The following is a 72089-nucleotide window of genomic DNA, read 5'->3' as shown; positions in this document are numbered from 1 at the left end:
GAGGTAAAGATGGAGAGAAGGTGTGGGTGGAGGTAAAGATGGAGAGAAGGGGTGGATGGAGGTAAAGATGGGGAGAAGGTGTCGATGGAGGTAAAGATGGAGAGAAGGTGTGGATGGAAGTAAAGATGGAGAAAAGGTGTGGATGGAGGTAAAGATGGAGAGAAGGTGTGGATGGAGGTAAAGATGGAGAGAAGGTGTGGATGGAGGTAAAGATGGAGAGGAGGGGTGGATGGAGGTAAAGATGGAGAGAAGGTGTTGATGGAAGTAAAGATGGAGAGAAGGTGTGGATGGAGGTAAAGATGGGGAGAAGGTGTGGATGGAGGTAAAGATGGAGAGAAGGTGTGGATGGAGGTAAAGATGGAGAGAAGGTGTGGATGGAGGTAAATATGGAGAGAAGGTGTGGATGGAGGTAAAGAGGGAGAGAAAGTGTGGATGGAGGTAAAGATGGAGAGAAGGTGTGGATGGAGGTAAAGATGGAGAAGGTGTGGATGGAGGTAAAGATGGAGAGGAGGGGTGGATGGAGGTAAAGATGGACAGAAGGTGTGGACGGAGGTAAAGATGGAGAGAAGGTGTGGATGGAGGTATCGATGGAGAGAAGGTGTGTATGGAGGTAAAGATGGAGAGAAGGTGTGGATGGAGGTAAAGATGGAGAGAAGGTGTGGATGGAGGTAAAAATGGAGAGAAGGCGTGGATGGAGGTAAAGATGGAGAGGAGGTGTAGATGGAGGTAAAGATGGAGAGACGTGTGGGTGGAGGTAAAGATGGAGAGAAGGTGTGGATGGAGGTAAAGATGGAGAGAAGATGAGAACGGAGGTTAAGATAAAGAGAAGGTGTGGATGGAGGTAAAGATGGAGAGGAGGTATGGATGGAGGTAAAGATGGAGAGGAGGTGTGGATGGAGGTAAAGATGGAGAGAAGGAGTGGATGGAGGTAAAGATGGAGAGAAGGTGTGGATGGAGGTAAAGATGCAGAGAAGGTGTGGATGGAGGTAAAGATGGAGAGAAGGTGTGGATGGAGGTAAAGATGCAGAGAAGGTGTGGATGGAGGTAACATGGAGAGAAGGCGTGGATGGAGGTAAAGATGGAGAGGAGGTGAAGATGGAGGTAAAGATGGAGAGATGGTGTGGATGGAGGTAAAGATGGAGAGAAGGTGTGGATGGAGGTAAAGATGGAGAGAAGATGAGAACGGAGGTTAAGATAAAGAGAAGGTGTGGATGGAGGAAAAGATGGAGAGAAGGTGTGGATGGAGGTAAAGATGGAGAGAAGGTGTGGATGGAGGTAAAGATGGAGAGGAGGTGTAGATGGAGGTAAAGGTGGAGAGAAGGTGTGGATGGAGGTAAAGATGGAGAGAAGGTGTGGATGGAGGTAAAGATGGAGAGAAGGTGTGGATGGAGGTAAAGATGGAGAGAAGGTATGGATGGAGGTAAAGATGGAGAGGAGGTGTGGATGGAGGTAAAGATGGAGAGAAGGAGTGGATGGAGGTAAAGATGGAGAGGAGGTGTGGATGGAGGTAAAGGTGGAGAGAAAGTGTGGATGGAGGTAAAGATGGAGAGGTGTGGATGGAGGTAAAGATGGAGAGAAGGTGTGGATGGAGGTAAAGATGGTAAAGATGGAGAGAAGGGGTGGATGGAGGTAAAGATGGAGAGAAGGTGTGAATGGAGGTAAAGATGGAGAGAAGGTGTGGATGGAGGTTAAGATGGAGAGAAGGTGTGGATGGAGGTAAAGATGGAGAGACGGTGTGGATGGAGGTTAAGATAGAGAGAAGGTGTGGATGGAGGTAAAGATGGAGAGAAGGTGTGGATGGAGGTTAAGATGGAGAGAAGGTGTGGATGGAGGTAAAGATGGAGAGACGGTGTGGATGGAGGTTAAGATAGAGAGAAGGTGTGGATGGAGGTAAAGATGGAGAGAAGGTGTGGGTGGAGGTAAAGATGGTAAAGATGGAGAGAAGGGGTGGATGGAGGTAGAGATGGAGAGAAGGTGTGAATGGAGGTAAAGATGGAGAGAAGGTGTGGATGGAGGTAAAGATGGAGAGGAGGTGTGGATGGAGGTAAAGGTGGAGAGAAGGTGTGGATGGAGGTAAAGATGGAGAGGTGTGGATGGAGGTAAAGATGGAGAGAAGGTGTGGATGGAGGTAAAGATGGAGAGAAGGTGTGGGTGGAGGTAAAGATGGTAAAGATGGAGAGAAGGGGTGGATGGAGGTAAAGATGGAGAGAAGGTGTGAATGGAGGTAAAGATGGAGAGAAGGTGTGGATGGAGGTTAAGATGGAGAGAAGGTGTGGATGGAGGTAAAGATGGAGAGACGGTGTGGATGGAGGTTAAGATAGAGAGAAGGTGTGGATGGAGGTAAAGATGGAGAGAAGGTGTGGATGGAGGTTAAGATGGAGAGAAGGTGTGGATGGAGGTAAAGATGGAGAGACGGTGTGGATGGAGGTTAAGATAGAGAGAAGGTGTGGATGGAGGTAAAGATGGAGAGAAGGTGTGGGTGGAGGTAAAGATGGTAAAGATGGAGAGAAGGGGTGGATGGAGGTAGAGATGGAGAGAAGGTGTGAATGGAGGTAAAGATGGAGAGAAGGTGTGGATGGAGGTTAAGATGGAGAGAAGGTGTGGATGGAGGTAAAGATGGAGAGACGGTGTGGATGGAGGTTAAGATAGAGAGAAGGTGTGGATGGAGGTAAAGATGGAGAGAAGGTGTGGATGGAGGTAAAGATGGAGAGACGGTGTGGATGGAGGTTAAGATAGAGAGAAGGTGTGGATGGAGGTAAGATAGACAGAAGGTGTGGATGGAGGTAAAGATGGAGAGAAGGTGTGGATGGAGGTAAAGATGGAGAGAAGGTGTGGATGGAGGTAAAGATGGAGAGAAGGTGAGAGAAAGAAAAAAAGAGGTGAAAGTACAAGGTGTGCTTCTACCTGTTCTCATTAGGACCTTCTTCCCATACTTCACATACTTCTTCAAGTAAGAAGGACAATCCTCAGTGTAATAATACTTTCTGTCGTCTAGTATAAATATGTTCTGGTCCCACTGGAGTTTGGAGAGGAAAGCTTGTGGTTTTGCTGCAGTCCATGTCCATGTCTTCATGTCCAACGATATGTAATCTTCTCCATCATAACCTGCCTGCTCCCAACCTGTAACCTCATCAGTCTCATCATTCCATTCACATCCATACATCGTCTGGACAATGTGAACACCTGAGACACACAAAGTGTTGTAAAACAGTCACACACACACACACAAACACACACACACACACAAACAAACACACACACACACACAAACACACACACAAACACACACACACAAACACACAGACAAACACACAAACACACACACACACACACAGTATTAGTGTAGGTTATTATGGGATGGACAGAGACAAGGTATATCAGTGCAGTAATGTGTGTTTTACTACAGTATAACAAGAGTACATCAAATATATTTAAGTAGTAGAAAGTTCAACATAAACAAACCTCCAGTTTGGTTGAAACGCTTCTTACGAACTTCAAGGTTGTGTTTGGCAGTAAACTCATTATCAACACTGATCTCTGTTTGTCTCTGCCAGTATTTTGGATCCTCTGCTGTGATTTTGTTCATCCAGTCCTGTTTGGATTCTTCTTTCCTGATGTTGCTGTCATAGTAACTAATCTCAACTCCATCAACATAACCAACACTCACATACTCTGGGAAGTTTGGAACTTGAGAGGACGTAGTTTCGAAATACTGCAGCGTGTGAATCACTGAAAGAAGAACACAACAACAAGATGACTTTTTATTATTTAGTTTCATGTTCAACAATCTTGCACTGTGAATATTTGAGCTCATTCAGTCTTCAGTGGGGTCTTAAAGTCAACATCAAACACTGCTAGATATCACAGTCAAGACTCACATGGTGTTCTATGACAAGTACAACACATGAATAATATATTTTATTATTGGACATCTGTTGACACTTTCAACATTTTGAAAATAAACATATCTTTTCTCCAATGGAGGCTGAATATGAACACAAGCTGTTCTGCCCATTTGATGTCGACTCTTACTGACACCTTGTGGCGGGATGATGTTACTACACTTGATTACTTTCTGACACTTCCGTGGTTGAAGATTTCAGGAAGTCAGTGTTCCTTCTTACAAGCCTTGGACAAATAAGTCTTTCAACAAGAAAAAACTGAAGCCAAAACAAATTACGGATTTCTCTGCTTCTGGAACTTTCTTGGAACACTTTGAATATTTTGTTGAATGATAAAGAAAAAGGGAAAACAATAAAATATGTTTAAAAAGAACCAGGTTTAAGTAATAAAAGGCTTGAATAATATAAGAATGAATATAATTAATAAGTAATAGAAACTCTCAGAAGTCAAATAAGTGAAGGCACAAAGAGGATCGATGAATAATCATTTATAAAGTTATAAAAAGGACTTACCAGGCGTCACGCTGTGCATTTGCACGACCAGAAGAAAGAATAAAAACAAGTCCATGATGTCAGCACGAAACAAAAAGATGTTTGTCACTTTTCATGCCATTGACTGGCTGTGGCCAAAGTGCTGAACGTGGGGGAAAAGTGTGAGGCAGACGCTTCTGCTGGCACAATATCAAAGAAAGTGAAAGTGAAATTAGACACGGTGAAGCCAAACATTGACTGGATGCTTGTTTCTAAACGCAGCGACCGTCACGAAAGATAAAGATGGTTTCTTATGACAAATAAATCATTTTTATTATGTTTTTACTTTTATTTTGTTGTACCTGTCAAAAGTGAACACACTTATCCACATAGGTGAGTAGTAACCAGTTACATTTACTTAGACACAACTTATACTTTGCTATATAACATTGTTACATTTATTGATATCATAGTTATTTATCATCTATTTAATATTGCTTGTCAAGGCCCTTGCTGGGAATTGTGGTCCCTCTGAAAGAGTATCTTTGTGGGCCCCTCTACCCCATTCATTGCCACCTTCAATCTTTGTCTTTTTTACTCTTCTTGACAGTGCCTGGTAGCTGCGAATCTTTGGGTGTCCCACGATTCGATTCAATATCGATTCTTGGGGTCACAGTTCGACTCCAAATCGATTTTTTTCGATTCAACGCGATTCTCGATTCAAAAATGATTTTTTCCCGATTCAAAAGGATTGTCTATTCATTCAATACATAGATTTCAGCAGGATCTACCCCAGTCTGCTGACATGCAAGCAGAGTAGTAGATTTTTGTAAAAATCTTTTATAATTGTAAAGGACAATGTTTTATCAACTGATTGCAATAATGTAAATTTGTTTTAACTATTAAATGAACCAATAATATGACTTATTTTATCTTTGTGAAAATATTGAACACAGTGTGTTGTCAAGTTTATGAGATGCGATGCAAGTCACAGCCACTGTGAAACTATTGTTCTTTTTTATTTATTTTTATAAATGTCTAATGGTAATGTCAATGAGGGATTTCTTTTTTTTTCTTTTTTCTTAATAATAATAATAATGTCCTGCCCAGCTTCTCAGGCAAATCATATAGTAGATGTAGATGCCCATATCGGCTGTTCAGATTTACTTTACAAAAGAGAAGTGTAGGATACTTCTCTTGTTGCCTTATTTGTATTTGACTTTATTAAATGTATTTATATTATCATTTGGTGCAGCCGGGCCGGAGCAGGAGGGGATAGAAAGAGGAAAAAAGGAAGACAGAGGGGGGAATTGTGGGGACAAGAGGGGGATTAGACAGAGAGACACAAACAACAACAGCAAACACAACAATAACAACAACAACAACAACAATAGAGCAACATCAGCAAATACGACATGTAGAAATATGATGGTAAAAGTGATAGCAAATAAGCAGTTAGCGAAAATAAAAAATAATACAGAAATGACAATGAGCATTATTACACTACAAATGGAGCAATACAAATACCAATAGAAATAGCGCTATTGATAATGAACAATACCAATAATCTACCTTTATTATCAACAATACAGTTGTTCAAATGCAACAATACATATACGTAATGATAACTAGAGATACAAAAGAATGCAGAAAAATGGAGGGGAAGAAAGAGACGCAACCTATATTAACCTTGTAGATTGTTATAGTAACAATCGGTTAAGCTTTGTCAGTGTGTCATGTGTTATACCCAGTTTACTCTAGGGCAGGGGTCGGCAACCTTTACCACTCAAAGAGCCATTTTGGCAAGTTTCACAAATTAAAGAAAGTAATGGGAGCCACAAAAAAAATTTTTTAATTTAAAATGAAAAACACCGCATACAAAGCTTAAATGCTTTGTGCTATGATAACCAGGGGTCTCCGACACACGCACCGGCACGCACTTTAGTGTGGAAATTTGATGTTAGTGCAGCCCGCGAGTTTTGAATGATTGGCGCTTGATAGCATCACACTTGCCAACCCTCTCATTTTTCCCGGGAGACTCCCGAATATCAGAGCGTGATGACCCTGCATTTGGCGCCCTCTACAGTCTGCCCTAACAGTGTACCTGCTCGACCACATGTAGAATGCAATTTCAGCTTGCTCACGTAAGTGACAGCAAGGCGTACTAACTCAGCAGCCACACATCTTACACTGACGTTGCCAATACCCAGAATCCCATGCAGCCCTAACTCTTCCGCTCAACCAACGCACGGAGAGGGGGGGGGGGGGGGGGTTGATGTGTGGGGGGATTTGGTGGTAGCGGGGGTGTATAATGTAATAATGTAGACCGGAAGAGATAGGGGCTGCATGGGATTCTGGGTAATGGTTGTGTTGTGTTTATGTTGTGTTACGGTGGGATGTTCTCCAGAAATGTGTTTTTCATTCTTTTTTGGTGTGGGTTCACAGTGTGGCGCATATTTGTAACGTAACAATGTTAAAGTTGTTTTATACTGCTACCGTCAGTGTAAGCTGTGTGGCTGATGAGTAAGTATGCTTTGCTGTCTCCTGTGTGTGCAAGTAATAACAACATGCAACATGTGGCTGGACTGGCACGCTGTATGTAAATGCTATAGAGGACAATTACTGCAGTGCAATTACAGCACGCCCTTTATTTAGTAATTAGAGTGTAAATAGGATTATTTTTTCCCTGGGAGTAATCTATGAGAGACACTGAGATCTATGAGAGACACTGAGATCCATAAATCTCCTGGGAAAATCGGGGGGTTCGGCATGTATGTAGCTGAGCCGCATGCGGCTCCGGAGCCGCGGGTTGCCGACCCCTGCTCTAGGGCAACAACATTAATATATGTTTGATGAAACGTGATTATGTGCATGAGTAGATGTATGCATATGTACTTGTACATGTACAGAATGTGTATATGTGTGTAAAATCGATTTTTTAAAAATGAGAATCGATTCAACGTGAGAATCGTGATTCGAATTTGAATCGATTTTTTCCCACACCCCTAGTGCCTGGCGTCATGCACCCAATTTGTTTCATTTTCTTTCATGATGAACCACTTAACAAGTCAGAGTATTATTATGTAAATGCTGTATTATTATTCAATGACACATTTTACAAGAGCACATGAAACACATCATGATAAGGTAACTAAGGTCATTATTCAGTAATTATTAAGAACAATGTTTCTTACTGAGTAGAAGTTGAATGTGTCACAATACAATTCAATGCAGCCTCTAATGGGCGCACATGTTTGTCCGACAGTGATATGTGTGTAACACACATGCACAGTCACATCCTTGCTCTACAATCAACTGGCGACTGTTTTTTGTCATGAACTAGTGACTTGTCCAGAGTGTAGCACAGCCAGGTGACAGCTAACGTAGGCTCCAGAGTCCAGCCTGCGCCCTGTCAAAGCTCATTTGACACACATTATTGTATGAACAAGTAGACCAGGGGTCACCAAGGCGGTGCCCGCGGGCACCAGGTCGCCCGTAAGGACCAGATGAGTCGCCCGCTGGCCTGTTCTAAAAATAGCTCAAATAGCAGCACTTACCAGTGAGCTGCCTCTACTTTTTATATTGTATTTATTTACTAGCACGCTGGTCTCACTTTGCTCGACATTTCTAATTCTAAGAGAGACAGAACTCAAATACAATTTGAAAATCCAAGAAAATATTTTAAAGACTTGGTCTTCACTTGTTTAAATGAATTCATTTATATTTTTTACTTTGCTTCTTATAACTTTCAGAAAGACAATTTTAGAGAAAAAAATACAACCTTAAAAATTACTTTAAGATTTTTAAACAAATATAAATTTTTACCTTTTAAATTCCTTCCTCTTCTTTCCTGACAATTTAAAGGCCTACTGAAAGCCACTACTAGCGACCACGCAGTCTGATAGTTTATATATCAATGATGAAATCTTAACATTGCAACACATGCCAATACGGCCGGGTTAACTTATAAAGTGACATTTTAAATTTCCCGGGAAACTTCCGGTTGAAAACGTCTATGTATGATGACGTTTGCGCGTGACGTCAATGATTGAAGCGGAAGTATTGGGACACATTGTATCACAATACAAAAAGCTCTGTTTTCATCGCAAAATTCCACAGTATTCTGGACATCTGTGTTGGTGAATCTTTTGCAATTTGTTTAATGAACAATGGAGACTGCAAAGAAGAAAGCTGTAGGTGGGATCTGTGTATTAGCGGCTGGCTGCAGCAACACAACCAGGAGGACTTTGACTTGGTTAGCAGACGCGCTATCCGACGCTAGCCGGCGACCGCACGGATGATCGGGTGAAGTCCTTCGTCGCTCCGTCGATCGCTGGAACGCAGGTGAGCACGGGTGTTGATGAGCAGATGAGTGCTGGCTGGCGTAGGTGGAGAGCTAATGTTTTTAGCATAGCTCTGTGAGGTCCCGTAGCTAAGTTAGCTTCAATGGCGTCGTTAGCAACAGCATTGTTAAGCTTCGCCAGGCTGGAAAGCATTAACCGTGTATTTACATGTCCATGGTTTAATAGTATTGTTGATCTTCTGTCTATCCTTCCAGTCGGGGTTTTATTTATTTTGTTTCTATCTGCAGTTAAGCCCGATGCTATCACGTTAGCTCCGTAGCTGAAGTGCTTCGCCGATGCATTGTCATGGAGATAAAAGTCACTGTGAATGTCCATTTCGCGTTCTCGACTCTCATTTTCAAGAGGATATAGTATCCGAGGTGGTTTAAAATACAAATCCGTGATCCACAATAGAAAAAGGAGAAAGTGTGGAATCCAATGAGCCCTTGTACCTAAGTTACAGTCAGAGCGAAAAAAGATACATCCTGCACTGCACTCTAATCCTTCACTCTCACGTACCTCATCCATGAATCTTTCATCCTGGCTCAAATTAATGGGGTAATCGTCGCTTTCTCGGTCCGAATCGCTCTCGCTGCTGGTGTAAACAATGGGGAAATGTGAGGAGCCCTTCAACCTGTGACGTCACGCTACTTCCGGTACAGGCAAAGCTTTTTTTTATCAGTGACCAAAAGTTGCAAACTTTATCGTCGATGTTCTCTACTAAATCCTTTCAGCAAAAATATGGCAATATCGCGAAATGATCAAGTATGACACATAGAATGGATCTGCTATCCCCGTTTAAATGAAACAATTTCATTTCAGTAGGCCTTTAATGTCTTTAATGTCCTTTGTGGTCTTTGATGTTTCCCTCTTACACACATGTTTATGGGTGCTATGGCTATGAGGTTTTTTTTCCCTTGGCCTCAGTCTGGACCCCCTCTCCAGCGGCCCAGGTTTACACTGCATTTTTTTCCTCACCTCCCAGCGTTTACCTGTTTCTCACCTTTTTTTTTAAGAGGCGCTGGAAGTTGGCAGACCCATCAGTGATCCTGTTCTGTCTCCTTGTAATGTTTGATCCTATTCTGTCTCCCTGTAATGTTTGATCCTGTTCTGTCTCCCTGTAATGCTGGTCTGCTCTTGAATGAATGGATGAAAAGAGCACAGCTCCCTCCCCACATTCTCAGCACATTCTACAGAGGCACTACAGAGAGCCTACAGTGCCTCAGACTGGAAGTCTCTCCAGAGAGTGGTGAGGACGGTGGAAAAGATCATCAGGACTCCTCTTCCTCCTATCCAGGAGATGGCAAAAAGCCGCTGCCTGACCAAAGCTCAGAAAATCTGCAGAGACTCCTCCCAACCCCACCAAGGACTGTTTTCACTGCTGGACTCTAGAAAGAGGTTCCGCAGCCTCCGAAGCAGAACCTCCAGGTTCTGTAACAGCTTCTTCCCTCAGGCCGTAAGACTCTTGAACGCATCATAATTAAATTATCCCCTCAATTCCCCCCAAAAATGGATGAACTCGCTGGAATATAAAGACAATATAACATACATTCATAAATGTGGGTGCATATGCAAAAGTGCAATATATTTATCTGTACAGTAATTTATTTATTTATATCTGCACCTTATTGCTCTTTTATGTTGCACTATCATGAGCTAATGCAACACAATTTTGTTCTTATCTGTACTGTAAAGTTCAAATTTGAATGACAATAAAAAGTAAGTCTAAGTTTAAGACCCACAAACACTGGCTGAGTAACAACAATATGAACGTTGCATGGAAATTTCTTTGTCAGTTTCTGCATCCCACAGTGATTCTTCTTTTGTGTTTCTGCACCTGCGGTTCCCACACAAGGTTGCAACATTGTTTGTCAACACTGTCTGCTCTCATTTTGTCGCACATTTGACCCTCTGATGTTCTGTGTACCTACACTCTGTCCTCCCCCTGTCTAGGCCTGCTGTGTGTGTGTGTGTGTGTGTGTGTGTGTGTGTGTGTGTGTGTGTGTGTGTGTGTGTGTGTGTGTGTGTGTGTGTGTGTGTGTGTGTGTGTGTGTGTGTGTGTGTGTGTGTGTGTGTGTGTGTGTGTGTGTGTGTGTGTGTGTGTGTGTGTGTGGTACACAGAACATCAATTTCCACATTTCTATTAGCCCCGGGTCCAGTGGACCCGGACATCTTATATGAAATAGAAATGTGTAGGGGGGGTTTAGGGTGTGTGGTCATTAAATATGTATTCTGATATACAAACGTATGTTCTTCACAGAAAATGAGCCAAAGCCAGTGAGTCTCAGTTTGAAAAATGAATTAATTGTATCATTTTTCTTTTAATGAAAATCGAAAACGGGTCCCACAGACCCGAACACCACACAAGGTTTAAACAATTTGCTCAGGCATTTGTTGACAAAGTGGTGACCCTCGCCCCGTCCTTGGAAGCTGCTTTTATACCCAATCATGGCACCCACCTGTTCCCAATTAGCCTGTTCACCTGTGGGATGTTCCACATAAGTGTTTGATGAACATTCCTCAACTTTCTCACTCTTTTTTGCCACTTGTGCCAGCTTTTTTGAAACATGTTGCAGGCATCAAATTCCAAATGAGCTAATATTTGCAAAAAATAAAGTTTTCCAGTTTGAACATTTAGTATCTTGTCTTTAAAGTCTATTCAATTGAATATAAGTTGGAAAGGATTTGTTGTATTCTCTTTTTATTTACCATTCACACAACGAGACAACTTCACTGCTTTTGGGGTTTGCTTATTGTAAAAAAGAACTTAAAAAAAAAAAAAATTCCACAAAAATGCATCAATCAAGTGTGTTTTGATTAGCCCCTTAAGTGGTTTAGCAGCTATAAAATGATGTTGCTGAAAAGAGGATATGTGTAAAATGTGTGTGTGTGGAGCACAAGCACTGATCCTGCAGCCGTGTGTGGAAGTGTCAGTGTGCACACTTACTAAATAAAAGCTAAATAGTGCTGGCACCACAGCCATGAGTGTTGATAAATCATATTGGGCGTGATCAATCATTATATTGGCATTTTCTCCCAGTATTGTGGCTGTTTTAATGATCAGCATATATTCTGCATATTATTTTGCATATTCTGCTCACTTAAGAGACGCCATCCACTTTGCACAGGTTTAGTAGATCAGCTCTGCGTGTGCCATCAGGTTTGCACCTGTTTTAGTACACGCAAACCTTGAACAAATCAGGCCCTGTGAGTCCAACTCCATCCTGGAGAAGAGGATTGTACTTTGTCACACCTGTGCAACTTGGGTGTGCCACCTGAAGACTAAGCTCCTGCTGGTAGCTCTTAACCACAATAAGGTGACAATCTCAAATATAAAAGTCAAATCAATTCAATAAAGTATCCTTGATCCACATTTTTCAAGCCATTTCTCTTAACTTGATGGCCTAATTCTTCAAGTGAATGTTCACCTTTAGTAGGACTTCACACACAATAGTCAATATTTACAAAAGTGAAAAGTACAGTCCACTTATGAACAAAACAAAAACATTCTTCTCAAACTAGTTTATCAACAAGTCAGCTGCATCATGCCTCAAAGTTTCCGCATTCTCCACTTATTCACACACAGAGAAACTTAACAGCACTGCCTACACTCTAGACATAGTCATCTTTTTTTGCAGCTTGTCTTTTTTTTTTAAATACAAAAATGTGGGGTATTTTATTTGAACTAAGCAAAATTATCTGCCAATAGAGCAATAAAATGTGGCTTGTCAAGACTTTCCAAAACAAGTAAAATTAGCTAACCTCAATGAACCCAAAAATACCTTAAAATAAGTATATTCTCACTAATAACAAGTGCACTTTTCTTGGTAGAAAAAAAAAGAGACCTTTTTGCTCAATATGTTGAAAAATATTCTTAAATGAAGTAAATGCTAGTGCCATTATCTTGACATAATGATATGTGCTCAGCATTACATTTCTTGAAACCAGCAAACTTATACTAAAAACTAGTTTATTGTTCTTAATGGAAAGGCAACAAGGCAAGCGCTTGTTACTCTCGGGGTCTCCTAGCCGCTCAGGCAAATCATATGCTCTAAAAATGCATTTTTCCATCCATAACATGACATCATCGCGCCAAGTGCGTGCTCTTTCAGTCAATTAGTGCGCATATATACAGCCCGGCCCCCGGCCAAAATGTTTTTAATTGTCATTTTGAAGAATTTATCTGAATGTGCATGAACTATTTCTGTTCACAATTGTTAGAAATGTGAAATGTTTAAATATTAACGGTCAGTTTACTGTACTGTGCCAGCTGTACTACTATATGAGTACGTGTTTTCTATTGTTTCATTGAAAATAAAACAGCAAAGTCCATTTGGCTGTCATCTGTTTTAATTATAAGACACAATTGTGTCAAAGTCGTGATTTTTTATTTCATGCTTGAAATAAGAAATGATTACTTTAAAAAAGTAGTTTTATACTTGTGAGTGTTGATGACACAGCTTTGCAACAGTTGATATTCTAGTTTCAAGCATGTTTTACTCAATATAGGTCATCAAATCTCAGCAACAAGCTGTAATATCTTACTGAGATCATTTAGGAGCAAAACAGTTAAAACAGTTAAAACACTCTAACATCAAATCTGCTTAGTGAGAAGAATGATCTTATCAGACAGAAAATAAGCAAATATCACCCTTATTTGAGATATTTCATCTTACTTAGATTTCAGTTTTTGCAGTGCACCCCCTGGTGGCGCTATTGCTGAAAAGTGGCAGCAGTCAACTGGCAAGAAGTCTTCTACAAGCGCCCCTTGTGGCCACGTCAGGTAAATGCCTGCGTGGCTTTTCTGGGAAATCACCTGACCTGACAAGCACAACAGGTGTGACAAGTTTGCCGCCAAACTTCCTCATCAGCTGTTTTTCTACTGCTCACCAACTTATTCATTGAATCAAAGAAAAGAATAGAATAGAATGGACTTTATTGTCATTATATTTGCATATAACGAGATGAAGGACTCCAACTTAAGGTGCGGTAGTGGGAACAAATAGGGGATAGTGTTTCAGGGCTGTGAAGTCATCAGAAAGCACTTCTCACTAACTCTTACAACATTAATCCAATTTGGAAATGGCTCTGTAGTTATTTATATTTATGGATTCACCTCCTTTTAACAGGGGAAGAAGAAAGCCCATTTCTTGATTTTTGGAAGGCTTTTACTTGTAAGACTCAGGTTAAAAGGCATAAAAAGTGAAAAAGAAAAAGACAATTAGAATGATACATTATGCCCCATATAGAGCTCATACCAATGATCTGTTCATAATGAGTCATTTTCTTATACTACATGATATAATCCAATACAGGAGCCTTCAAGTTATGTTTATGGCCACACAAAGGGCTCCACCTGCAAATATACAGAGTCTGTTTTCACTCAGAGATGGTCCACAATTCTGAAATTCCAACATAACATAGTCAATTCCACATTCAAGGCTCAAACGTGATCTATAGCGGGGGTGAAACTGTGGGACAATGTGAGCGGAGGAATTCATCTGTCTTCTAGCCTAAGAGTGTTCAACCTTGCGGTAAGAAATGTGTTGTTGGGAAAAACTATCAAAAACATGACTAGTTGTTTGGACTATCTCAACTGTGGGACACAGGTGCAAAAGAAGTCACTGTGGAATAAGGGACATAACACACCAGAGAAGGCTGCAGAAGACGAAAGATACCCAGGCAAGATGGAGCTAATCTCATGGTCACTCAATGCTATTATATCCATATTGGTGTATGTATACTGACTTGTCATTATCATATGTTATACTTGTTCTGAAATTGTCATGTATCCATCAAATCTGCTGTTGAAACTTGGACTATATAAGCAACATATATAACCAACATATATAAGCAACATATATAAGCAACATATATAACCAACATATAAGTTGATTGTAAATTAGGGGCGGGACATGGATAAGCATTCCTGCTTTTTTCCCGTATCCCTTTTGGGTGGGTGCCGTTGCATGTCTGTCAAACTACAAAGAGTGATGAAGTGTTGCTCTATATGTCTGTCTGACGGAATAAATACATTCATTCATTCATTGAAAAATACATGAGAGAGGCTCAGCAACAAAATGTGCAGCCAATCTGAAGAGAAAAGGTAGAATTTGGTCAGGTCCTGCTGCTTTACTTGTGTCCAGGCTCTTTAGTGCACCGTGTACCTCAGAGACTGACACTGGAAATTGTCATTAGTAAACCTTACTCCAAATCATTGCAAATGCAATTTCAGTAACAAATAATAACAATTAAAGCTAGTTTTCTTTGTTAAGGTTTCATTAATGATTAAGAGTAAAGTTCACGCCAAGTCTTTAATGAAGCCTCGCCAATTGTCACCTGATTAATGAAAGGTGTAATACCTATGATAGTACTGTACAATGTATATTGTTTATTTGCACATTTCTGCTTGAGTAACAAAAGGAGTTATTAGAACATTTAGTGTTTTGCAATGGACAATGCAATGTATACAATGTATGAAAATGTATGTTGTCCTACAGCTGTGCTTTTCCATCTTTACACAAGCTCAACACGTTGAAGCTTCCAAGTAGCATGTTCTAAGACCTCACTAATGATCAAAGCAGATCCATGCAAATGTTTTGGATGACCTCAAAAGTGTAGCTGAGGTTCAGGGCACGCATAAGTCCAAACAGCATAACAACAGCCAACACTGTAAAAACTCTTTCAGTGGTATTGTCCAATATACTTTATTGTTAAAAGTATATTTATTCCAATAAATCAATGTATTTTTATTTTTTATAGTTTTTGAGTTATCTGTAAGTAAAAAGTGTGAATATTTTCGTAACTTACTTTTTTATGTGATCAAATGTATTTTATTGGACTTCCAACATAAATTGATTTAGCAAAACTCAGTTGAAAGGTTTATATCAGACCTAAAACGTCAGGCCCCGCCCACCTGCATGCAGCTGTGGAAGAACAAGCCCAGACACGTCTCTTCACGGAGCCCAAGGAAACACTTTACCGGACTCATGTAAGTAACAATTTATATTGTTAAAAGTCAGTATTTGCCAGGATTGAAATGTATACATTTTCAAAAGCATGGCTCAGCGTTATATTTAGTTTGCTACTTTTCCCGCCGACCGCCATTTCGAATGTGCCCTTACCTCCAACAGCTCATTAACTTCAACCAAACATTGTTTATAGCTGTGCAGTTTATAACTAGCGTGTTCTTTGTTTGGTAGTTTAATATTTTATTCTTCAGTTTATAAGCAGCCACATTAAAGCTGCTTCACTAGCTTGCATTAAAAGTTGCTAGCAGCTAGCTAGGTATACTTGACAGAGCTATCTGAAGCCCCCTCAGACCTGTTGTCCATGCACACTCTTAGGCAAAACGCTACTCTTGTAAGAATAACACTCATTGTGTAAGTCTCAATCTCAACATTTCCTCCCCCCAAAATTTCACCAGTAGTCACCATTTAAAGGGTCATTTTTCAAAATGTTCTTCCGTGGGGGCATGTCCCCGGACCCCCCTACTGTTGCTAGGTTACCAACTTAGACCACCGCGGCTTCAAAAAAATCTAGAGGAAACACTGCAATTGAGTATATTAGGGTGTAAAAAAAACCCGATATAAAGGGCTCTCATTAGGCTTATATATCCAAGAGGTTAGACATGAACCATAACTTGTCTTTTTTTTATCTCTCTCTCCAATGACAGATGGGATGGCCCTGTAAGTTGTGCAGCACTGTAGTACCAACCAAGAGTGATTTTTAAAGCATTACAGACTGCACCATGGGACCTTTGGACACAGCCATGCCTTCCCTTGCTTTCATATACGTTGCCCATGCATGCTCTTTTAAATGCTGGAGTTCCCTTCACTCTCATCTGTCAAGATACCACCCAGAAGTCAAATTCCTCAACTCACCTCAAGTAAGTCCTTCATTCACCTGCCCTCTGTGTAAAAGGACTGTGCCAGGAGCATCAATGATATGATGGCCAGAACGTATACAGTTGGAGAAGACAGGAAGTTGTAGCCAAGTCTCCTGCTGGGGTGGCAGAATTTAAGGAAAGATGGTCAGCGCATCAAGAACTTGTTGATGGAACTGATACAGGTGGGTTAAAAGTGGTTTAAAAGTTTAAAACTGAATCTGTAATCATGCTCTAATAACGGTATCACAGATTTGGAGTAAAATTGCCAACAAAATTCATTTATTTATTATTCATCTATTAACTCTAGGACCCAAGTGCCTCTGCAGTGATGAAGAGAGATGTGACTCTGAGATGCCTCATAGAGTACACGGGAGAGAGTGGACAGGAGCTAATCTCTGACTACTGTGTAAGTATTGTTTAAAAGCAGGTTTGGATCAGTCTGATGTACAAGCTTGGTGGTTCTATTCAGGTTTTTTATATGCCAATAAAAAGCATGTGGCTGGAAATGCATCTATTGTACCAAGTTTAATGTACAAGATCTCAAATTAGAATTCAAAAGTTTTCAAAATGGTCTTCACAAAAGTAATCATTATCTGGATTAAATCACACAAGTTATATTAAATATAAAATTAGATGTTTGTTTTTTTAAATTACTGTTTTTGTATCTGAAAGGGAACTGCAGAGACCACTGTTCATGAGGACCTGGAAATGAAGAATATGAGCATCTACATCTGTCGTGAGCCAAATGCAGTAGGAATCATCATTGAGGGAGTACCAGTCCTTACTCATCTTGGAAACCTGGCCAAAGCATGCTGCCTACTTCTGGGGTTGACGTATGTACTTAATCTGGAGTATCCATCCAAACTTTCCAAAACATTTGAGGTGTTTCAAAGACTTTTTGTGGGACTCGACACCAGGGATGATATTCGAAACCGGTTTTCCCGGTTGTTTGATAAGAAAAGAACCGAGTCCTGGGACTCGAATCCCTTTTTGAGAACCGGTACCCGTTATCGAGACCACTATAGTAAAGGAAAAGAGTTGATTCTTTATTCGAATCCCGTCCCGACCAGAAATGCTCCGTGGGACATCACAAGAAATGACGTCACGTAGCTCAGTCATTAGGAGCAGATAGCGAAAGCAGGAAAACAATGGACGGGAAAAAGCGCTCCAAGGTGTAATAAAGTTCAAAACAAAAGCTATAATCCATCGAATAACTTTACTGAGAGATTTTAGCAGGGTAAAACACATGACGAACACTTTTACGACCAACCGGAAACATAGCAACCAGGCTAGCAACGCACCTCCTTTACGGCAGCTGTCGCAACGTTCTTAAAACAACCGCAGCACATACATATATATACAACATATCTCCCTTTTTTAACTTTTGTTTTTCTTTCCTTGTAAACAAAACAAAATCACACTGTAGATGTGTTGTCTGTCTAATTATAAATAATGCAGACGAGGCGTGTTGGCTGAGTTCTTGACGTTTACTTTTACAGCGTGGCAACATGCAACACTTTTCGGGGATACCGCGCATGCTCGTAACTCCCGTTGCATGCTGGGTAGTGTAGTTGTTATATTCTCTAGCTCATAACATTTTTCCCCCTATAAAGAAATAATGTTAACTCAATAAAGTGTTTTTTTTTTTTTAGCTTTAACTTTTCATTTTTTAGCATTGTAACCACATTTGCAAACAACTTTTCTCTTCATAGAATTGTCTTTCAATAAAGAAATAAAATGCAAAAATGTCAAAGCATCATAACAAACGGTTATGTCAAATAGCAGCAGAAGTGCACTTTTGGAGAGCTATATTTTTTTCAGTTTTGTGCCCAAGGGACTGATTTTATTTAACACTATATTATTATTTATACACCTATAGTGATCACAGAGAGTTTTTCTGAAAAATCCCACTTAATATACTTTGGGTAACAACAGTCAATATTTATTTATTTTATTTTATTTTTTTAGGTGGGTAACAGTCAATATTTATTTATTTATTAGATTTTATTTTTTTATTATACAATAAAAGTGAGCTTTTGTTAAACCAAATATTGTGTGGTTTTTTCCATATACAACAACCTATCTGGACTCGATAAGGAATCGGTTCGATAAGAGGATTCGATAATAGGCTCGAACTCGATAATTCCTTATCAAACATCATCCCTACTCGACACACTGCGCCCAAAACCAACCCCCAAATTCATGACTCTCAAAAACAAGCTTCTAGCTTAGGCAGTGAGCCATGACTGTCAGCTTGCACTTTTGAACAGCTATTTTCTTGTCTGTTCAAAATCATTATACATTGTTCATTGAGTGGAATTCTTCAGAATGTTGTAACGGCTTGTCCTGTTCAGGTTTTATACAAAGCTCCAGGTCATCGTTTCTGGTGTGTGTAAATTAAGTTTTTTTTAATGTTTTATACACACTAAATTGCCCCACTGTGAAGCTCCAGCTGGTCAGAAGGAGGGATCTGTGAGTTGTTTAAGTTAAAATGTTTCAAAATATACACACTGAAAGACACTATGGTGAAGGTGTTCTGCTTGTGAATTGTTACAGAAGTACAGATAATCTTAATGTTAAATTGTTTTAGCAAGAAACTACTGTGAATGTTCAAAGTAAAACTTGAGATGCTGAGGTCATGCATTCTTTTATGCACTAAATAAGTGAAGTGAATTACATTTATATAGCGCTTTTTCTCAAGTGACTCAAAGCGCTTTACATAGTGAAAGCCAATATCTAAGTTACATTTTAAACCAGTGTGGGTGGCACTGGGAGCAGGTGGGTAAAGTGTCTTGCCCAAGGACACAACGGCAGTGACTGGGATGGCGGAAGCGGGGATCGAACCTGCAACCCTCAAGTTGCTGGCACGGCCGCTCTACCAACCGAGCTATACCATATACTGATGTTCTTGACTGTTAATACTCTCCAGCTTATTGACACGGTTTGGATATGGCTTGTGAAAATGTTTTAATAATATGTATACGGTTAAAAAAAGAAAACTACTGTGAAGGTGTTCTATACAGCACTTTAAAAAGTTGAGGTCATGCATTCTATGCACTAAATATGGATGTTGACTGTTCATACTGTCCAGCTCATTGCCACTGTTTTTATATGGTAATGATTTAATAAAGGTTGGAATTTGATATGTCTTGATTTTTTAATTATTATTCTAAGTAATTATTTTAAGCAGTTTCCATTTTCAAAACAAAGAAAGGGTAAGTTGGTCAAAATTAATAAAATTGAGTACAATTATTTTTTCATTTAAATGTTACTTATTTTAATTAAGTCTTGTGTGTTTATTATGCTGATGTTTTTTTACATGGATTTTACTCAATTTGTTGGCTTTTTCTGTAAACGCAACTTAATCTTTTTGCATAAATCGAAATGCATATTATTAAGTTCTACTTACTCAAAATACCAATTAGTTGACTAAACTAACAACAATTGCTTGGAAAATGTTGCCTTATTTTTATTGAGTTAGATCTAGGCAACAGTTTTTACAGTGAACGACAATTCTGTCTCTCTCAACAGTCTTTCTCTGACTTGTTTGTCTTCTATGCCACATACAATCTGGTCCCTTATCATAGAGTTCTTCAGTGTAGCAAAGTTGCAGGTTTGTGCTTTCAGCCTCAAATCAGTCACAAAACTGTCAAAACTTTCTCCATGAGCTTGCACTCTTGAAGGGAACACATATCTGTCATTGTTCTTGGGAGAGCAATGAGCATCAAACTTCTCAATGACAACATCCAACTTGTTTTTGTCATCTGGATTGTCAAACACAAAAGTGTTGCAAACTTCAATGGCATGTGGGCCTGCTATTGTAAGCAGTAACGCGACCTTCCTTGCATCCGGCTCATCCTGCAGTCCCATAGCCGCCATGTACAGTTGGAACTGCTGCTTGAAGGTGCGCCAATGGGTGAGGGCGGACCTACGTCACTTCCGCTTACCAATCCCCTAGCAACCGGGAATTCGTTGAAAACAAACCAGCTCACAGCGAACACAGCATTGACAGAAAAAGCATTTAACGAGCGTTGTGGCTTGGAAGTCGGCGTTAAATCCTTCATTTACGCATTTTTACTTATTCGCATATCGTGTGAAAAAACGAAAATTTATTATTTGCGCCAGACTCGTCTCAGTGAACTTTAAAGCTTCTCAGGCTTAGCTTAGCTGGCTAGTTAGCTTAGCCTGCGCGCTACTAAGAAAGAGACGCGGAAGTTATCAACAACAAGATCAAGTGTTAGTGTATAAAATATTGAGAGATTTGAGGGCTACATGTATTGAATGGCAACATGAAAATTATAGGGTTTATTGTTTTTTAAAAACCCAACTGTTAAGTGCAAATTTAAACGAAACCGGTTTTCGAAAATAGCTAGCTAGGCTATAGACTATATAGTATATTACTTACTTAACTTAATCCTCTTCTTCCCGGATGGGAAATAAGGCTTCGACGACTCGACGCCATTCATCTCGCTGCTGTGCTCGTCTCTGTGCCTCGCCCCATGTAAGCTTCATCTCTTTCAGCTCCCCTTCAACTGTTCTTCGCCAGGTGTTCTTTGGCCGCCCTGGCTTACGTTTTCCCGGTGGTGTCCATCTTAACGCTGCCTTTGGTATCCTCTCGTTGTCCGGTTTTCGAAAATAGCTAGCTAGGCTATAGACTATATAGTCTATACCGCATGTTATTTTTGTACAACAACAACTTCAGCTGTCAAACATTATAAGGTACAAATTCAACAAGTGCAACATTAGCACGGACGGTATAGCCAAGTTGTGGTTAAGAAGGTGGATTTTTGTTCCTTATATTTACCAGAAACGAAGTGATCCGAACACACGACCCGGGACTTTGGGGGACTCCAGTGAGAACCGTCCTCGTTTTCCCAGTGTAAAGCTGCAAGCCATTTGTCTCGTCTCTGTGGGCTTTTATCACGCTTTGGCAGAACAAAATACAACCTTTGTTTTCCCTGTTTCCAGTTGTGGTTAGCACAACCAAAAACAACACAGTTTTTCGGCATTTTGGAGGCAGAATGACGGGTTTAACCAGCGTAGGTCGACAGGTTAAAGAGTAATGGCAACGGTATGTTTTCAACGCCAGTCTGGTTGCTATGGCTCGAAGAACCCGTATGTAGCTCAGTTGCCCGGATGTCGGCCCTCACCCATACATTTCCACTCAGCTTCAGCTATTTAGGTAGGCTGACCATACGTCCTCTTTTCCCCGGACATGTCCTCTTTTGAGGGCGTGTCCGGGCGTTTTTTTTTAAATGCCTCAAATGTCCGGCATTTTGAATTAGGGTTGCGTGTCTTTTCATTGTACGTCCAGGGTTTGTCACGGCCAGGAATGCGCCCTCATCTGTTCGTCCTGACGAACGCACCTCGGAACACGCCCACGACCGCGGCGCACATCCAGGGACGCGCGTCTCCGCCCTGCAGCTGCCACCAGCTGCAATCATTTACCGGCAATCGGCACACTTGCCTGTAAGGAAGGAGCTGCCTACATAATAAATATTTGTATATATTGCCCTCTGGTGTCTGAGCCGTCACCTCCCTTAGTCCAACTACAACAGGGTAACTTAAACAAAACAAACTGAAGGTGTGCGCACGCAGAACAATTTGTGAGGGAGGGGCAGAGACACAGAGCGAGAGAGCTAGTGAGTGAATTCAGAGACCATACTTGCCAACCTTCCCGTTTTTAGCGGAAGACTCCCGGTATTCAGCGCCTCTCCCGATAACCTCCCGGCAGACAAGAGACAGACAAACATGCCGAAACGTAAATGCAATTTCACGGAGGATTTGCAAAAAAAGTATTTGTGTTTTTGTACTGGCCGTGACACATGGGAAGCAGAATGCAGCGTGTGCAAAGCAGGAACGTACGTATCTGTGGCAAATAAAGGGGCTAAAGATCTACAAGCCCATATTGACACTAAAAAGCACAAAACAGCTGTGCGGGGCGAGAGCTCGTCTACTAAATTGACAGAGTACTTTGTGCGACCTGGAAAAGGAGAAGACGTTGTAAACGCAGCAGAGGGTGTTTTAGCATTCCACACAGTCAAACACCATAACAGTTACAAGTCGATGGATTGCACCAGTGCTTTGCTGAAAAAAGCATTCCCAGACTCAGACACGGCAAAAAAAGTTTTCAAGTGCACGCACCAAAACAGAGGCGATTGTCAACAGTGTTATAGCGCCCCACAGCATCGACATTGCGCTAGAGGCGCTCAAAGAAATAAAGTACTGTGGCATCGCTACAGATGGGAGTAACCATGGTGCAGTGAAAATATTCCCAATCATAATCCAGTATTTTGACTGGAAGAAAGGTGGTGTACAATCAACATTGCTTGAGGTCAAAGACACACCTAATGAGACAGCGGACACCATTGCAAACTTGTTGATTGAAACACTGAGAAAAAATAATTTGTCAGAAAAATGTATAGCATTTACTGGTGACAACTGCAACACAAACTTCGGAGGAATCAGACGTGATGAAGGGGGGAAGAATGTGTATGCAAATTTGAAAAAGCTGCTCCAGAATAAGACGCTGATGGGTTGGGTTGCCCAGCACACATAATGAACAATTGTGTCCATCATGGTGCAGACACACTTGATATTGAAATTGAGAATATCATGTTCAAAATCTACCAGTACTTCCACATGAGAGTTTGAAGGAGTACTGTGACTTTGTAGATGTTGAATACAGAAAGCTCCTTTCCCACAGCAAGACACGATGGCTGTCATTATTCCCTGGAATCGAGAGGCTGCTGCAGATGTTTACAGCATTAAAGGGATATTTTATGTCACAGGAAAAAACACCTGTAATGATCAAGAGGTTTTTTGAAAATGAATTCAGTGAAATTTACCTCTGGCACATGCATTCACTCATGTGTGTGTTCCACTCACCCATTAAAGAAATGCAAAAGGAAAATAAATCCATTGTTGAAGTGCGTAACATCTTGCAGAGAGTCCACACAACACTTGAGGAACGGCAGAGAAACAACTTCATGTCCCTGAAAGTTAAGGGACTCCTGGCACAGAAGCGCACAGATGGGCATGGAAAAGAATGTGAACAGTTCTATGCTGATGTGCAGGGTCTCTACAGTGCATGCCTGCAGTATCTCCAGAAGTGGATGACACCCATGGAAGAATTCACCCCATTCATGTGGATGGATCTGAGTCAGACACCTAGTTGGAATGATGTGGAAGCCTGCATCAAGTACCTTGGAGAAAAGGGGGTGCCAATTGATGATGCCAAGTGTTTTGATCAGGTCACCAATCTCAAGAAATTCACTGAGAGTAGCAACAGTGATGGAGAGTTCAATGGCCTGCAAGTGCACCAGAAGTGGTGCAAATATTGTGAGAAGGCCAAAAGCATTGCATGTTACTCAGAGCTGCTGAAGATTGCACAGTTTGTCTTTGCCCTTCCTTCTCACAATGCAAATGTTGAGAGGGTTTTCTCACTGATGCAGAGCCAGTGGACCAAGGAAAAGAGCAGGTTGTCTGTTGAGTCATTGAAAGGGCTTCTGTTTGTACAATACAACTTCAAAGAAACATCCTGCACGGACTTCCAGGCTTATTTGATGAGCAACCGGAAACTGCTGGGGAAAATAAGCTCTACAGCTAAATATGCATGGGCAAACAAGGAAGGCCAGGGAGACGAGGATGAAGACCCGGGAGATGAGGAGGAAAACCAAGGAGATAAGGCCAAGACGACTAAATAAGAAGAAACGCAATACACTACTTCTCCTTTTTTTTGTTTTAAATGTTGACTCTGGATTATTTTTTTTATTTTTTTTACAGAAGCCTAAAATAATTGGCTCAGAAATGCTACCTCTGTTTTTGTTGTTTTAACTGATTTGTGAAATACTCTTCACCTATGGTGTATTCTCTGAAAACATTTGTTTTTGTTTAAAATGTTTTGAGGCATTATTTATATTTTTTACATTAGAATGGTCCACTAGACTGAGAAGAGACATTTTAAAGAATGGGCTGTTACCTGTTTTTAAAAATATATATAATTAACCTGTTTTGAGGCATTATTTATGTTTATATTATATACAAGAGGTTATTTTGAATATTGCTACCTCTGTACTTTTTCTAAAACTGTGAATGTTACAGAATATAAGTGTGACTTATTTTGTTATATTGTCAACAGAGGAGAAAAAATGCTTCATTTAAATAAATATATTATTTATAAAGCAAGTTCAAGTATCATTGGCAAATTTTCCCCTAGCCCCGGCCTTGGCACGCATATATGTGTCCTCTTTTTGGGATTTCAGAATATGGTCAGCCTAATTTAGGTGGCTTCAAATCCATGTCGCTTTCCACAATACACCACTTCACTCTTTGTTTACTCCTGGTACCATGTTATGTTATTGTTTTAAATAACACATCGTTGGATGACTTGTAGAACTGTCTTTTAATCACGATCACATATCACCAACGCTACTTCAACACTCGTGCATACAAGGTGTGTTCCTCTCTAAAGAGTCCTACCTGACACATACTATATATTGGTTCCTAGTCATTTGTAGACTCTTACTACCACCATGTGGTCAAACACTATCATTACACCCGGGTCTTGGCTTTGACAGCCGTGCTCTACATTTATGGGGCGGCATAGCTCGGTTGGTAGAGTGGCCGTGCCAGCAACTTCAGGGTTCCAGGTTCGATTCCCGCTTCCGCCATCCTAGTCACTGCCGTTGTGTCCTTGGGCAAGACACTTTACCCACCTGTTCCCAGTGCCACCCACACTGGTTTAAATGTAACTTAGATATTGGGTTTCACTATGTAAAGCGCTTTGAGTCACTAGAGAAAAGCGCTATATAAATATAATTCACTTCACTTCACATCAGTGGTCCCCAACCACCGGTCCGTGGATCGATTGGTACCGGGCCGCACAAGAAATAAAAAAAATAAAATAAAAAACATTTTAAAAATGTATTTTTATTTTTTTTATTAAATCAACATAAAAAACACAAGATACACTTACAATTAGTGCACCAACCTAAAAAACCTCCCTCCCCCATTTACACTCATTCACACAAAAGGGTTGTTTCTTTCTGTTATTAATATTCTGCTTCCTACACTATATATCAGGGGTGGGCAATTAATTTTTACCGGGGGCCGCATGAGCAACCCGAGCACTGCTGGAGGGCCACATCGACAATATTTCAATTAAATTTTGCTCAATATTATTTTTGATATATACTGTAAGATAAATAATAATAATAATAATAATAATAATAATAATAATAATAATTAATAATAATAGTAATACTTCAACATAGTGTGTGTAACAGCATTCCATGACTAATATAAATAAATTAACATTAATAATAAATGACAGTAAAATAAGCACACGTATGACTGAGGAGTCATAGTGTAACTTTGTGTGGTGTTTGAGTTGTCCGACTTTTTGTGTGGCCATAAACGCACCAGTGGTTTAGTGCTATGCGTGTTGGTGACTGATGACAAGTTGGTTTTGGCCTGGTTTGTACGGCAGAAAATGACTAGTTTTGTCCAGATAGAATTGTTTTACTCATGTTTTTGGTGTGGTTATGTCCGAATATAAACAGTTTTGCTCAATAAAGTGATCGATATAATTCCTGTCCTCGAAGCATCTCGATAGACGTTACAATAATTGAACGGTGTTCAATTGAACGGTGTTGATGAACACCGTTAGGGCCGCTTGTTGTCACTGTCACTCAAAGTTGCATTGCAAAATTACACAGAATAAATATGTTTATTTTGTTTAGAATTCAGATGGGATTTGATTTGGTGCGCGGCATATATTTGCTGCGCGCAGCAGACGCTTGAGCAGTGCGCAATTGCGCAGGCGCGCACCTTAGAGGGAACGTTGCTTGGCAGTCCATGTCTTTTTGAAAACACGCCATTCTTCATCAACTTTTCTCTTTTTAGCGTCTCGGGTGTAAACCGTGCATCACTTGTCGCTGCATGTGCACTAGGGATGTGCGTATCGATCCTGTGGTATCGATATATCGATACTCACACGCTACTCATTTGGCATCACTTTTCTGAAAAAAGTATCGATACAAACCAAAAAACGGCGTGTGGGGGGTGCAAGCATCACTTTCAGATGTTTTTGATGACTTACTTAACTTACTATGTGCTGGGACACACCTGTACCTGGCAGAGTATAGAGCTGGCCCAGTCACGTGACAGGAGACAGCGAATGAGCGTCGTCAACGTGCAACACACACACAGCCAGCCGACAGCGATGCAGCCAGGCATATCCAGTGTCAGGCATAGTTTATTTTATTTTTTTACTGAATATTTTTGTTTAAATGATTATCCTAAATTCAAATAATTTCCACACAGGGGAATTTACTGTTAGTTGAAAATTGCTTGAGTATTTAAAACAAGATAAGAAAGAGATACAATTTGGAGATTCTTCATCTTTGCATTACAGTTTTTTTTTTTCCAAGAAAATCTTGAAATATATGATTGAATGTGATTTTGGTTTTAATCTGTAACATGATTTCTTACATTTCGAAAACATTAGCCTATTTCATATTTCATTAATTGCTAATTATATCACAAACTTTAAAAAATAACTGCAGCTTCTTGCAATTTGGATTTGACTGTTAATTGGAAAGCCCTAATATTTAATTATTATTATATATAATATATAGTTATTATATATAATGTTTAATTTATTTTTCATATTTATGTTATTTATTTTAATTTTACTTTTATTATATATTGACCATAGTAAATGTGGTATAAATGGTCTGTATTTGTCTTGCGATTTGTCTTAAATAATAACAATAGTAATAATATTTTTGACTGACAAAAAATTGCCAATAAGAAATTATTGGTATAGGTATCGGTATCGATGAAAATGCAAGAAAAAGTATCGGTATCGTATCGAATCCTAAAAGTGTGGTATCGCCCATCCCTAATGTGCACCTTCACTCGCAGGTTACACACGGACACACGCCCATAAATAATACTTTTCAAAATAAAAGCAGCACAGTTGTATTGCGCGCACGACATAGATGTTTTTTCAACTTTATTTTGTCATTTGTGATTGCAGCTGTTCACATTCACTCACGCACACGCACACGCACACGCACACGTCCACACGGAAGTAATACAAATAACGATTTTCAAAACAAAAGCAGCACCGTTGTATTGCACACTCGACATAGATACTTTTTAAAATGTATTTTGTAATTTACAATTGGCCTCACTCGGGCCGGACAGGGACGCACAAAGGGCGGGATGCGGCCCGCAAAATGCCCAGGTCTGATCCAGTTACTTGATAATGATTTTCAACAAGAGAGGAGGTGCACCGTTCCTGGAGGTACCGCAATACCAGGTCGATGCGTGGAGTGGACGGAGCAAGCCCCTGTTCCATCTCCCAGTTCCACATATCAATTTAATATATGGTCCCCGGATAGGGGACGTATCAGATATTAAACTGATAAGAACAGATACTACACTTGATCTTAGCCAAAAGGCCGAGAAGCGATGCTGCTGGACAGTCAGAAGGGAGGATGTCATTCCGGACACAACTAGCTAAAGTGACGGTTACACACACTTAATAACGATGACGTCACATATCAACACACCAAACAACAACCGTGACATTTTTGAATGATTGCATTGTTTTGAATGGCGTTAATACTTTTTATGAATGGAATTGTTGCTGACATATCTCAAAAACTCCTGGCTGCAGCCCGCAGATCGAGGAGGGTCTTATTTTCCCTCAATGTGGGCGGGTCTCAAGGTTGAGCCCGCGGGCTCCATCTGGTGGCGGAGATCCGGCAGCACACATTCTCAAACGTCAATAAAGCTACTTTTAACTTGTCAAATGTATTTTTTTTTACCATGAAAAAACAATTTAAAAAAAAAATATATATATTATATTATTCCATATTATTCCATAGTATGGAAAAAGGTTAATGTATTTGATAGACTTAGACATTCCTACTTTTAACTTGTCAAATGTATTTTTTTTTACTACGGGGGCTCCATCTGGTGGCGGAGATCCGGCAGCACATTCTCAAACGTCAATAAAGCTACTTTTAACTTGTCAAATGTATCTGCCATCTTTTTTGTAGTTTTATTCCTTTTTTATTATCTTTATTATTTTCTGTATTGATCCTACACTATTATTGTGTTTTTTTTTTGTTACTTCTGATATGGCCTTGCCACGGTTTACTTGCTTATTTATTTATTTATTTTTTGTGTCTTTTTATTTTGTATTGTTTTACATCTGATCAACTTCTGTGACTTTCCTTTTCTTTTTTAAGTGTGAACGGTGGAGAGGTCCTCGAGAGGTGATCTTGGGATCACTTCCTGAGCATAAACGCTTGGAACAAAGCTTGAACTGAATAAGGAAGAGGTTGGAACTTCAAATAAAAAAGTTTTGGCTCTATTTTGCACATCATTCAAATGAGAAATGTGACATTTCACACTTAATTTTATTTTTCGGTTGTTGCTTTCTAGACTAGTAAATGATGACAGTGAGCAGAGACCTCATGGAGACTTCCCTAGTCTCCACAAGTTTTCAGCACACAGAGCATACTGGGGACAGAAACTCCAAGACAGCCAGGAACAACTGGTAAAGTTAACTATTGTGCCACTGTGGTTATCTATGAATGTCACTCATATAATCATACATGTATAACGACTTTGTTTTCTTCCACTAGCTGTCTCATGTCTTGGAGAGATGAGAGTAGAACCAGTCTATTCAGGTTTTTAGGGCACCTCCTGGACAGTGGTAGTTCTGTTTTAAACCACTTGTCCTTTGTTTTAATTAATGGTTCTGTTTTTATTTGATCTAAAATATTCCATTCCATATTCCAACTATTTTGATTCCTTAAACCAGGGGTCGGCAACCCGCGGCTCCGGAGCCGCATGCGGCTCTTTGACTACTCTGATGCGGCTCAGCTACATGCATGCCGACCCCCCCGATTTTCCCAGGAGACTTATGGATCTCAGTGTCTCTAATAAATAACTCCCAGGGAAAAAATAATCCTATTTAGACTATAAATACTAGATAAAGGGCGTGCCCTGATTGCACTGCAGTAATTGTCCTCTATAGCATTTACATACAGCGTGCCAGTCCAGCCACATGTTGCATGTTGTTATTAATAGCACACACAGGAGACAGCAAAGCATACTTACTCATCAGCCACACAGCTTACACTGACGGTAGCCGTATCAAACAACTTTAACATTGTTACGTTACAAATATGCGCCACACTGTGAACCCACACCAAAAAAGAATGAAAAACACATTTCTGGAGAACATCTGCACTGTAACACAACATAAACACAACACAACCATTACCCAGAATCCCATGCAGTCCTAACTCTTCCGGTCTAGATTATACACCCCGCTACCACAACCCCCCCACACATCAACCCCCTCCCCCCCCCTCTCCTTGCGTTGGTTGAGCGGAAGAGTTAGTGCTGCATGGGATTCTGGGTATTGGTACCGTCAGTGTAAGATGTGTATTGGTACCGTCAGTGTCAGATGTGTATTTGTACCGTCAGTGTAAGATGTGTGGTTGCTGAACTACTACGGAAGAGTTAGTACTACATGGGATTCTGGGTATTGGCACCGTCAGTGTAAGATGTGTGGTTGCTGAACTAGTACGGAAGAGTTAGTGCTACATGGGATTCTGGGTATTGGCACCGTCAGTGTAAGATGTGTGGTTGCTGAGGTAGTACGCCTTGCTGTCACTTACGTGTGGTCAAGCAGGTACACTGTTAGGGCGGACTGTAGAGGGCGGTGTCATCACGCTCTGACATTCGGGAGTCTCCCGGGGAAAAATGAGAGGATTGGCAAGTATGACGCTATCAAGCGCCATTCATCCAAAACTCGCGGGCTGCACCAACATCAAATGTCCACATTAAAGTGCGTGCCGGTGCGTGTGTCGGAGACCCCTGGTTAATATAGCACAAAGCATTTAAGCTCTGTATGCAGTGTTTTTCATTTTAAATAGTAAATTTTTTTTGTGGCTCCCATCACTTTCTTTAATTTGTGAAACTTGCCAAAATGGCTCTTTGAGTGGTAAAGGTTGCCGACCCCTGCCTTAAACAGATGGAAACAGAACTTTTTATCTTTTTTGAGACGGGCAGTTCTGTTTAAGCCTGTTATGAAAACTTTTTGATTTGAAGTTCCAACCTCTTCCTTATTCAGTTCAAGCTTTGTTCCAAGCGTTTATGCGTGCTTTTCAATCAAAAGTTGATTGAAGCTGAGTGACTTTTATTTGGCTTATTATTTGTACAGACACGTTGCTCACAGCCTCTCTTCTGGCCCCTGGAGAGAGCTTGGTGTGAATGATGTCCAGGTGAGACATTACATAAGAGCATTTGCTAACTTTGTACTATTTTCTTGCCATACTTTTATTAAAATACATTGTTCACACCTCAGGGCCTAACAAAGCAAGGGTGCTCCAACAACTGTGGCGTGTTTGTTTTGATGGTAAGACCAAATCAGCATGTTATAGCATTGCTGTTGTCTGTCAAAATGTTTGCTTGCTACATTAAAACCACATTCATTTGTATTGAAAAAAATGTATCCTTGGGACTACGCCTGACATTATATTAAGCAGTACCTCTTGGCTTACAGTACACTCTGTACATTGTAATGGGGCCAATTGTGATTTCAGAGAGGTGTTATTTTATTTACAACATATTAACATCTTCCTGCATTTCCTTCTTCAAAGGAAAACATGCTGCAAATTAGGAGACGGTGGTGTCTCGCTCTCCTGCAGAACTTCCCCATGCCGTAAGTGCCCTGAATATCCCAAATCACAAAAAAAACAGTTTTACTCACGGTCAACAGACCAACATGAATGTTTTCATAGTGAATGTATGTTGTCATTAAATCACTAAGGTCTGAAGAAGACCGATTGCAGGACAGAAAACGGCGATGAGTGCAAGGAGGGCTACAGGTGAGAGGTCATGTGATTAATTAGTCTTGTAGTCAACTATTGCTAGACTAAAGTGTAATTCCTCCACTTATTTCAATTACCTTAGTTTTACATCTTGCATTGTTATTGTGCCTATAAGAACCGCAATCTGTTTCCTTTCTAGACAGTGGAAAATGAACAGAACTGGAAACAGGGAACAGGGTTGCTTGTTATGGGCCAGAAAAATACCTTGATACTTGCCATTGTTAAACATTTACGGAAGCTTAAGGAAGGTATTTGGCCAGGCTAAAACATTTTTTTTTTCTTTACAGATCAAACATTTTTAGCCTGCGGTGAAGAATAAAATCAATGATGCAAAGTCTTCTGTCTTTGGTTTATTTGACTTAGCTAATATAATTGAGTGTACAAAATAATATGTCTATACTCTTATGGAAATGCTATGGTTTATACATATATATATATATTTTTTTTTTCATGGTAAAAAAAATAAATTTGACAAGTTAAAAGTAGGAATGTCTAAGTCTATCAAATACATGAACCTTTTTCCATACTATGGTTTATATATATATTTTTTTTAATTGTTTTTTCATGGTAAAAAAAATACATTTGACAAGTTTTTCTTGTTTGTTTGTTTTTTTGCAAATATTTTTATTGAATTTTACAGTTAAAATCACATTTAACAGTCATACTTTGGTCACGCAAAACCTTCATACAATCACACATCCACTCATACCCACTCACATGCACACTTGAGGAGAGAGGTGCACTTAAACTTTAACAATTCAAGGTTTACAGTATAAACATTATTAGAAAAGATACCCAGATATTGTATATATATATATATATATATATATATATATATATATATATATATATATATATATATATATATATATATATATATATATATATATATATATATATATATATATCCATCCATCCCGCTCTGGCTCAGGATCAGCAGGCTATCCAGACCATGGATGAACATTCCTCGGCATCAAGGATCCTCAGGAAGTGATCCCAAGATCACCTCTCGAGGACCTCTCCACCGTTCACACTTAAAAAAGAAAAGGAAAGTCACAGAAGTTGATCAGATGTGAAACAATGCAAAATAAAAAGACACAAAAAATAAATAAATAAATAAGCAAGTAAACCGTGGCAAGGCCATATCAGAAGTAACAAAAAAACACAATAATAGTGTAGGATCAATACAAAAAATAATAAAGATAATAAAAAAGGAATAAAACTACAAAAAAGATGGCAGATACATTTGACAAGTTAAAAGTAGCTTTATTGACGTTTGAGAATGTGCTGCCGGATCTCCGCCACCAGATAGAGCCCCCGTGGTAAAAAAAAAAATACATTTGACAAGTTAAAAGAAGGAATGTCTAAGTCTATCAAATACATTAACCTTTTCCCATACTATGGTTTATATATATATATATATATATATATATATATATATATATATATATATATATATATATATATATATATATATATATATATATATATATATATATATATTTTTTTTTTTATTTTTTTTTTTTTATTTTTTTTTTAATTTTTTTTAATTGGTTTTTCATGGTAAAAAAAAATACATTTGACAAGTTAAAAGTAGCTTTATTGACGTTTGAGAATGTGTGCTGCCGGATCTCCGCCACGAGATAGAGCCCGCGGGCTCAACCTTGAGACCCGCCCACATTGAGGGAAAATAAGCCCCTCCTCGATCTGCGGGCTGCAGCCCGGAGTTTTTGAGTAACCCCTGGCCGCAGCCCGCAGATCGAGGAGGGGCTTATTTTCCCTCAATGTGGGCGGGTCTCAACGTTGAGCCCGCGGGCTCCATCTGGTGGCGGAGATCCGGCACAGCACAATGACTTAATATGGAAAAAGGTTCACGTATTTGATAGACTTAGACATTCCTACTTTTAACTTGTCAAATGTGTTTTTTTTACCATGAAAAAAAAATATATATATATATAAATATATATATATATATATATATATATATATATATATATATATATATATATATATATATAAACCATAGCATTTACCATGAAAAAAAATAAATAATAATTATATATAAACCATAGCATTTCCATAAGGCAAGGCAAGGCAAGGCAAGGCAAGGCAACTTTATTTGTATAGCGCTTTTCATACACAAGGCAGACTCAAAGTGCTTCACAGACAACAAAGTGAAATGAAAGAAAATAAAAGCAAAATTAAAATGCAGACAATAAAAATAAAAACAGTGCAGACGTTAAAAGTTAAAAGATTAAAAGATTTAGCTGAAAGCTAAGGTGAACATAAAAGTCTTCAGTCTAGTTTTAAAAGTAGTGAGAGTTGGGGAGAGTCTGACATCTTCAGGAAGTTTATTCCAGCTATGTGTTGCATAGTGACTGAATGATGATCTCCCTTGATTTGAGTTTACTCTTGGAACCGCTAACAGATTGCTCTCAGAAGATCTTAGTGATCTAGAGGGCGTATATAGTGGGAGCATATCAGTGATATACTTGGGCCCTAGACCATGTAGTGATTTATATGTGAGCAGGAGGATTTTGAAATCTATTCTCTGATGTACAGGGAGCCAATGTAAGGATTTAAGAATTGGTGTAATGTGCTCACATTTTTTGGTCTTTGTTAGAACTCTAGCAGCAGCGTTCTGAACAAGCTGTAGCTGCCTGACAGTTTTTTTGGGAAGACCTGCAAGGAGACCATTACAATAGTCTAGCCTACTGGTAATAAAGGCATGTACAAGTTTTTCTAAGTCTTGAGCTGACATGAGCCCTCTAAGTCTTTTTACATTTTTGAGGTGATAGTAGGCCGATTTTGTTACTGATTTGATGTGACTGTCGAAATGTAAATCAGAATCTAAAATAACCCCAAGATTTCTGGCTTTATTTGAGGTTTTCAGGGACAGTGATTGAAGGTGTTGGATGACTTTAAACCTTTCTTTTTTAGCACCAAAAACAATTATCTCAGTTTTATCTTCATTTAGTTGTAGGAAATTTTGGCACATCCAGTGTTTGACTTGCTCAATGCACTGGCACAGAAGATCTATGGGGCGATAGTCATTTGGTGATAGCGCTACATAGATTTGGGTGTCATCGGCATAGCAATGATGGTCAATGTTATTATTTTGCATGATTTGTCCTAGTGGGAGCATATAGATGTTAAATAAAGTCGGCCCCAAGATTGAACCTTGGGGGACTCCACACGTTACGTTGGTTGGTTCTGATACAAAGTCACCAATGGAAACAAAATAGTTCCTATCTTGTAGATATGACTTGAACCAGCTTAAAGGCCTACTGAAATGAATTTTTTTTATTTAAACGGGGATAGCAGATCTATTCTATGTGTCATACTTGATCATTTCGCGATATTGCCATATTTTTGCTGAAAGGATTTAGTATAGAACAACGACGATAAAGATTGCAACTTTTGGTATCTGATAAAAAAAAGGCTTGCCCCTACCGGAAGTAGCGTGACGTAGTCAGTTGAACATATACGCAAAGTTCCCTATTGTTTACAATGATGGCCGCATGAAGTGAGAGAGATTCGGACCGAGAAAGCGACAATTTCCCCATTAATTTGAGCAAGGATGAAAGATTTGTGGATGAGTAAAGTGCAAGTGAAGGACTAGTGGGGAGTTGAAGCTATTCAGATAGGGAAGATGCTGTGAGAGCCGGGGGTGACCTGATATTCAGCTGGGAATGACTACAACAGTAAATAAACACAAGACATATATATACTCTATTAGCCACAACACAACCAGGCTTATATTTAATATGCCACAAATTAATCCTGCATAAAAACACCTGCGTGTTTGTTATGCTAGCTCCTAGCTCCTCTGCTAGCTCCTAGCTCCATAGAACACGCCAATACAATTCAAACACCTGATCAACACACACAATCACTCAGCCCAAAAGACCGTTTACCTAACCCAAGGTTCATAAAGCTTATATATTTTTAAAAAGTTACGTACGTGACGCGCACATACGGTCAAGTTATCGAATGTTTAGCAGCCAAGGCTGCATACTCACGGTACCTGATATTCAGCTGGGAATGACTACAACAGTAAATAAACACAAGACATATATATACTCTATTAGCCACAACACAACCTGGCTTATATTTAATATGCCACAAATTAATCCTGCATAATAACACCTGCGTGTTTGTTATGCTAGCTCCTAGCTCCTCTGCTAGCTCCTAGCTCCATAGAACACGCCAATACAATTCAAACACCTGATCAACACACACAATCACTCAGCCCAAAAGACCGTTCACCTAACCCAAGGTTCATAAAGCTTATATATTTTTAAAAAGTTACGTACGTGACGCGCACGTACGGTACGGTACGTGTTATGCTAGCTCCTAGCTCCTCTGCTAGCTCCTAGCTCCATAGAACACGCCAATACAATTCAAACACATGATCAACACACACAATCACTCAGCCCAAAAGACCGTTCACCTAACCCAAGGTTCATAAAGCTTATATATTTTAAAAAAGTTACGTACATACGCAAAAAAAAGCCAAAGCTGCATACTCACAGTAGCACGTCTGCGTCTTTGTCATCCAAATCAAAGTAATCCTGGTAAGAGTCTGTGTTGTCCCAGTTCTCTACAGGCGTCTGTGTATCCAAATCAAAAGTCCTCCTGGTTAGAGTCTCTGTTATCCGAGTTCTTCCATCTTGACTGCATCTTTCGGGAATGTAAACAAAGACGCGCCGGCTGTGTACTGTTGTGGCTGACTACGTTCGAAAAATACGTCCATTTCGCACCGACAACTTTCTTCTTTGCTTGCTCGGTTTCCTTCTCCATAATGCAATGAACATGATTGAAACAGATTCACGAACACAGATGTCCAGAATACTGTGGAATTATGAAGTGAAAACAGAGCTTTTTCGTATCTGCTTCAATGTGGAAGGCATACCCGTGTTCGCCGGGCTACGTCACACGCATACGTCATCCTCAGAGGCGTTTCGAACCGGAAGTTTAGCGGCAAATTTAAAATGTCACTTTATAAGTTAACCCGGCCGTATTGGCATGTGTTATAATGTTAAGATTTCATCATTGATATATAAACTATCAGACTGCGTGGTCGGTAGTAGTGGGTTTCAGTAGGCCTTTAAAACTGTGCCTGAGATCCCCACCCAGTTTTCCAACCTGTCCAAAAGTATTGAGTGGTCGACAGTGTCAAATGCAGCACTGAGGTCCAAAAGCATTAATACTGAAGTTTTGCCAGAGTCTGTGTTTAGACGGATGTCATTTATAACTTTAAGAAGGGCCGTCTCTGTGCTATGAAGAGGTCGAAATCCTGACTGGAAGTTGTTGTGGCAGCCAGTAGAAGCCAAGAAGTGATTTAGTTGTTGGAGGACAACTTTCTCAATTATTTTACTTATGAATGGTAGATTTGAAATTGGTCTGTAGTTGTTGATAACAGAGGCATCTAGGCTCTGCTTTTTTAGAAGAGGTTTAATGACTGCAGTTTTGAAAGCCTTCGGGAAATTGCCCGATTTAATGGAATTATTAACTATTTGCAAGATGTCTGTTGATAGGCAGTCAAAAACATTCTTAAAGAAGTTGGTAGGTAAAACATCAAGGCAGCAGGTGGATGACTTTAGAGCTGTCACCGTTTCCACTAGAGTTTTAGAGTCTATGGCATTAAAGCTTGCCATCATTGCTGTGTTACTTTTGCCTAAATGGGGTGGTGATCCAACTTTTTTACTTGAGATATTGATGGTGCGTCTGATGCCTTCAATTTTATCAGTATAAAAGAATGCAAAGTCATTGCATTTCTGCGTGGAATGGAGTTCGGCTGGTATTTGTGTTGGGGGTTTAGTCAGTCTGTCAACGATTGTGAATAGGGTTTTGGCCTTATTTGTGTTGCTGTTTATGATATTGGAGAAGAATGTTTCTCTAGCACTTTTTAAGACTAAATTGTAGGCCTGGAGGCTCTCTTTATAGATGTCATGGTGAATATGAAGTTTTGTATTCCGCCAGATTCGTTCAGCCTTCCTGCACTCTCTTCTCTGGGCTGTTACAGCAGCAGATTTTCTCCAGGGTGCCTTTTGCTTGCCAGAAATCGTTTTAACTGTAACAGGTGCAATGATATCTATGATATTCACAATTTTGGAATTAAAGTTGCTTACAAGATCATCAGCATGACATGGGTTTAGAGGTGGTAGTGAGGAGATGGCGTTTTTAAAGAGGACATTAGCATGTTCATTTATGTACCGCTTTTTGACATTCTTTGATTCTGTTTGTGTGTCTGGAATTACAGAAATATTAAAGAAAACACAGAAATGATCAGACAATGAAGGATCAATCACAAGAACATCAGAAACATTGAGACCTTTTGTGATAATAAGGTCCAGGGTGTGTCCCTTATAATGTGTAGCCTCTTTCACATGTTGAGACAGTTCAAATGTGTCTAAAATAGTAAAAAGTTCTTTTGCGCCCTTGTCATTTAAATCGTCAATATGAAAATTAAAATCACCAGTTATAACCAGGCAGTCAAAGTCAGTGGAGATGCTAGACAATAGTTCAGTAAAATCATCAAAAAAATTTGCAGAATATTTAGGTGGCCTGTAGATAATTAACAAGAGAATTTTGGGAGAGCATTTCAACACAGCACACAGGTATTCAAATGATGTAAACTCACAGAGTGACATCTGTTTCCCCTGAAACATGTTTTTAAATATAGCAGCAACCCCTCCACCTCTTTTCCCCGATCTACATATATCAATGAAGTTATAGTTGGGGGGTGCTGTCTCGATCAGAATGCTTGCACTGTTATTTTGTTCCAGCCATGTTTCAGTTAAAAACATAAAGTCAAGTTTAGAAGTGCTAATAAAATCATTGACTAAAAATGATTTGCTATTCAGAGACCTGACATTGAGCAGACCCATCCTGATGGTGTTATTGACAGGCTTCGATGTTGGCTTTGATTTGGAGATAATAGGAATGAGATTGTTTAGGTTAGCAGGGTGGCTAAGTTTCCCAATGTTTACTCTCTTGGTAGTCACAACAGGGATGTAGAAGGTGCCATGATTTGATGTAGGCAACCTTGGGCCCAGCTGATAATGTGGTCTACTGCTGAACCCTTTTCTGTATCAGAAATATTCAGGACTGCTGTCAGGGCGAGGCGGGGTTTGCCGTAAGGGGGAGGGGGAGTGAGCAGCGTCAGAGCTGGGACGAACTACTGAAGGTGGACGTTGAGGGCGTGTAAGGGGTTGGCGTGAGAAAGGTGAAGTATGGCTGGGGGGTTGTGGAGCACGCCTTCGTGGAGGGGGTGGTGGAGGTGAGCGATGATCTAGGGGGGTAAAAATCTGAGTAGGGTGGGGCGTGAGTGGGGGTAGCTCCCGGAACTCCACGGGGGAGAAGGGGGGAGAAAGGTCTACTTGAGGGAGGGAGAAAGATGGAGACGTGGATGGCTTGGGGGATGTGGGGGAGGGATCTTCACATGCATTCAGAATGGAGGGAGGGGCGGTAGAGGAGGATAGACACCTCTCCTCTTTGCTCTGGTGTATCTCATGGTCGACGTTCTCCTTTTGCAGTGGCGGTCCTCCTTCGACGTTCCTGATAGGCTGTGTTGTGTCTTCCTTCCTCGGTGGCTCCTCTTGTCTCTTGTCCTTGGCAGTGATGATAGATGCAAGATGCAGGAAGTGAAACATGTTGTTCATGAATAGCTTTACTCCCATCTTATTCAGGCAAAGTCCGTCTGCCTTAAAAAGATGCCTGCGGTCCCAGAAATAGCTAAAATTGTCAATAAAATGCATTGAACGAGCAAGAAGTGCACTTGATAGCCACTCATTCAGCGAGTAAAGTCTACTGAATCTCTCAGCTCCTCTCCTGATTGGGGGTAGAGGACCACTGATAAAAACGTCAGCATTCACAGCGCTGACTGTTTCAAAGAGTTTATTGAAGTGCTCTTTCAGCTCTCTTGATTGTTGTTTTACAATGTCATTAAAACCAATGTGCAGGATGATATTTTTCACATTTGGGTGTGCAGCGACAATTTCCAGGATTCTTTTTTCCATGTCAGATACCATATCCTTCGGAAAGCAGAGTACTTTGGTGTTATTATTGCTTTTCATATCTTTTACAGAAAAGTCCCCCACAATCAGATTTTCAGGAGCTCTCGTTAGCTTTCTCTGTGGTGTAAAGTTAGCAGGTCTTACCCTTCTGCGTGGTGATGGTGGGTTATTCAGGCAATCAGAGGGGGATCCATTGTCCATCAACAGTGGGGCAAACCTGTTCTTTAGTTGGACACTTGCTTGCTGGGGAGGTTTATTGGTAGTTCTCCTCTTCTCAGCTGTCCGCTGCTGTGTCCTACGTGGCAGTGGAGTTGATGACGCAGTATGCCTGGCTGAAGATGGTAGCGCAGGCCAGCCGGTCAGATCAGAGATATCGGGGCGCTGGGTCCTGCCAGATATCCATTCTCCCTTGTCGCAGGGAGGTGGTCTTCTCTTTGGCTTTGCACCAAGTGTGTTCCAGGGAGGATTTTCACTGGTAGATTTATTACCCTCTACAGGGACCTCCCGTTTCTTCGTAGCTTCATTGTTGCTAGTTAGCTGGGTTGTAGCATGGTGCTGTCCAGTGTTTTCAGTCGACAGGAGTGCTAGAGTGGTGTTGTAGCCACATTGTCCATTCACTTCTAAATTCACTTCCAACCGATTCATTTTTATTTCCAACAGTAAAATCTTCTTTAGCAGTTTGTGGTAATCTTCCGTAGAGAAAGGAGGCATCTTATGCTGATTACCTTTAGCACTGTAGCACAGGCTCGGGCTCAGGCTTATCTTGAATGGTAGGCCTCCTCGCGTAGTGTTGAGGACGTCGTAAAAATATTGAAAAATGCCTCTGTTATCTAAAAGAAAATATAGTCCCACTGGTTTGGTAAGTATCCAAGAGCTGTTGCTCTTTGTGTAAGAAAATAGCAGCAGATAGTAGCAAAAAATGCAAGCAGAAGCGAGAGCAAGCGAGAGCAAGCAGAAAAGCATAAGAGTATAGACACATATTATTTTGCACACTCAATTATATTAGCTAAGTCAAATAAACCAAAGACAGAAGACTTTGCATCATTGATTTTATTTTTCACCCCAGGTTAAAAATGTTTGATCTGTAAAGAAAAAAAAAATGTTGTAGCCTAGCCAAATACATTCCTTAAGCTTCCATAAATGTTTAACAACGACAAGTATCAAGGTATTTTTCTGGCCCATAACAAGCAACCCTGTTCCCTGTTTCCAGTTCTGTTCATTTTCCACTGTCTATTTAGTTCTGTTCATTTTCCACGGTTGCGGGGGGTCTCCGGGCCCCTCGGGCGGGGCGTCCCGCCTTTCTGTCCGTGTGGGGTGTGGTCTCTCGCTGGCTTGGGGTCTGGCTGCCCCCTGTTTTTCTCGTGCCTTGTCCTCTGCCGGGTGCGTCTGTCTGCGGCCTGCTGCTGGCCCTTGTGGGCGGCACGGTGGGCCAGGCTCTGGGGTTCCTGTCGCTGTCCGGCTTGGCTGCGTGGGGGCGGTGGCCCCTGGTTCCCTGGGCACCACACCTACTGTTTGTGGGATGGGTTCTCGGGGAGGCTGGGGCCGTACTCTGGCTCCCGCACACACTGGGAGTCAAATGTATTGTACATGCAAATTCACATATACTCACACACATACATACAGACATACATAGGTACCTACGCTCCCACATACATATACAAATAAATACAGTACATATTTACACACTCAAAGTTCGTACATCCACACGCACATTCATTATACAAACATACTGTATACACATACTGTACATATACATTCACTGTACAAGCACACATACACATACTGTACATATACAAGTACATATGCACACATACACTCATGCACATAATCACGTTTCATCAAACATATATTAACGTTGTTGCCCTAGGGTAAACTGGGTATAACACATGGCACACTGACAAAGCTTAACCTATTGTTACTATAACAATCTACAAGGTTAATGTAGGTTGCTTCTCTTTCTTCCCCTCCATTTTTCTGCATTCTTTCGTATCTCAAGTTATCATTACGTATATGTATTGTTGCATTTGAACAATTGTATTGTTGATAATAAAGGTAAAGTACTGGTATTGTTTATTATCAATAGCACTATTTCTATTGGTATTCATATTGCTCCATTTTTAGTGTAATAATGCTCATTGTCATTTCTGTATTTTTTTTTAAATTTTCGCTAACTGCTTATTTGCTATTACTTTTACCATCATATTTCTACATGTCGTATTTGCTGATGTTGCTCTGTTGTTGTTGTTGTTGTTGTTGTTGTGTTTGCTGTTGTTGTTTTTGTCTCTCTGTCTAATCCCCCTCTTGTCCCCACAATTCCCCCCTCTGTCTTCCTTTTTCTCTCTTTCTATCCCCTCCTGCTCCGGCCCGGCTGCACCAAATGATAATATAAATACATTTAATAAAGTCAAAATACAAGTAAGGCAACAAGAGAAGTATCCTACACTTCTCTTTTGTAAAGTAAATCTGAACAGCCGATATGGGCATCTACATCTGCTATATGATTTGCCCGAGAAGCTGGGCAGGACATTATAAAAAAAAAATTAAAAAAAATAAAATAAAGTTAAAAGTCTGGGAAACAAAAGTTTAAATTTGAAAATAAAATTCCTTCTCTTGTACATGAATAAAGTTGTAATTTATTTTTAAATTTTTTACAAGTATATAGTTGCAATTTATTACATAAATAAAGAGTGATATTTTTACAAAAATAAAGTCATTTTACACAAACACAGTTATAATAAATAATAAAGTAATAAATACATTTATAATTTTACACATTAATTGTCATTATTAATCATAATAATTATAATAATTAATATTATTAATCATACACAAATATGGTTGTATTTTTTGTAAGAATAAAGTTTTGGGTTGTTTTTTTAAGAATAAAGTTACACTCCTACAAAAATAGTTAACATTTTACAACAACAAAGTTTCCATTCCCGTACAAGAATAGAGTTGATTTTTTTATTTTTTTTTACAAGCATATAATTTTAATTTATTACATAAACAAAGTAACAATTTTAAAAGATAAAAATGATCATTTTACAAAAATAAAGTCGTAATTTCACTAAAACATATTTGGCATTTTACACAAATAAAGTTGTATTCTATTACAAGAATACAGTTGGGAAAGTGTGCAAAAATCCCCGAAATGTTCAAAAAGTCACGCCCTCCTGTGGACTTCCACCGCAAATGCACCCAGAATTAAAGGCATTATTTCCAGGCCTTTTGGGGCGCTATTTTAAACAGTTTGTAGTATTTCGGTGACGCCGAGACGTCCATCTGGTCTTCCCGGGCAATGTGAGGCCTTTTGGGGCCATAAATTACTGTCATTAGGGGCCCTGGATGCCTTTTGGGGCCCTATTTTCAGACAGAAAACAGCAACCCTCGTACACTATAAAAAGGACAGCGGGGAATTAGAGCCCTCCTGTGGACTCCGGCCGCAATTGCACTCCTAAAGAAATGCATTATTTCCAAGTGTGCACTATAGAGAGAAACCCTACTTATGAAGGGAAATAAACCCAGGGCTGTTGCACATGTGTCTTAGGACAGCAATAGACGGGCTTTTTAAACAGAATCGCATATGTTGGGCTACCCGAGGTGTCCAGCGCGTGTCCCCAGGGAATGGGAGGCCCTTTGGGGCATGCGGACAGGAAATGTCCTGAACGATCCAAAATCACACCCAGGTTTGAGTGCCACAAGTCCCGCAGCAGGTCACCCGAGTCCAAGGGTGCCCGACATGTCCAAAGCTCCCCCAGCAAAGTCACACTGTGAGTGGGGAAGACAAGTTGTGACAGTGGGCAAAAATCCCCAAAATGTTCTAAAATCACACCCAGGTTTGAGTGCCACAAGTCCCGCAGCCGGTCACCCGAGTCCAGGGATGCCCGACGTGTCCACAAGGCTCCCAGCAAAGTCACACTGTGAGTGGGGGAGGAAAGTCAGAAAAGTAGGCAAAAGTCCCGAAAAGTATAATCTATAATCATACATGAATAAAGTGATAAAAGTGGTAGTTTTATGTAAACAATACATTTTAAATTTATTTCTAGAATAAAGTTACAATTCTACAAAAAATGTCCTTAACATTTTACAAGAACAAAGTTGTTGTACATGAATAAAGTTGAATTTTTTACATTTAAAAAATGTTGTAGAGTTGTAGAAAATGTTTTTTTACTTATTGTATAGGAGAGGAAAATAATTGTATCATATTGTTTGTCTCTATCAATGCTGCAGTAAAGTATGAGAAAACTAAAATGTTGACCGTCTCCAAAATATTATAACCAGCTCTCGGTATGACGCAAAACTATTTTACACAACTTCAACTACAAACCGAAGATAAATATGAATTTAATCAACTCGTCTGAAAAGTAACTTTTTTCTCCTTGAAACTCGTCTAAAAAGTGACTTTTTTAATGTTTTTGCGAATGATTGCACCTCATTACATAGTGTACCTAATGAAATGACCCTGTAAAATGTTATTTAAAGAAAAAAAAATACTTTTAAAGATTCCATGCTTTCTGTGTCAATCACTCAATAAATATGATTACTGCTTGAGTTGAACTACAATGTGTGGAAACAGTGACCTCTGTTGGATAAAAGACACATAACAAAGAGTAATATGTAATATGGACCACCAGAGGGCGACATTGAAAACTAGATGAATTATAAGGCACACTACATGATGGAAAAAATTGGAAATAAAAATTAGATTTTATCTTTTTATTCATTTTTTCAGATAATAAAATAGAAGCAAAAGCTTTATTCATTTAATTAGTATTCTTATTATATATGAAAATATTAATACAACAAGGCATATATATATATATATATATATATATATATATATATATATATATATATATATATATATATATATATATATATATATATATATATATATATATATGTGTGTGTGTGTGTGTGTGTGTGTAAGTGTGTGTGTGTGTGTGTAGGTATGTGTGTGTGTGTGTGTGTGTGTGTGTGTGTGCGTGGGGGGGGGGGGGTGTTATGGTATTTTTTTTTTTTTTTTGTCATAAAGAAATACAATCATGTGTGCTTACGGACTGTATACCTGCAGCCTGTATTGATCTATATTGATATATAATGTATATATTGTGTTCTTTATGTTGATTTAATAAAAAAAAAATATATATATATATTTTTATTTTTTTTATTTCTTGTGCGGCCCGGTACCAATCGGCCCGGTGGTTGGGGACCACTGCCTTAATGAACTCATATCTTGGAGAAAGCACACCATCACTTTAAGTAAATAGTAGTATTTCAGTTTGAACACATCATTAAATACCGTATTTTTCGGAGTACAAGTCGCTCCGGAGTATAGGTCGCACGGCCGAAAATGCATAATAAAGAAGGAAAAAAACATATTTTAGTCGCTTTTTTTGGGGGAAATTTATTTGATAAAACCCAACACCAAGAATAGACATTTGAAAGGCAATGTTATGTTCGTGAAGGTTGGAAGGAGACGACACCACGAAGAGCTTAAGGTTACCAGGTTTATTGTAACCTTTTGATGATTGTGTGGGATGTGTATGCTACTCTAAGTGTTGGATGCAGGATTAAGTGTAAAATTAACCATGTAAATAATTCAAGAGGATGTTGTACATGCGTGATGGATGAAAAACCTGTCTGACCAAGAGGGGAGGCACAAGGGAGATCCGGGGACAGGCAGATTGCAAGAAAAAAAGACTGGAATGTGCCCAATCCAGGACCCGGGGCCGAAGTTTGCGGTGGACGAACAGCTTGCCTGGCGGTCCGCTCCCAGGACCTGGACGAGCCTGAAGAGCCTTTTTCAACTGGTCCTCCACTCTCCAGGATACCATTCCCACAGTACGGGTTGATGGTAGAATGATTTCGGGGGCAGTAGGGCAAGTGTTCTCCGCTAAGTGCACTCTAGATAGTGCGTCCGCCTTCTGGTTCTTGGATCCCGGTCTGTAAGACAGTATGTAGTCGAACCGGGAAAAATACTGTTGCCATCTCGCCTGACGGTTGTTGATCCTTCGGGCTGATCGGATGGCGAGAAGGTTGCTATGGTCCGTCAGAATTTGGAACTGGTGCTTTGCCCCCTCCAACCAGTGTCTCCACTCCACTAACGCCTCGTGGACGGCCAACAGCTCTCTGTTCCCAGCATCATTAAGCTCTGCTGGAGAGAGTCGCCTGGAAAAAAATGCACATGGGTGAAGCAGGTTGTCAATTTTAGACCGCTGGGAAAGTATGGCCCCTATCCCTGAATCAGAGGCGTCCACCTCTACCAAAAATGGACAGTCCCAGTCAGGATGGATGAGAACAGGTGCGGAGACAAAGCTGGTCTTGAGCCCACGGAAACCACGGTCGGCCTCGGGTGACCACAAAAAATTTACCTTGGACGAGGTGAGAGCATTGAGGGGTGCAGCGATGCGGCTGAAATTACGTATGAATCGTCTGTAAAATCCAGCGAAGCCCAAGAATCTCCTCAGTTCCATTCTGGAAGCGGGTAGTGGCCAGGCTACCACTGCCTTGACCTTCCCGGGGTCAGCCCTGACGTGACCCCTCTCAACGATGAAGCCAAGGAAGTCCACCGATGAGGCATGAAAACAGCACTTCTCCACCTTGACAAAGAGTCGGTTCTCCAGAAGTCGCTGAAGAACCAGACGAACATGCTGCTGATGTTCCTGCGGGTTGCGAGAAAAAAAAAGGTTGTCATCCAAATAAACCACAACAAACTGGTCCAGCATGTCACGAAGGATGTCGTTGACCAGCGTCTGGAAAACTGCGGGAGCAATAGTGAGACCAAAAGGCATGACCTTGTACTCATAGTGGCCGAGGTAAGTATTGAACGCAGTCTTCCATTTGTCACCCTTCTTGATCCCGACCAGGTGGTAGGCATTGCGAAGGTCGAGCTTAGTGAAGATGGTGGCAGGTGCCAGGGGTTCAAAAGATGCGTTCAGAAGGGGCAGTGGGTACTTATTCTTGATAGTTATGTTGTTGAGGTGCCGGTAGTCAATGCAAGGTCGCAAGGACCCGTCCCTCTTGGTCACGAAGAAAAACCCTGCCGCCACAGGGGATTTGGACATGATTCCGGAAGCCAGTGATTCAGAAATGTAATTCTTCATGGTCTCTCTTTCGGGAAGGGACAAGTTGTAAAGACGGCTGGAAGGTAGGGGAGCCCCGGGAAGTAGCTCGATAGCAGAGTCGTAAGGTCTATGCGGCGGAAGGGATTGAGCACGTTCCTTACTGAAAACTTCAGCGAGGTCATGATAGCACTCTGGGATGGTAGTGAGATCGACCGGGGTTTTATGGTTCTGAATGGTCCTGCTGGGGGCCGAGGCTGCCTTCAAGTAGTTAGCGTGGCAGCAGGTGATCCATGCCAAGATCTCTCCGGAGGTCCAAGAGATGTGCGGGTCGTGCTGCTTCAGCCATGATCTCCCTAAAACCACAGGCGCGACGGGAGCCTCCAGCACCCAGAAACGGATGGTCCCTGAATGGTTCACGGATAAAGAGAGTAGCAGGGACTCCGTGCGGTACCTGATGGGACCCAATGGGCGTCCGTCCAGAGCTTGGGCTGGGAGTTCCAAGGATACTATGGGAATCCCGTTCTGTTGGGCGAACCCGTAGTCCATCAGGCTATCGTCCGCCCCAGAGTCCAGAAAAGCCTGAACTTCCACTCTCCTGTTGCTCCACGTCACGGAGGCGGAAAACAGGATGCCCGAATTCCCTTGTTCCTGGGGAAGTGTCGAATGACTCACCAGGATCCCCCTTGCTGGTGAGCCTGGTCTTTTGGTTGGGACGGACAGTAGCGGACCATGTGTCCCGCACCCCCGCAGTAGAGGCAAAGGCGCTGCCTCAACCTTCTCTCCCTCTCCCCCGCCCCCAAACGGGTTCTTCCCACTTGCATGGGTTCATGTGCTGCCACTGCAACCGGTAATGGGGCAGGTTGTCCTCCGGAAGATTGGAGGGCAGGAAGAGCTATCATAGCCGGGGATCTCCTAGCGCCACTACGGGCTCTCTCGGTTGCTCGCTCAACAAGTCTCTGGTCGTACTGGAGTGCTAAGTCGATGAGGGCTCTACAAGAGGTCGGTCTGTCTCTCAGCAGACCGTCCTTGATTTCTTCAGAGAGTCCTTGACGAAAAGCACTCTGTAGAGCCTTGTCGTTTCAGCCGCTGTCTGCAGCAATGGTCCGGAACTCGAGGGTGTAAGCTGCCACTGAGCGAGTTCCTTGCTGGATGGTGTGCAGACGTCATGCGGAATCCCCCCCATCCTTGGGGTGGTCAAAAACGGCCAGGAACTCGGACCGGAAGGCTGCGTAGTCGGTGCCTAGGCCCAGTGACTTGTCCAAGGCTGCTGTAGCCCACTTGAGGGCAGGTCCGGCAAGTAGCGAAAAAACAAAAGCAATTTTAGCTCCATCAGAAGTGTAGCGTGATGGTTGGTGCAAAAAAATAAATTCACACTCCACCAAAAAGCCTCTACAGAGCTCAAAAGCACCTTCAAAAGTTCTTGGACTCGCAATCTTGGGTTGTCGGGCAAAGGGAACGCTTCCAGGGCTAGGGGCAGGTGTGGCATGCTGACTCGTTACCTGGTCTTGCACTGGGCTGGGGCCAAGCTGGTCCAACTTGGTGTACAGCTTGGTAAATGCCTTCTCTAAATTGTCCTCTAAAGCCTCAAAACGAGTCTGGTGCATCTTCAGGACTGAGCACATTACCTCCAAGTCCGGATTCCTGGGGGTCCAAGACTGGGGAGCGAGACTCGGCTTGGGGGTGTCGTCTGGTTCCGACATGGTTGGCCGGAACGTACTGTTATGTTTGTGAGGGTTGGAAGGAGACGACACCACGAAGAGCTTAAGGTTACCAGGTTTATTGTAACCTTTTGATGATTGTGTGGGATGTGTATGCTACTCTAAGTGTTGGATGCAGGATTAAGTGTAAAATTAACCATGTAAATAATTCAAGAGGATGTTGTACATGCGTGATGGATGAAAAACCTTGTCTGACCAAGAGGGGAGGCACAAGGGAGATCCGGGGACAGGCAGATGGTCGAGGGCAGGCGGCAAGCAACAATGTCCAAGAGTGATCGAGGATTGAGGAAGGCAGTCCAATTTCCAAGTGGAGGTCGAGGTACAGCGCTCGAGCACACAGAACAAGGCGGGCACTGCAAGGAGAACAGGGGACATCAGTCAACAAGACAAAAAGGGGCAAAAGACAAAAGAAAGGCGAGGACAACGAGAGGGAAACCAGAGACGTAATGCTTACTACAAGAGTTAACGACGTTCCGGCGTAGGTTCCAAGGAGTGACTGAACTTTATGCTGTCCTCCTGATTGCTGCCAGGTGCGCTGATTGATGAAAGCCAGCAGCTGCGGCGAAGTGTGGGTGTGAAGCGCTCGACGCGTGCGGGGGCGTGTCCTGGCATGCTGCCAGACAGAGTGTTGTATCTTGCAATGGGAGGGTTGTGGGTTCGAGACTGAGCTGTGACAGGCAATTTAAAATAAATAAAGAATAGTGAACAACAGGCTGAATAAGTGTACGTTATATGAGGCATAAATGACCAACTGAGAAGGTGCCTGGTATGTTAACGTAACATATTATGGTAAGAGTCATTCAAATAACTATAACATATAGAACATGCTATACGTTTACCAAACAATCTGTCACTCCTAATCGCTAAATCCCATGAAATCTTATACGTCTAGTCTCTTACGTGAATGAGCTAAATAATATTATTTGATATTTTACGCTAATGTGTTAATAATTTCACACATAAGTCGCTCCTGAGTATAAGTCGCACCCCCGGCCAAACTATGAAAAAAACTGCCACTTATATTCCGAAAAATACGGTAGTTAGTTTGACATTTGCATGTAGACTGGAGTAGTTCAGGCAATACATGGGCAATAAGATGGGATGTTGGTATGTGACAGGAAGGAGGAATATAAAACTGCTTCGGCTTCTCCAAGTTAGGAGTGCCACATTTTTTGGACTTGACCTCCTCCAGGAACTGCAGTTCTGTATGACCACGCTCGCTTGTAATAAAGCAACTTTTTGTCCAGTCAAGCGTCTCTGACCTCATTTTTGATCCAGCCGCACTGCCGTGTCGCCCTTCTGTCCGGACCAGGATGACAAGACCAGAAATACACGTCAAGTTCAAATTGTTTAGTGATTGACAATAAGATAACAAGAAATGTCTTTTTTAAATATATGGCCACTCCTCCACCTTTTCCAGGACGATGGCATGGGAAGACATTATATGCATTAATAGCAACGTCCTTGTCAGAGACTGCTTTACTTAGCCACCTTAAGATAAGATAAGGAAGTCTGCATTTTCTTGCTGGAATCCAGATTTTGACTAAGTCTCATTTTGGCAGGAGACTCCTATTATTTAAATGGAGGCCTGACCCGGCTCTAAATTCATCAGCAGTACTGATGTTATTGAAGCTGGGTCCTGGATTTGGTTGCACATTGCCTGATAGCAGAAGTAAAAGCAATATCAAGATTTTCTCTTTCATTTTGGGAGATAACCCAATGAAAACATTCTTTGGCGGAATTGATTGTCACACACACACTAGGTGTGGTGAGATTATCCTCTGCATTTGACCCATCACCCTCACCCCATGACCAGGTGTGGCCAGGCTGCCAATCAGCGACAGGTGAGGAGGGAAAAGCGCTCAGGGAGACAAACAGGAAGTGCGACCAAAATAAGAGCGCTGACCAGGAGATAAACACAAACGCAAACAGACCATGTGACACCTGACAGGTCGTCACAGAAACGAGGGATGGATCTGAAGTTTATCCAGAGACTTAAGTGTTGAAAGTTAAAAAATAAATACATTTTTAACATTTTTATGACATTTTTTAATTGTCATTGCTCAAAAAAATAATGAATTAAAATCAATGATGTTATGAATTATTGACCTATTTAAGATTGCAATTACGTTTAGTAAAAATGATTATTTAGTGGTTTTGCCATAACAAAACAGGGATTTGACAAAAAGGGCATAACATATTAAAAAAATAATATGATATGGACAGATAAACCTGAAATTGATCTAGGGATTTAAGTGTTGAATGAAAAAATACAAGATAAATAAAAACGACCTATTTCTACCATCGTTATGAGCGAGACCCTTCCTGGTCCCCAAGAAAGCAGTGCGAGGCGAGTGGAGAACAAACGGATTTATTGACAGAGATGTGACACAATGTGATATTGATCATAAGCAGCGGCCATTCAAAGAAAGAAGAAATCCTCGTCATGATGTCAAGGCCATGAAACGTGAGCCCCGAATGATTTTATAGCCACCAACGTTTGATGTTGAAAGTATTTTAACGGCCAAAGAAGAATAGATGGAATAGCGTGAGGAGCAGTGGGATGAAGAACAAAGCACATCTCCATGACGTCCCTCAGCGATGGAGACATCTCTCTGTGTTCCAGTGCACAAAGCATCCTGGAGGAAGAAGATGACTCAGCACATTCCCAACAGAACCAAGTTGAACATCATCTTCACACAAGAACATTTGGAGGTGCAGACTTACTCAGCCTTCAGCCGCCACCCTCTCGGAGAGCTCCACGCCGCCGTGGCGAGCTGCGGGACAAACGCAAACGGTGAAGGAAGAACATCCAGAAGGTGCCTCGTCACTCACATCAGATCTTTGAGGTGTGACTTGGAAACATGAAGAAGCAGAGTGCTGCTCTTCTACTTCCTGACTAGGATACCTTCTTGATGAGTCAGCACACTTGAGGTCTCATTTGGCTGATCCTCATCATGAGGACTCATGTCAAAGGTGAGATATGCCACACTTTGTATTGCGTGTGCTCACAGGAGGCTCTTTTATTGTGAAGGAGTCAGCCCAAGTTGGGATTTTCAGGCTAAACTTGTAACAAAGGTCCACATCAGACCTCCATGTGAGTGACGCTTCACCACGGCTTTGTTTCTTGCGGCTCAAAGAAAAGATGTTTTACTTACGAGCTGGATCGTACTGGGCTGAAATGAAAGGGAAACAAGGTGAAATGGACTTTTTCCTCACGTGTTTCTATGTGAGAGTGTGCGCTCTGTCTCTGTGGATCTTTGAGTGTTTGGCTGGAAGGCAACTAAAACATGCAGCCCGGATGAAAGCATCAACTCACGGCCTGGACCGAGAAGAAGAAGAAGAAGAAGACGGAGGACATTGGTGTCCCTCACCTTGTCTGTTTCTGTGACGCCTGACCATGACCATGATGATGGCCGCCAGGACGGCCGCCACAGCGACGACCGCCGCCGTGGCAGCGAGGGCGACGCTCAAGTTGTCTGTGGAGAGCAAAAAAGCACAAGTGGAGTGACAAAGCATGAAGAGGAAACCTTCATGACTACTTTGCATGCAGACGTCAAGCGTTGTCATGGTGACATGGATCAATAATGGTGACAGGTGGACTTGTGATGGGAAACATCTCCAACTAAATGTGTCTTTCTCACCTTCATGGCTTGCGTTGCTCAGGATGCTTCTTCTCTCCAGCTTGGTGACCAGGTCCTCCTTGACGCCAGACAGCTGGAACACACATTCGTACTTGCCCTCCACCTCGGCCGTCACCTCCACTTTCAGCTCCACCGACATCTGGAAGGTTCCGTCGTGGTTGGGGAGCAGCTCTCCGTGCTCCACGTCTTCGAACATCTGCTCGCCGTCTTTCCTCCAAAACAGGTCGGCGAGGTCGGGGTAGAAACCTGTCGCCATGCAGGTGACTGGAGAGGATGGCGTCTTCTGGAGGAGGAACACCTCTGGAAGCTCTGCACAGGAAGTGATGTCACGTGTGAACAGAAGACAACGTGGGGAGAAGGTGTGGATGGAAGTAAAGATGGAGAGAAGGTGTGGATGGAAGTAAAGATGGAAAGACGGTGTGGATGGAGGTAAAGATGGAGAGAAGGTGTGGATGGAGGTAAAGATGGAGAGAAGGTGTGGATGGAGGTAAAGATGGGGAGAAGGTGTGGATGGAGGTAAAGATGGAGAGAAGGTGTGGATGGAGGTAAAGATGGAGATAAGGTGTGGATGGAGGTACAGATGGGGAGAAGGTGTGGATGGAGGTAAAGATGGAGAGAAGGTGTGGATGGAGGTAAAGATGGAGAGAAGGTGTGGATGGAGGTAAAGATAGAGAGAAGGTGTGGATGGAGGTAAAGATGGAGAGAAGGTGTGGATGGAGGTAAAGATGGAGAGAAGGTGTGGATGGAGGTAAAGATGGGGAGACGTGTGGATGGAGGTAAAGATGGAGAGAAGGTGTGGATGGAGGTAAAGATGGAGAGAAGGTGTGGATGGAGGTAAAGATGGGGAGAAGGTGTGGATGGAGGTAAAGATGGAGAGAAGGTGTAGATGGAAGTAAAGATGAAGAGAAGGTGTGGATGGAGGTAAAGATGGAGAGAAGGTGTGAACAGAAGACAACGTGGGGAGAAGGTGTGGATGGAAGTAAAGATGGAGAGAAGGTGTGGATGGACGTAAAGATGGAGAGAAGGTGTGGATGGAGGTAAAGATGGAGAGAAGGTGTGAACAGAAGACAACGTGGGGAGAAGGTGTGGATGAAAGTAAAAATGGAGAGAAGGTGTGGATGGAGGTAAAGATGGAGAGAAGGTGTGGATGGAGGTAAAGATGGAGAGAAAGTGTGGATGGAGGTAAAGATGGAGGGAGGGTGTGAACAGAAGACAACGTGGGGAGAAGGTGTGGATGGAGGTAAAGATGGAGAGAAGGTGTGGATGGAGGTAAAGATGGAGAGAAGTTGTGGATGGAGGTAAAGCTGGAGAGAAGGTGTGGATGGAGGTAACGATGGAGAGAAGGTGTGGATGGAGGTAAAGATGAAGAGAAGGTGTGGATGGAGGTAAAGATGGAGAGGAGGGGTGGATGGAGGTAAAGATGGAGAGAAGGAGTGGATGGAGGTAAAAATGGAGAGAATGTGTGAATGGAAGTAAAGATGGAGAGAAGGTGTGGATGGAGGTAAATATGGAGAGAGTGTGTGGATGGAGGTAAAGATGGAGAGAAGGTGTGGATGGAGGTACAGATGGAGAGAAGGTGTGGATGGAAGTAAAGATGGAGAGAAGGTGTGGATGGAGGTAAAGATGGATAGAAGGTGTAGATGGAAGTAAAGATGAAGAGAAGGTGTGGATGGAGGTAAAGATGGAGAGAAGGTGTGAACAGAAGATAACGTGGGGAGAAGGTGTGGATGGAAGTAAAGATGGAGAGAAGGTGTGGATGGAGGTAAAGATGGAGAGAAGGTGTGGATGGAGGTAAAGATGGAGAGAAGGTGTGAACAGAAGACAACGTGGGGAGAAGGTGTGGATGGAAGTAAAAATGGAGAGAAGGTGTGGATGGAGGTAAAGATGGAGAGAAGGTGTGGATGGAGGTAAAGATGGAGAGAAGGTGTGGATGGAGGTAAAGATGGAGAGAGGGTGTGAACAGAAGACAACGTGGGGAGAAGGTGTGGATGGAGGTAAAGATGGAGAGAAGGTGTGGATGGAGGTAAAGATGGAGAGAAGGTGTGGATGGAAGTAAAGATGGAAAGACGGTGTGGATGGAGGTAAAGATGGAGAGAAGGTGTGGATGGTGGTAAATATGGAGAGAATGTGTGGATGGAGGTAAAGATTGAGAGGAGGGGTGGATGGAGGTAAAGATGGAGAGAATGAGTGGATGGAGGTAAAGATGGAGTGAAGGTGTGAATGGAAGTAAATATGGAGAGAAGGAGTGGATGGAGGTAAAGATGGAGAGGAGGTGTGGATGGAGGTAAAGATGGAGAGAAGGTGTGAATGGAAGTAAAGATGGAGAGAAGGTGTGGATGGAGGTAAAGATGGAGAGAGGGTGTGGATGGAGGTAAAGATGGAGAGAGGGTGTGGATGGAGGTAAAGATGGAGAGAAGGTGTGGATGGAGGTAAAGATGGCGAGAAGGTGTGGATGGATGTAAAGATGGAGAGAAGGTGTGGATGGAGGTAAAGATGGAGAGAAGGAGTGGATGGAGGTAAAGATGGAGAGAAGGTGTGAATGGAAGTAAAGATGGAGAGAAGGTGTGGATGGAGGTAAAGATGGAGAGAAGGTGTGGATGGACCTTCCCGGTAAGGTCTATTCAGATGTACTGGAGAGGAGGCTACGCCGGATAGTCGAACCTCGGATTCAGGAGGAACAGTGTGGTTTTCGTCCTGGTCGTGGAACTGTGGACCAGCTCTATACTCTCGGCAGGGTCCTTGAGGGTCCATGGGAGTTTGCCCAACCAGTCTACATGTGCTTTGTGGACTTGGAGAAGGCATTCTACCGTGTCCCTCGGGAGGTCCTGTGGGGAGTGCTCAGAGAGTATGGGGTATGGGACTGTCTGATTGTGGCGGTCCGCTCCCTGTATGATCAGTGCCAGAGCTTGGTCCGCATTGCCGGCAGTAAGTCGGACACGTTTCCAGTGAGGATTGGACTCCGACAAGGCTGCCCTTTGTCACCCATTCTGTTCATAACTTTTATGGACAGAATTTCTAGGCGCAGTCAAGGCGTTGAGGGGATCCGGGTAGGTGGCTGCAGGATTAGGTCTCTGCTTTTTGCAGATGATGTGGTCCTGATGGCTTCATCTGGCCAGGATCTTCAGCTCTCACTGGATCGGTTCGCAGCCGAGTGTGAAGCGACTGGGATGAGAATCAGCACCTCCAAGTCCGAGTCCATGGTTCTTGCCCGGAAAAGGGTGGAGTGCCATCTCCGGGTTGGGGAGGAGACCCTGCCCCAAGTGGAGGAGTTCAAGTACCTCGGAGTCTTGTTCACGAGTGAGGGAAAAGTGGATCGTGAGATCGACAGGCGGATCGGTGCGGCGTCTTCAGTAATGCGGACGCTGTATCGGTCCGTTGTTGTGAAGAAGGAGCTGAGCCGGAAGGCAAAGTTTTCAATTTACCGGTCGATCTACGTTCCCATCCTCACCTATGGTCATGAGCTTTGGGTCATGACCGAAATGAGTTTCCTCCGCCGGGTGGCGGGGCTCTCCCTTAGAGATAGGGTGAGAAGCTCTGCCATCCGGGGGGAGCTCAAAGTAAAGCCACTGCTCCTCCACATCGAGAGGAGCCAGATGAGGTGGTTCGGGCATCTGGTCAGGATGCCACCCGAACGCCTCCCTCGGGAGGTGTTTAGGGCACGTCCAACCGGTAGGAGACCACGGGGAAGACCCAGGACACGTTGGGAAGACTATGTCTCCCGGCTGGCCTGGGAACGCCTCGGGATCCCCCGGGAGGAGCTGGACGAAGTGGCTGGGGAGAGGGAAGTCTGGGCTTCCCTGCTTAGGCTGCTGCCCCCGCGACCCGACCTCGGATAAGCGGAGGAAGATGGATGGATGGATGGAGAGAAGGTGTGGATGGAGGTAAAGATGTAGAGAAGGAGTGGATGGAGGTAAAGATGGAGAGAAGGTGTGAATGGAAGTAAAGATGGAGAGAAGGTGTGGATAGAGGTAAAGATGGAGAGAAGGTTTTGATGGAGGTAAAGATGGAGAGAAGGTGTGGATGGAGGTAAAGATGGAGAGAAGGTGTGAATGGAAGTAAAGATGGAGAGAAGGTGTGGATGGAGGTAAAGATGGAGAGAAGGTGTGGATGGAAGTAAAGATGGAGAGAAGGAGTGGATTGAGGTAAAGATGGAGAGAAGGTGTGGATGGAGATAAAGATGGAGAGAGGGTGTGGATGGAGGTATAGATGGAGAGAAGGTGTGGATAGAAGTAAAGGTGGAAAGAAGGTGTGGATGGAGGTAAAGATGGAAAGAAGGTGAGAGAAAGAGAAAAGAGTATAAAGAGACAGAGTGTAATGTCAGTAATGTTCCTATAGGGGGAGTGCTAACATGTTAAAAGGTGAAAGTACAAGGTGTGCTTCTACCTGTTCTCATTAGGACCTTCTTCCCATCGTTCACATGCTTCTTCAAGTAAGAAGGACAACGCTCAGTGAAATAATACTTTTGGTGGTCTAGTAGAAATATGTCCTGGTCCCACTTGAGTTTGTCGGGGAAAGCTTGTGGTTTTGCTGCAGTCCATGTCCATGTCTTCATGTCCAACGACATGTAATCTTCTCCATCATAACCTTCCTGACGCCAACCTGTAACCTCATCAGTCTCATCATTCCATTCACATCCATACATCCTCTGGACAATGTGAACACCTGAGACACACAAAGTGTTGTAAAGTAGTCACACACACACACACACACACACACACACACACACACACACACACACACACACACACACACACACACACACACACACACACACACACACACACACACACACACACACACACACACACACACACACACACACACAGTATTAGTGTAGGTTATTATGGGATGGACAGAGACAAGGTATATCAGTGCAGTAATGTGTGTTTTACTACAGTATAACAAGAGTACATCAAATATATTTAAGTAGTAGAAAGTTCAACATAAACAAACCTCCAGTTTGGTTGAAACGCTTTTTAAGAACTTCAAGGTTGTGTTTGTCCCTAAACTCATGACCAACACCTTTCTCTGTTTCTATCTGCCAGTATTTTGGATCCTCTGCTGTGATTTTGTTCATCCAGTCCTGTTTGGATTCTGCTTTCCTGATGTTGCTGTCATAGTAACTAATCTCAACTCCATCAACATAACCAACAATCACACACTCTGGGAAGTTTGGAACTTGAGAGGATGCAGTGTGGAAATACTGCAGCGTGTGAATCACTGAAAGAAGAACACAACAACAAGATGACTTTTTATTATTTAGTTTCATGTTCAACAATCTTGCACTGTGAATATTTGAGCTCATTCAGTCTTCAGTGGGGTCTTAAAGGCCTACTGAAAGCCACTACTACCGACCACACAGTCTGATAGTTTATATATCAATGATGAAATCTTAACATTGCAACACATGCCAATACGGCCGGGTTAACTTATAAAGTGCAATTTTAAATTTCCCGCTAAACTTCCGGTTCGAAACGCCTCTGAGGGTTGACGTATGCGCGTGACGTCAATCATTGAAACGGAAGTATTCGGACACCATTGAAGTCAATACGAAATAGCTCTGTTTTCATCTCATTATTCCACAGTATTCTGGACATCTGTGTTGGTGAATCTGTTGCAATTTGTTCATTGCATTATGGAGAAAGAAGCTGAGCAAGCAAAGAAGAAAGTTGTCGGTGCGAAGTGTCTATTTTGCGAGGGAAGTCAGCAACAACACGTACACAGCCGGCGCTTCTTTGTTTACATTCCCGAAAGATGCAGTCAAGATGGAAGAACTCGGACAACAGAGACTCTTACCAGGAGGACTTTGATTTGGATACACAGTTGCAATAACGTGAGTACACAGCTGCGCTTCCAAACATTTGATCGCTTGCTATAACTAGCTCGAGCTAGTAGCTAGGAGCTAGGAGCTAGCATTAGGATTAATTTGTGGCATATTAAATATAAGTCTGGTTGTGTTGTGGCTAATAGAGTATATATATGTCTTGTGTTTATTTATTGTTGTAGTCATTTCCAGCTGAATATCAGGTCCCACCCGCGCGCTTCCAAACATTTGATTGCTTGCCAGTACGTGCGTGTCATGTACGTAGCTTTGATTAAATATATAAGCTTTATGAACCTTGGGTTAGGTGAACGGTTGTTTGGGCTGAGTGAGTGTGTGTGTTATGCAGGTGTTTGAATTGTATTGGCGGGTTATATATACAGGATCCCGTCCATATTACCCGCTCGAGCTATAACTAGCTCGAGCTAGTAGCTAGGAGCTAGCATAACAAACACCTAGGTGTTTTTATGCGGGATTAATTTGTGTCATATTAAATATAAGCCTGGTTGTGTTGTGGCTAATAGAGTATATATATGTATTGTGTTTATTTACTGTTGTAGTCATTTCCAGCTGAATATCAGGTCACCCCCGCCTCTCACAGCATCTTCCACTCCCCACTAGTCCTTCACTTGCACTTTCCTCATTTAAAAATATTTTATCCTCGCTCAAATTAATGGGGAAATTGTCGCTTTCTCGGTCCGAATCTCTCTCACTTCATGCGGCCATCATTGTAAACAATAGGGAACTTTGCGTATATGTTCAATTGACTACGTCACGCTACTTCCGGTAGGGGCAAGCCTTTTTTTTATCAGATACCAAAAGTTGTGATCTTTATCGTCGTTGTTCTATACTAAATCCTTTCAGCAAAAATATGGCAATATCGCGAAATGATCAAGTATGACACATAGAATAGATCTGCTATCCCCGTTTAAATAAAACAATTTCATTTCAGTAGGCCTTTAATGTCAACATCAAACACTGCTAGATATCACAGTCAAGACTCACATGGTGTTCTATGACAAGTACAACACATGAATAATATATTTTATTATTGGACATCTGTTGACACTTTCAACATTTTGAAAATAAACATATCTTTTCTCCAATGGAGGCTGAATATGAACACAAGCTGTTCTGCCCATTTGATGTCGACTCTTACTGACACCTTGTGGCGGGATGATGTTACTACACTTGATTACTTTCTGACACTTCCGTGGTTGAAGATTTCAGGAAGTCAGTGTTCCTTCTTACAAGCCTTGGACAAATAAGTCTTTCAACAAGAAAAAACTGAAGCCAAAACAAATTACGGATTTCTCTGCTTCTGGAACTTTCTTGGAACACTTTGAATATTTTGTTGAGTGATGAAGAAAAATGGAAAACAATTAAATATGTTTAAAAAGAATAAGGTTTAAGTAATAAAGAGCTTGAATAATATAAGAATGAATATAATTAATAAGTAATATAAACTCTCAGAAGTCAAATAAGTGAAGGCACAAAGACGATCGATGAATAATCATTAATAAAGTTATAAAAAGGACTTACCAGGCGTCACGCTGTGCATTTGCACGACCAGAAGAAAGAATAAAAACAAGTCCATGATGTCAGCACGAAACAAAAAGATGTTTGTCACTTTTAATGCCATTGACTGGCTGTGGCCAAAGTGCTGAACGTGGGGGAAAAGTGTGAGGCAGACGCTTCTGCTGGCACAATATCAAAGAAAGTGAAAGTGAAATTAGACACGGTGAAGCCAAACATTGACTGGATGCTTGTTTCTAAACGCAGCGACCGTCACGAAAGATAAAGATGGTTTCTTATGACAAATAAATCATTTTTATTATGTTTTTAGTTTTATTTTGTGGTAGCTGTCAAAAGTGAACACACTTATCCACATAGGTGAGTAGTAACCAGTTACATTTACTTAGATAAGAAACACAACTTTTACTTTGCTATATAACATTATTACATTTATTGATATCATAGTTATTTATCATCTATTTAATATTGCTTGTCAAGGCCCTTGCTGGGAATTGTGGTCCCTCTGAAAGAGTATCTTTGTGGGCCCCTCTACCCCATTCATTGCCACCTTCAATGTTTGTCTTTTTTACTCTTCTTGACAGTGCCTGGCGTCATGCACCCAATTTGTTTCATTTTCTTTCATGATGAACCACTTAACAAGTCAGAGTATTATTATGTAAATGCTGTATTATTATTCAATGACACATTTTACAAGAGCACATGAAACACATCATGATAAGGTAACTAAGGTCATTATTCAGTAATTATTAAGAACAATGTTTCTTACTGAGTAGAAGTTGAATGTGTCACAATACAATTCAATGCAGCCTCTAATGGGCGCACATGTTTGTCCGACAGTGATATGTGTGTAACACACATGCACAGTCACATCCTTGCTCTACAATCAACTGGCGACTGTTTTTTGTAATGAACTAGTGACTTGTCCAGAGTGTAGCACAGCCAGGTGACAGCTAACGTAGGCTCCAGAGTCCAGCCTGCGCCCTGTCAAAGCTCATTTGACACACATTATTGTATGAACAAGTAGACCAGGGGTCACCAAGGCGGTGCCCGCGGGCACCAGGTCGCCCGTAAGGACCAGATGAGTCGCCCGCTGGCCTGTTCTAAAAATAGCTCAAATAGCAGCACTTACCAGTGAGCTGCCTCTATTTTTTGAATTTTATTTATTTACTAGCAAGCTGGTCTCGCTTTGCTTAAAATTTTTAATTCTAAGAGAGACAAAACTCAAATAGAATTTGAAAATCCAAGAAAATATTTTAAAGACTTGGTCTTCACTTGTTTAAAGGAACCACGCAGTCTGATAGTTTATATATCAATGATGAAATCTTAACATTGCAACACATGCCAATACGGCCGGGTTAACTTATAAAGTGCAATTTTAAATTTCCCGGGAAACTTCCGGTTAAAAACGTCTCGATATAATGACGTTTGCGCGTGACGTCAACAGTGGAAGCGGAATTGAAGCCATTGAATCCAATACAAAAAGCTCTGTTTTCATCGCAAAATTCCACAGTATTCTGGACATCTGTGTTGGTGAATCTTTTGCAATTTGTTTAATGAACAATGACGACTGCAAAGAAGAAAGCTGTAGGAGGGATCGGTGTATTAGTGGCTGGCTGCAGCAACACAACCAGGAGGACTTTGAGTTGGATAGCAGACGCGCTATCCGACGCTAAACGCCGACCGCATCGATGATCGGGTGAAGTCCTTCGTCGCGCCGTCGATCGCTGGAACGCAGGTGAGCACGGGTGTTGATGAGCAGATGAGGGCTGGCGTAGGTGGAGAGATAATGTTTTTAGCATAGCTCTGTGAGGTCCCGTAGCTAAGTTAGCTTCAAAGGCGTCGTTAGCAACAGCATTGTTAAGCTTCGCCAGGCCGGAAAGCATTAACCGTGTATTTACATGTCCATGGTTTAATAGTATTGTTGATCTTCTGTCTATCTTTCCAGTCAGGGGTTTATTTATTTTGTTTCTATCTGCATTTAAGCCCGATGCTATCACGTTAGCTCCGTAGCTAAAGTGCTTCGCCGATGTATTGTCGTGGAGATAAAAGTCACTGTGAATGTCCATTTTGCGTTCTCGACTCTCATTTTCAAGAGGATATAGTATCCGAGGTGGTTTAAAATACAAATCCGTGATCCACAATAGAAAAAGGAGAAAGTGTGGAATCCAATGAGCAAGCTTGTACCTAAGTTACGGTCAGAGCGAAAAAAGATACGTCCTGCGCTGCACTCTAGTCCTTCACTCTCACGTTCCTCATCCACGAATCTTTCATCCTCGCTCAAATTAATGGGGTAATCGTCGTTTTCTCGGTCCGAATCGCTCTCGTTGCTGGTGTAAACAATGGGGAAATGTGAGGAGCCCTTCAACCTGCGACGTCACGCTACTTCTGGTACAGGCAAGGCTTTTTTTATCAGAGACCAAAACTTTATCGTCGATGTTCTCTACTAAATCCTTTCAGCAAAAATATGGCAATATCGCGAAATGATCAAGTATGACACATAGAATGGATCTGCTATCCCCGTTTAAATAAGAAAATGTCATTTCAGTAGGCCTTTAAATCAATGTTCAGGTAAATAAAAAATTTTTATTGTAAAGAATAATGAATACATTTTAATTGAATTCTTCATTTTAGCGTCTGTTTTTTCGACGAAGAAATTCGTGAAATATTTCTTCAAACTTATTATGATTAAAAATTTTTAAAAAATGTGAGTTTTTGGTGGAAAAAAAGGTGCCGCTGGAAAAGCTGGTATCAGTGACTACGGATGGGGCTCCTGCTATGATCGGCCGACACACAGGATTCGTTGCTTACTGTAAAGCTGACCCAGAGTTCCCAAACTTTCTGCAGTACCACTGCATCATACACCAGCAGGCCTTATGTGCAAAAGTGATCTGCTTTGAGCACGTAATGACTCCCGTCGTAAAGATCCTAAACAGCATCCGCTCCAGAGCTAAACAGCACAGAACATTCAAGGTACTTTTGGAGGAGCTCTCAGCTGAATATGGTGACCTGCTACTACACACAGAAATCCGATGGCTCAGCAGGGGACGGATTTTGCAACGTTTTTTGTCACTTTTGGGTGAAATCAAAGAGTTCATGCAGTCCAGAGGTGAGGACACCGTGCTGCTGGAGGACACTGAGTGGATACTTGACCTTGCATTTTTAACGGACATTACTGGAAAACTGAACAGTTTGAACTGTGAGCTGCAAGGCAAATGTAAAACTGTCGCCGATATGATAAGTGCTTTAAATGCATTTAAAGCTAAGATGAACCTTTTCTCTGTGCATTTACAGAGAAAAAAGCTTTTGACAAAGTTGCAGAAAAGTACTCTCAGGTCATAAACAGAGTTGGGCAAGAGTTTGAGAACAGGTTTTGTGACCTGGATCAGCTTGAGCCGTGTGTGTCGTTCATTTCTAATCCTTTCATGAACGTGGATTCGATCAATGGACATTGCTGAGCAGTTAAAGGCCTACTGAAATGAAATGTTCTTATTTAAACGGGGATAGCAGGTCCATTCTGTGTCATACTTGATCATTTCGCGATATTGCCATATTTTTGCTGAAAGGATTTAGTAGAGAACATCGACGATAAAGTTCGCAACTTTTGGTCGCTGATAAAAAAGCCTTGCCTGTACCGGAAGTAGCGTGACGTCACAGGTTGTGGAGCTCCTCACTTCTGCACATTGTTTACAATCATGGCCACCAGCAGCGAGAGCGATTCGGACTGAGAAAGCGACGATCATCCCATTAATTTGAGCGAGGATGAAAGATTCGTGGATGAGGAAAGTGAGAGTGAAGGATTAGAGGGCAGTGGAAGCGATTCAGATAGGGAAGATGCTGTGAGAGGCGGGTGGGACCTGATATTCAGCTGGGAATGACTGAAACAGTAAATAAACACGAGACATATATATACTCTATTAGCCACAACACAACCAGGCTTATATTTAATATGCCACAAATTAATCCGCATAACAAACACCTACCCCTTCCGTCCATATAACCCACCAATACAACTCAAACACCCGCACAACACACTCAATCCCACAGCCCAAAGTACCGTTCACCTCCGTACAGTTCATACAGCACATATATTTCCCCAAAGTTACGTACATGACATGCACATAGCGGCACGCACGTACAGGCAAGCGATCAAATGTTTGGAAGCCAAAACTGCGTACTCACGATAGCGCGTATCCAACTCAAAGTCCTCCTGGTTGTGTTGCTGCAGCCGGCCGCTAATACACCGCTTCCCACCTACAGCTTTCTTCTTTGCTGTCTTCATTGTTCATTAAACAAATTGCAAAAGATTCACCAACACAGATGTCCAGAATACTGTGGAATTTTGCAATGAAAACAGACGACTTAATAGCTGGCCACAATGGTGTCCCAATATGTCCGCTACAACCCGTGACGTCACGCGCAAACGTCATCATACCGAGACGTTTTCAGCAGAATATTTTGCGAGAAATTTAAAATTGCACTTTACTAATCTAACCCGGCCGTATTGGCATGTGTTGCAATGTTAAGATTTCATCATTGATATATAAACTATCCGACTGCGTGGTCGCTAGTAGTGGCTTTCAGTAGGCCTTTAAGTGCAACATTCAGCCTGCATGCTGAACAGGTGGAGATTGAAATTGTAACACTACAAAATGACCTCCACCTCAAAGCCCACCAGGCTGCACCAAACTTTTGGCTCAGAAAAGTACAGTGGTGTATGCGCAGCAGCTATGAAGGTTGCAAGCCTGTTGGGTTCAACTTATCTTTGTGAATCAGCATTTTCTGACATGAACTTCTTTAACAACAAACACAGAACACGCCTCACTGATGCACATCTGCAAGACTCACTCCGAGTTGCAGTGTCAAGTTACACACCAGAGTACAACACACTAGTTAACAGCATGCAATGCCAGGCTTCCCACTAACTGACAAAGAAACAGATAACATATTTGGTGTCCAGTTCAAAGTGTGACATGATTTATATAAAACATTTGAGAGTTGACTTTTGTATTTTACATGAGTTATTATTTGTACAAACATGGTGCAAAGTAATTCATGATTTGTTAAAAACATGTTAGTGGCTAGCTAGTTAAAATGGGATATTGTGATTTCACAAGACTGTCTTAGAAGTGATCATTTGAAAATGTTCAATTGGAAAAATGTGCACTTAGAGAAAATATAAAAATAAAGTGTTGCATATTGATATTTATCTGTTTTTATATATATTTATTGTGAGAAATCATTAAGATGATCAGTGTTTCCACAAAGATAAATATCATTAATTATTAATAATAACATAGAGTTAAAGGTAAATTGAGCAAATTGGCTATTTCTGGCAATTTATTTAAGTGTGTATCAAACTGGTAGCCCTTCGCATTAATCAGTACCCAAGAAGTAGCTCTTGCTTTCAAAAAGGTTGGTGACCCCTGAAGTAGCCTCATTGTTTCAGCCACCCTCACTACTTGAACTCTCTCACTATTCTCAGGAAAAAGTTTTTAATGTTACAAACCAGAAAAAAAAAGTCAAATGTTGAATTATAATAATCAATTAACAGCAGTCATTTTTATTATAATATTTTCTAATATAAATGATATGAAAAATATCTTGTTTTCATGAGCTGTACAAGATGGCGCCGCTGTAGTGGCTGCTGGTGGCAGGAGCTCTGTGCTCTTGTGTCATCCTTTTGTGTTCCGGATGTTTCCTTCTTCTTTTCATGTGGGCTTATGTTTGCCTTTTGGGGCTGTGTGACAAGGGGTGGCACTTTCATGACTTCTAACCACAAGTACACACCTGTTGCCCTGACATGTAACAGGTAACTTAGTAATATTCATAGTGGCAGATCCTATCATGTTGAAATGTACCATCTTTATCTTTCACGATGGTCACTGCGGTTAAGCGGCTTGTATCAAGCGTCCAGTCAATGTTTGGCTTTACCGTGTCTAATTTCACATGTCACTTCCCTCCTCCCACTTTTAGTACTTTGGCCACAGCGAGTCAATCACATGAATTATTTCAGCTTTAGTTTTTACTTCCTGATCCAACCCTGGCTTGGAACTTAACCCGGGCTTGGACTCTAACCCATGCAAGGCAGAACTGCCAGATATGACTGACTATCACAAACAGAAATAAAACTATAAAATGGGTGAAGTCAGCACAAAGTGTCAGATGGACAGAACAACTGTGCCAAGAGCCAAGGTCAAAGTTTTCTTCTGCTTGGAGACGGCACCATATGTAACATTAACATACACACCTTGATGACTTACCCACTAGATTTCTAAAGTCTGTGCTGAGCAGTTTGTCACCACAATTCCTTCATCTAGTTAACGTCTCACTTCAGACTGGATCATTTCCAAAGGCCTTAAAGGGGCTGTTTGCAACATTTACACAGATGTCTAGAGGGCGCTAACTTTCCAATTTATTTCACACAGCATATCCCTCCTTCTTTCAGCTTCTAGGCCGTAATGATGTAACTACATACGTACGCAACACATGCATTAGCTTTGGGTGTTGTTAGCTAATAATAGTGATTTGGATAGTTAGCGTTAGCTGTCATTGAATGTAAATTCTATCTTAACAATAACATGATTGCAAATTGTTTGTTGCCTCTCATGGACTGCTTTTGTACGTGTGCACCTGTCTCTGCACGCACGTGTTGACCAGACAGGGTGAGTGACCGCCGTAAACACCAATCATTTTATACGGACTGGTAAACATTTTTATTATACAACCTTAGTAATGGTAAAAGTAATAGTCTTTATGCCACAGTGCTGAACAACGATCTGCCCATATCAAACCTGCCAATTTTGGGCAAAGTCCTGAAAAAAGGTGTCTCCCAAAAGCTGGTGATGTGCAATACCACTGATTTTTATTCAGAACCGATACCGAGTAAAATCCAAGCTGGTATCGACAATACGGGTCCGACACTGATACGTTGCGCAAATATGCATAATGGGTCTGGTAATGTTTAAAAAGTAGTATTTTAAGTGTTGCTGATCTTGGGGAATCATCTTCTAACGATATAAAGTCCGAGGGTGAAACAAATGATGGTGATATTCTGCACTAAATGCATTATCTTGTCTATAGTCAACTCTGTATGAAGTGTCTTCAAATAGTCTACATAAAAGGAAACATACACTTGCTGTTTTATAATACTGACTGACTCATTTTACTTGCCGGTAATTGTCTTAAATAAACAAATGACCGACTGAAGGACTGAGCACAGCACAATGTACGTACTTACCTCTGCGGGAGAAAAAGTAGTTCCCACCAATCGCGTTTCATTTTGCCAAGCGCTCAGTGATTTAGTAACTTCACACTGTGTTCATGTTAATGATAGACATGATCTCAAATAACTAAAGTATCAAAACTATCAATATTTGGACTTGAGAATCGATATTAGAGCATAAAGAGCTGGTATCGGCCGTATTGAAATTTCAGTACATCTTTCCGTACATCACTACCAAAAGCTTGGTGACTTTCTCCTGTTTAACAATGTGTTTGATACTTTCCAATCAGGCTTTAGGTCCCACCACAGTGATACAGTGACAAATGATATCGGCCTGTGCAGATGCAGGACAAGTCTCAGTCTTGGCTCTGCTGGACCTGAGGGCTGCCTTTGACACCGTTGACCATACTATCTTATTACAGAGGTTACAAAAGTGGGTGGGAATATCCGGTTCTGCTCTTAACTGGTTCAAGTCCTATCTCGATCACAGGACATACTTTGTTGGAATTGGTAACTGTGTCTCTGACCAAATGGCTATGACCCGTGGGGTTCCTCAGGGCTCTATTCTGGGACCCTATTGTTCAACGTGGACATGCTGCAACTTGCACACCTTGACACTGTGAATATTCATGATAGACATAACAAGTCCGCCATTGTTTATTCATTTTAATAAGTGGTATGACCGTGTGAGAACTTCTGTAACTGAGACAAATCTACATGTGTGACACGTTAGCCTGGTGAGAATGTTTCTTACCACCCTGCCACCAATGTATGTGACACGGTTGTCCGGTAAGGGACAGTTCTGAGGTGGTGTCCAGTTGGCATAGTCATGCTGGACAAGAACTCTTGGCACCACCTCAAAGGCATCTGGAATGCTGTCCTCCGAGTCCTTGGTCATAGGGAGGATCTTAGTGTTGTCTTGTGCTGTGGCATGTCCAGTTTTGCTGGGTTCAATGCCACAGTGTCCAGCCAGCTTGGCCTAGATTGAGTGGAATTGCTGTGTGTTGTTGCAGCCTCCTGTTTATAATAAGAGAAGAGTACATTAATAACATTGTGCATTAGCACCCTCATCTTACATTATTATTGGCGCATACCAGGGGTCACCAACGCGTAGCCCGCTGGCCTGTTCTAAAAATAGCTCAAATAGCAGCACTGTAGCGGCAAACAGCTGTCTCGTCAGCTGATGCGCGAGCGCGTAACTGCGGCTGCTTGGCAACCAGCCAAACCCCACTTAATAAAATTATATTTTATTTTAGAGCACATCCACATCCCTATTCACCTAGGCAACCCCAGGAAATGTATATAATTCGGCATTATTATCAGTTGACGTTCACGCGCAGGTATAACGCGGCGCGCTCCCGTCTCGTCTGCTGGTTCGCGAGCCCGGTAATTAGACAGCTGTGTCCAATCAAGGAGTACAAAAGACGCCAGCGCAGAGTGGAGAAAGGTTTGGTTCATTACAGATAACACAGAGTTGTGCCAAAAGTGTGCCAAAAACCAAAAGCTGAACGGACAGCCGGTAAGATTGCACTTTATTTCTCTTTGTGGGTGTTGCGCACCTGTTGCGCAGGTGAGATGGGGGGTGCGGGGAGTTGTGTGCATGTAGCGTGCTTAGTCTGGAGGCTAAATACACACGGTGTTTTGTGTAACTGTTGTTTAGTAAGGAAGTGTTGTGATTCTTTGCTTAGTTTGATAAATGTTGGAGCAGTTTGCTTCATCAGGAGGGTGAAGTCGCTCAACTTAAAGTGTTGGATTTAACTGTGTTGGATCATTGGCTGCTGGTGAGGGCATAGAAAAAGGGTATTTTTCTATCAGTAGACAGCGTTTAAGATTGAGTGTTTCACTGCTAAATTAATAATATATTGGATATGGATTTTAAATATGTATCTAAAATAGGTGGTTAATTGGTTAGGTATTTATGTATTTGCATATTGGGTTTTCTGCTGCATTTATCTATTGTGTTTCTGCTGTTAAATGTATTTTATATGTATCTTGGTGCATTTATGTTGAGACAATTTATTTAAAATCTGAATTAACTTAAAGGGAAAATATTAATCCATTTTCTTGCACTTCTTTAATTGTTTGATCGCCTAATTAATAATTGTAAATTATGGGATTGATAATTGATTGATTTTTTACAGCATGTTAATCTTGTGGTGTTTTGTCCTTAAAGGTTTTTCACCTACTAAAGAAGCTAAAGGCTACTAAAGACAGCTAAAGAAACTCAAGTCTACTAAAGTCTACTAACACTGCTAAAGACTGCTAAAAAGACTAAAGAAGAAAAAAGAAGCTGTTTCTTCGTTGGAAAAACTGTTGCAAACTAAAGGAAAATAAAAGGAAAAAAGTAACTACGGTCTGGTCTTTTGAGTGAAGTCCAGAAGCCACATTCAGCATTGGTACATCCCTTCAAGTGTGGGATAAGCACAGTGAAAAAAGCTAAACACTTGACAAGCACTAACCAGTGAGCTGCCTCTATTTTTTAAATGTTATTTATTTACTAGCAAGCTGGTCTCGCTTTGCTCGACATTTTTAATTCTAAGAGAGACAAAACTAAAAAAAAATGTAAAAATCCAAGAAAATATTTTAAAGACTTCACTAACTGACAAAGAAACAGATAATAGATTTGGTGTCCAGTTCAAAGTGTGACATCATTTATTTAAAAATTTGAGAGTTGACTTTTGTATTTTACATGAGTTATTATTTGTACAAACATGGTGCAAAGTAATTCCTGATTTGTTCAAAAATGTTAGTGGCTAGCTAGTTAAAATGGGATATTGTGATTTCACAAGACTGTCTTAGAAGTGATCATTTGAAAATGTTCAATTGGAAAAATGTGCACTTAGAGAAAATATAAAAATAAAGTGTTACATATTGATATTTGTTTCTATATATATTTATTGTGAGAAATCATTAAGATGATCAGTGTTTCCACACAGATAAATATCATTAATTATTAATAATAACATAAAGTTAAAGGTAAATTGAGCAAATTGGCTATTTCTGGCAATTTATTTAAGTGTGTATCAAACTGGTAGCCCTTCGCATTAATCAGTACCCAAGAAGTAGCTCTTGCTTTCGAAAAGGTTGGTGACCCCTGAAGTAGAGGCTTAATGATAAACTTTTGAATTAAACCTTCATTATTTTGTCCTGGAGCAGAATACAGATGCTGGCGAGACAATAGAAGAGACCGAGCAAAGCCTGGATGACTTGATGGCTCAGATGAGAAAGTTGTAGACTGCACGGCCACCAAAATAAAACAACTAGTGTCCTTGACATTGCATTCTTTAATGACATCTCACAACTGGCCAATGGGAAAGAAAGAAAGAAAGGTGTGGATGCATGGAAATTGCTGGACAAAAAGAGGAATTCGATTTTTTGGACACTCAAAAGTGGAAAATATCTCTGTTGAAATGCTGCAATGCTTATGAAACAATATTATTAATCTTGTCTTAATAAACATATTTATTAGCAGAGTTTGTGAAATATTGGATTCCATCTTTTATTCCAAAACATTTATAAAAAACTACAAAAATGATAGAAATACACATTTACAGTACACAGTATACATGCACTGATAAAATAAAAAACACTAATTAGGTAATGTGGTCGCTATCTTTCTGCGATGAGGTGGCGACTTGTCCAGGGTGTACCCCGCCTTCCGCCCGAATGCAGTTGAGATAGGCTCCAGCGACCCCGTAAGGGACAAGCGGTAGAAAATGGATGGATGGATGGATGGGTCGCTATCTTTATTTAGAGTACAATATATATTTATTTTTTCAGATTAGGACTTAAATTCTTCTTAAATGACTTGAGAGGCTGTATGTTACAATACTAGCTGGCAAAGTATTGTTTTCACAAATACAAATATAAAACAATATTTACCATGAATTGATTAACGTTGAAAAACGTATTGGGGTGTTACCATTTAGTGGTCAATTGTACGGAATATGTACTGTACTGTGCAATCTACGAATAAAAGTTTCAATGAATCAATATTGGCATTTGCAGTACCGCTAATACTGTATTACAAAACTGGTATTACAGAAAATGGATCATTTATAATAATCCTCATCATCTCAGGGCATTATTTGCAAACCTTCACATAGTACCTCTATCTGCCAGTGTCACCTGGGGCCAGGAGGGAGAGGGGCATGTCCCCTCATGCTGAAGGTCTCCACGCTGGATGAATGGCGTGAGGGCGCGTTTCCACACACCAGCGATGGCTCCGCCTCTTTGATCTCCATGGCACGCTTGTAGAGCTCGGCCGCCTTTTCGAAATCGCCCTCTTCGTAGCTGCATGGAAAAACGTCAGATGACGGAACAGGAATAAACACTCATGTCCCGACTGGGCTTTTATTTGGTGTCATTGTTTTTACTTTCTATTTGCACAATCTACTCTATTTATAAGCTAGTCCTATCAACCAGGGGTCGGCAAGGCACGGCTCTTTAGCGCCACCCTAGTGGCTCCCTGGAGCTTTTTCAAAAATGTATGAAAATGGAAAAAAGATGAGGAAAAAATGGTTAATATGGTTTCTGTAGGAGGACAAACATGACACAAACTTTCCTAATTGTTAGAAATCCCACTGTTTACATTAAACATGCGTCACTAAATAGTGTATATGGTGCGCACCATTTTGTCCTAATTTCAGAAGCCCTTGAATGCACCGTAGTTTGTTTACATGTACAACTTTCCTTGATGCTGCCACAGAAAGACGTGTTTTATGCCTCTCCTACTTTGTCTCTATTTGTCCACCAAACTATTTATACTGTGCGTGAATGCAAAAAGGCGAGCTTTGTTGATGTTATTGACTTGTGTGGAGTGCAAATCAGACATATTTGGTCACTGCATGACTGCAGGCTAATCGATGCCAACATGCTATTTATGCTAGCTGTATGTACATAATGTTAAAAGTTAAAGTACCAATGATTGTCACACACACACACGAGGTGTGGCGAAATTATTCTCTGCATTTCACCCATCACCCTTGTTCACCCCATGGGAGGTGAGGAGAGCAGTGAGCAGCAGCAGTGCCGCGCCCAGGAATCATTTTTGGTGATTTAACCCCCAATTCCAACCCTCGATGCTGAGTGCCAAGCAGGGAGGTAAATGGTCCCATTTTTATAGTCTTTGGTATGACTCGGCCGGGGTTTGAACTCACAACCTACCGATCTCAGGGCGGACACTCTAACCACTAGACCACTGAGTAGGCATAATGCATCATTATGCCTCGTATTTTAGGTATATTTGAGGTCATTTTATTTGCAGTTTCCTTCAACTTGAACACACACATCTTTACCTTTGGCCATTCTTAGCCAGTAATTTACAGGAGTTATCACACCCTCTGAAAAGCCTCCGTTTTGGTAATGTTTTCCAATGTTGTAAAAATGTGTAGAATAAATATTACAATTCAACATTTCTGTCAACGAAGATTTGCGTCAGCCTGCGACACATAGTCATTTTGATAGTAGTCTAATATAGACACTTACATCATGTGTTGCCTTCCTTATAACACTTGGAAAAGGCTTTACATT

At 41.4% G+C, this 72089-nt stretch overlaps 2 protein-coding genes, 1 long non-coding RNA gene and 1 other non-coding gene across 4 annotated transcripts in view; 1 reads left to right on the top strand and 3 right to left on the bottom strand.

Annotated features, from left to right (window-relative positions):
- Positions 1-4579, bottom strand: part of LOC133630332 (major histocompatibility complex class I-related gene protein-like) — a 5502-nt gene extending 923 nt beyond the window's left edge. The window contains exons 1-3 of the mRNA XM_062021893.1: positions 4416-4579; positions 3463-3729; positions 2905-3183 (exon numbers count right to left, since the gene is read on the bottom strand). Coding sequence (XP_061877877.1) covers positions 2905-3183; positions 3463-3729; positions 4416-4470 — 601 coding nt within the window. The 5' untranslated portion in view covers positions 4471-4579. The remainder of the gene's footprint in view (positions 1-2904; positions 3184-3462; positions 3730-4415) is intronic.
- An 11041-nt stretch (positions 4580-15620) lies between these two features.
- LOC133630502 (uncharacterized) lies at positions 15621-19741 on the top strand. The gene is made up of 4 exons (XR_009821263.1): positions 15621-15707; positions 16392-16786; positions 16912-17010; positions 17277-19741. It is a non-coding gene; the product is annotated as an uncharacterized LOC133630502 (long non-coding RNA).
- An 8155-nt stretch (positions 19742-27896) lies between these two features.
- Positions 27897-28087, bottom strand: LOC133630561 (U2 spliceosomal RNA). Its single transcript, XR_009821280.1, has one exon. It is a non-coding gene; the product is annotated as a U2 spliceosomal RNA (small nuclear RNA).
- Positions 28088-51304: 23217 nt separating this feature from the next.
- On the bottom strand, positions 51305-59526 carry LOC133630241 (class I histocompatibility antigen, F10 alpha chain-like). The gene is made up of 4 exons (XM_062021711.1): positions 59342-59526; positions 56932-57198; positions 56362-56640; positions 51305-52287 (listed from the first exon to the last, which is right to left on the bottom strand). Exons 1-4 carry the CDS (start codon positions 59439-59441, stop codon positions 51650-51652), a joined length of 1284 nt encoding a protein of 427 aa, XP_061877695.1. The 5' UTR covers positions 59442-59526; the 3' UTR covers positions 51305-51649.
- Positions 59527-72089: the final 12563 nt, after the last annotated feature.

Source organism: Entelurus aequoreus, linkage group LG15, assembly GCF_033978785.1.
Source record: "Entelurus aequoreus isolate RoL-2023_Sb linkage group LG15, RoL_Eaeq_v1.1, whole genome shotgun sequence".
Taxonomy (NCBI): domain Eukaryota; kingdom Metazoa; phylum Chordata; class Actinopteri; order Syngnathiformes; family Syngnathidae; genus Entelurus; species Entelurus aequoreus.
The sequence above is the reverse complement of the archived record's forward strand: the minus strand, read 5'-3'. Positions and strand labels throughout refer to the sequence as shown.

Coding starts and splice junctions, on each gene's coding strand:
- LOC133630241 (XM_062021711.1), bottom strand. CDS start 59,441: ATGGCATTAAAAGTGACAAACATCTTTTTGTTTCGTGCTGACATCATG. Junction 57,199..59,341: donor AATGCACAGCGTGACGCCTG/GTAAGTCCTTTT, acceptor TTCTTCTTTCAG/TGATTCACACGCTGCAGTAT. Junction 52,288..56,361: donor GAAGGTCCTAATGAGAACAG/GTAGAAGCACAC, acceptor CTTCCTGTGCAG/AGCTTCCAGAGGTGTTCCTC.